The 70227-nt window shown below is 46.9% G+C and overlaps 2 protein-coding genes across 16 annotated transcripts; one reads left to right on the forward strand and one right to left on the reverse strand.

Moving 5' to 3' along the window:
- Positions 1-1172: 1172 nt before the first annotated feature.
- On the reverse strand, positions 1173-21301 carry SLC17A2 (solute carrier family 17 member 2). Of its 12 annotated transcripts, none has more exons than XM_089334377.1 (14): positions 21195-21276; positions 19994-20060; positions 15712-15822; positions 13658-13869; positions 10630-10863; positions 10460-10547; positions 7934-8017; positions 7563-7649; positions 4965-5083; positions 4696-4857; positions 4070-4202; positions 3838-3985; positions 3010-3100; positions 1184-1851 (listed from the first exon to the last, which is right to left on the reverse strand). In XM_089334377.1, the coding sequence occupies exons 3-14, from the start codon at positions 15737-15739 to the stop codon at positions 1717-1719; spliced, it is 1521 nt and encodes a 506-aa protein (XP_089190503.1). In that variant the 5' UTR covers positions 15740-15822; positions 19994-20060; positions 21195-21276; the 3' UTR covers positions 1184-1716. The 12 variants fall into 12 exon arrangements, with proteins under 12 accessions (XP_008260700.1, XP_089190503.1, XP_008260698.3 ...); XM_008262476.5 differs by lacking the exon at positions 21195-21276 and adding an exon at positions 20254-20408; XM_008262478.5 differs by lacking the exons at positions 7934-8017; positions 21195-21276 and adding an exon at positions 20254-20408 and having other exon boundaries at positions 1173-1851.
- Positions 21302-40639: 19338 nt separating this feature from the next.
- TRIM38 (tripartite motif containing 38) lies at positions 40640-51731 on the forward strand. Of its 4 annotated transcripts, none has more exons than XR_016234769.1 (7): positions 40640-40776; positions 42456-42898; positions 45437-45532; positions 48291-48521; positions 49054-49346; positions 49442-49554; positions 49826-51731. XR_016234769.1 is itself a non-coding variant. In XM_002714220.6 (7 exons), the coding sequence occupies exons 2-7, from the start codon at positions 42488-42490 to the stop codon at positions 50347-50349; spliced, it is 1398 nt and encodes a 465-aa protein (XP_002714266.1). In that variant the 5' UTR covers positions 40640-40776; positions 42456-42487; the 3' UTR covers positions 50350-51731. The 4 variants fall into 4 exon arrangements, 3 of the variants coding, with proteins under 3 accessions (XP_002714266.1, XP_069930946.1, XP_089190508.1); XM_002714220.6 differs by having other exon boundaries at positions 49324-49346; XM_089334382.1 differs by having other exon boundaries at positions 40737-41028; positions 49324-49346.
- The last annotated feature ends 18496 nt before the right edge of the window (positions 51732-70227 follow it).

Below are 70227 nucleotides of genomic sequence, written 5' to 3' on the forward strand. Positions count from 1 at the left end.
GCTGTGAGTCGTTAAGTTGTACATTTAGCTTTGAGAGACACTGCCTAGCAGCTTTGCAGAGTTCTAATTTACACTCACAATTACAGTGCCTGAAAGTTCCATTGCTCCACACCTTTGCCAGTGTTTGCTGTTTTCCACCTTCTTCATTTAACTCTGTTCTGATAAGTGTCTGGTGGTATCTCACGTGGTTTTTATTTTCAAATGACTAATGAATTCTTTTTTATATGTCCATAAAACACTTAGACTTTCTCCTTATGAAATGTCTGTTCAAGGCATTCTCCCATTTTTCTATTGGGTTGTCTGCCTTTTCTGCTTTTTTTTTCTTCTGTGCATAATCTACCCGTCCATTAGTCCATTATTCTACCCCTCTCTCTTTTAGCTTTCTACAAAATCTCTACATATTGCAAATGCCCAGAAAGCAGAACCAGTGAGTTCTCATCTTAGTATCTCCCTCAGGGCCTAATATAGTATTTATCAGTACACCTACTGTTGATTTGCCTCAGGAGAGTGTCTTCACCTGTGGAACTGACCCAAGCTTCCAGTCCTCATGGCTCTACTGGGATTCTAAATATGTAGAAACTTCTTTAGGAAAATCGTAGCAAACAAGATCCATCTCAGTGTGTGAAATCTCCCTAGAAAATGTGTTTCAGTGGCAGGAGCCAAAACCGGTTCCTGCCGTAGTGGTGCTGAATCCTGAGAAAATGTGTAATATGGAAAAAAGGTACAGTCATCTTTTTCTGCTTTCAAACGGGTCTTTTAGGATTGATGGTATTTTTCCGTTATTTGGGGGGAGATGTTGAACTTCTCTCCTGTGGATGCTTTCTATGCCTGTGTTCATCTGGTTATATCTTCAGTAATTTCCCTCTATGTAAATGGTCACATTACCTCTGTCCTCTGTCATCCCCACCACTGAGGCCTCTGCCCCCTCCCTTCCATTGTTGCTGTAGCCGCAATGTTCTCACTGTCCCCTCTGGCAGTGGCTGCACTCCCCACCCCACCCGGCATCCGTTTTCCTCACTGAACAAGCTTTCCAAGGCTCCCATCTCTGTCCCTGATTTCTAGTTCACTTCATGCATTTAATCTGTCCTTGGCAATTTTCTGGTCGTTAATCTTCTGGCATTTAGCTAGGATAAGTAAATATCTATTTCTCCTGATGGAAATAATTCCAATCTAGATAATTTGAAAATTTAATTTTAGCATGTGAATTTTAATAGATTTAATCACATAAATAAACATCCAGCTTTTACAATGTATAAAAAAAATAGATGTTAATTCTGTGGATTACAGCTTTAAAATTCGGTTCTGTTCTGAGCTCTGTAACATATGGCTATAAATCTCAGCGGATCTTCTGTGTCCATAACCGCCCCCATGAAGGTACTTATTAGGGATTATTTTCACACAGATGTTTATTCAACTAGTAGTTTCCAAACAGGGAAGCGCAAAGGCAATTGGGATTGACTTTTTCAATTTGTCTGGCAGTTGCCAACTTTGCCCGCAGTGTAGAAATTCTTGAAGACCCTAACAATTAGCAGCACATGAACTTCACCTCAAAACAAGAGCCCAGGCACCAGTGTATTTCAGAGGCTCCCTGGAAAATTTAACACTCAAGCAAGAGCTGAGGACTGCTGGCTCTGGTCAGGAACATGAAAACATGGCAGAAGTAAAAACTGTGAAATGGGAATGGTCAGTTCTACGTTGAAGTCGGCAACTGCATCCTCAGAGGCGGGTGAGGGTCCGCTCCTTAGCCCAGTCCTGGATTTCAGCTTGTCCAAATGTGAGGTAAAAGACCAGGCCTAACATGTTGACAGCAGCAGACAGGAAAAACACATTCCTCCAGCCAGTCTCAGAATCCTGCAGACAAGCAACAGATTACTCAAGGCCCGAGTTCCTTCCTCATTTCCAGAAATCCTCCACTTTGCAACCCTGACCACAGAGAATACAGGGAACAGTAACTAGGCAGTGGGCAGTTAACATCGCACGTCATCAGAAAAGGTATGGGAAACTGATGGAAGCAATACAATTCTAAAACATACATTGGGTTCTGAATTGGAGTGGATATTGCTTTAAATGAAAATAAATGAAATGGCACCAGTGTATTTCAGGAAATTTGCACTTCCACCTTCATGAAAATGTAGTTCTCTTTTCATTCACTTAAAATTATGTCCAAAATGGCAGCTGGAAGATCTCATGCTTATGTTCTCTCTTTTTTGTGTTGTTTTTGGCTATTGATGTCTATCACAAGAAGATGAAAACCACAACATAACAAAAGTTGTGTTAGTTCTGCCTGGGTAACTCTTCTCACTAAGCCCTGATAAATCATAGTTCACTTCCAGCATTAGAATCACAGTGCATTCCTAGTGATTTGGTCAAAAAATAAACGAGGAAACTGGATCACATAGAGATGACATAGAAAACAAAACAAAGCTTTTTTTTTTTTTTGTATAAGTGGATTTGTGTCCATCTTCCCATCCCAGCATGTTCTACTGCTTCTTCCCAGCCCACACTCCATAACCGAAGCCAACCTCAGAGCCCCCACTCTCTGCACAGTCTCCCAGCCATTGCCTTCTCATCCATGTTTTAGTCTCTCTTCAGACTGGCCTTGGGATGCTCTCTATCTCCTTTTGTGAGTTTTTTAAAATTGGAAATATTATACACAAATTTTCTATGATCTTCCTTTTCTGCCTCTTACTTGCCAGACATACCCCATTCACTCTGGCCATAACCAAGACTTTTTCATGCTTTTGTATCTCTAGGACGTTACACTTGCCCTAACAGCATATTGTCATCAATTGCACATCTGTTCATTTTGAGCAATGTGACTATTATCTCTCTTCCCCTTGGAAACCTGACCTAGCAGTGTCTCACTTAGATTCTCCCACAAATAGAAGAACTGTGTGGACATCATGCTGACTGCCCCAGCAGACCTCACAATCCTTGAGAGGGCAGTGTGTTTTTCCAGTGCCTACAGCAATATCCGCCACTTCGCAGATGTTCAAGAACGTGCCCGACCTGACTGATGAGGAATCCCGTGGCCGTGGAAGAGACGATGCCTGCGATGAGGCCGAATCCCCTGGAGATTCCCATGAGGAAACTTGCATATCTGTGGGGAGATGAGTTTATACAGAGAGCTGCCTATGGCTTCTGCAGCAACTCAGCTTCAGTGCAAGGTGGATCTAATGGCAAATGCATTGTGGGTAATGCGGTTTTCTGTTCACCTAGAGACCTGCAGGGCACTGTGTTTGCCAGCTCTGAAATCACTTGTCCCCTGAGTCAATAACAATGTCATCTCCCTGGGAGCTGAGTTCCTCTACCCCAGCGCTCAGCATGGGAGGTGTTTGCGCAACTCTGAAGCCAAACCGCTTTGATGCAAATCCTGGCCCTGCCTGTGTGTGACCAAGGGTTTCCTGCTTAACCTCTGTGCCTCAGCCTTCCCCAGGCATGAGGGGACAGCACCAGGACCTGTCTGGTGTATAGTTGGGTGGATGCCACGTATGGATATAGGACTAGTCTTTGGTTCACGGCAAAGGCCTACAAATGCAATAGCTAATATGGTCGACTCTTGGAAACTTGTCCAAAAACACTTATCTCTGGGCCTTTTTCCAGTGTACACAGTACAATCTCTGATCGGGAAGCTTGAGAAGCTTTTTATCTAAATGATTACCAGGCAAGATCAGGAACTGTTGTTCCAAAAATGCCACATTAGGTCATGGCCACATACTGACATTTCTAGTTATTTGTCATTCTGCCATCTTCCAGTGCATGTCCACATGAAAGATTTACATGACGACAACTGAGATCAAACACAACTGGAGGGGGAGCAACAAGTAACAGTCTTACCTGGGAGCAACATCTAAGGTGTTGATGATAAAACCCGAGTCACACAGGTTGCTTGTTCCAGGAATCAGTATGAGCAAAATAATAGTTGTCACATAACTGGAGGCCACGAAGGGTAGGGCCACAGCACATAGCGATGGAAGCAGGAGCCCTAGGCAACGAGGACATACTGTCAGGAGCCCTTTCAAGACCACGGAATTGGATTTGTTAACCGAACCCAGCCATCTATCCTTACCTAGGGATGAAAAGAGTTTGCGCACAGTGATTAATCTGAGAAGACTTCTGGACAGAAGGAAGTCTGCCAACTGACCGCCTAAAATTGTACAGCTTGAAGCAGCAATAAAAGGCAGGGAGGACAAAACCCCACTCTGAAGGAAGGAAATTTAGACAGAATAGTTAGGGAGGTCCACAGGGCATCAGAGTCTATCAGTTACACAGGTCAGCCATTAGCCCATCCCCAACATGCTGAGTGGTTCTGGGTAAACTAGAATCCTCTTCCATACTAGAAGAGCGTGGCCTACTGGACCTGCACCTGCATCTCACTGGTTTCCAGGGAAAGGAATATGAATTCCAAGAGAAAATGTAGAACCAGCTGGCGTGATAGTGTTGCATAATGTTTAGGAACACAGAGGCCACAGAAGTTCTACCACTTAGTGGTTGTGCAAACTCAGCAAATTGTCTCACATATGTGTCCCATTTCTATGCCTGTTAAATGGGAATCATTGCACTGCCTCTCACAGCATCCATGTGAAGGCCAAGTGGATGGTTGTATGCAAAGCTGGAACATAATAGGCAGCATTGAACAGGCGACACTTGTTGCCAGTGTCTGTGTTTTCCTAGAAGTACAAGAAGTATACTCACATCTCTGATGTTCACGTGGAGAACAGTGCTGATGTACGTTGGGAGGTATGTTATGATTATGGTGCACAACCAGAAATGGCTGAAAAACCCAGTGAAAATGGCCCAGAGTGGTAGGCATCTGACCATAGCCTTTATGGGGACAGATCGTCTAGGAGAACTGGACTGAAAGGAAATATTTAATCAGCATGCGTATTAGAACAGGTGCAGTGGAGCCTCACCTGGAAGACCCACAGTGTCCTGGAGATCTGGGCAGAAGGAGTGCACTGTACCTGGTGAGCCAGTGAAGACACGATATATTCCTTTTCCCTGGCACTTATGCAGGGGTGATGCGAGGGGTCATCATAAATCACCGTGAACCACAGGAGACAGCAGACACAGCCAATGCTACCTGGGAAGCAGGGGCAAAGTTAGTTTTTGGGGATTTGTGTTGTGTGCAAATGGAATTCCCTCTGAAAAACCTCTCTGCCCCCTCCACACCAATCAAGTCATGGTTGTTCCACCATAAGGGCATAAAATTTCCCATTTCCTTCTTTCAATCATTCTACAAGTCTTCTTTTTCCATTAGTGCTTTCCAGATACCAACTCTCAGATATGGATTTGCCTTTGTCAACTGTGGAGCCCTCTGGAGGCATGAGCTTGGACACTACATAGCTGGTCAATTACCCTGAGGTTCCGGTAACTTTAGTATTATGAGTTTTTGGCACTAACTTCTTCTGCTTTTTTTTTTTTTTTTACAAAAAAAGAGATTTATTTATTTTATTTATTTGAAAGGCAGAGTTACACAGAGAAGGAGAGATAGAGACCATCCATCTGCTGGTTCACTCCTCAAATGGCCACAAAGGCCAGGGGTGGGCCAGACTGAAGCCAGGAGCCAGGAGCCTCTTCCAGGTCTCCCACGCAGGTGCAGGGGCCCGAACAGTTGGGCCATGCTCCACTGCTTTCCCAGGCCAATAGCTGAGAGTGGGATCAGAAGCGAAGTGGCTGAGACTTGAATTGGTGTACATATTGAATGCTGGTGTTGCAGACAGAAACTTAATCTGCTATGCCACAACACTGGCCCTTAGCAACAACTTCTTAATGCACTCATTAGTGTCTTGCTTTGGAAGACTGAAATAGTTAGGACTGAAGAAGAGCTGTCCCACAAACATGAAACAACCTTCTCTCAAATGAATGTGGCAGAGAAAACACCCTAATACATTTGCAAAAGTCAATGCCATTTGCAGTTAGGCTATATGACCATATGGGTTCCCAGAATACATATATTTTGCTAATACCTGGTTAACATGTGCAAACCAGAATGACCTGGGATTAGCATCACTAACAAGCCAGCAACACATTGAACAACACCATTTAGCACTAACAACAGAACTCAATGGAAACTTCTCTCATTACTTACACCTGCCATTTGAAGAAGATTCTATGTGAAGATTCTGGGGACTAACAGTCTTCAAATCCCATCTAAATCCCATTTCTTCCTTTATCCTTTCTTTTATTTAAAGCTAAAAATCAGGCACTATCATAGCATCAAAGTGATAAAAACATTATATAATGGTTTCCTTGTTTCAAATATCTCACAGTCTAGTGGAGAGATGAAATAGGGAAATAAATAATTACACACCCACATACTTAGAGAGAGGATATCAGTAAGGGTCATGAATAGGAGATCGGCTGGATCTGATGGGGTAAGTCCAAGAAGATTTCATGGGGAAGGGGACCTGTGGGTTGATTTGTAAGAATCATCTGGTGGAGAATATGTTAAGGGCATCTTTGACAGAAACAATAATTATCACAAGATACGAAGACACACTGAAGCTGTATTCAGCCAATGTCACATCTTAACTGCACTGAGTGACCAGCCTGGGCATATCAGCGGTGATGGCAGAGACTCTGCTGGGGCTGCTGGGGGCAGGAGAGTAAGGATTCACCACTGGTTTCCCAGAAGTTGGTGCTCCCTGAGCAGACAAGCCATCTGGCTGGTGCATGGGCTTCCTGGGCCACCAGCAGGATGTTGGCTCAGGATGTTGGACTAGATTAAGAATGAACCTAGGAACCAGTACTGTGGCAAGGTGGGTGAGGTCACTGCCTGCAGTGCCGGCATCCCATATGGGTGCCAGTTGGAGACCCGGCCGCTCCACTTCTGATCCAGCTCTCTGCTGTGGCCTGTGATGGCAGTAGAAGATGGCCCAAGCCCTTGGGCCCTTGCACCTGTGTGGGAGACCCTGGGAAGCTCCTGGCTCCTAGCCACTGCAACCAATTGGGAAGTGAACCAGCGGATGGAAGATGTCTCTCCCCACCCCACCCCACCCCCCTTTCTCTCTGCATCTCCTTCTTTGTGTAGCTCTGACTTTCAAATAAATAAATAAATCTTTAAAAAAAAAAAAGAAAGAACCTGGCCAGCGCTGCGGCTCACTAGGCTAATCCTCCACCTGCGGCGCCGGCACCCCAGGTTCTAGTCCCGGTCGGGGCGCCAGATTCTGTCCTGGTTGCTCCTCTTCCAGGCCAGCTCTCTGCTATGGCCTGGGAGTGCAGTGGAGGATGGCCCAAGTGCTTGGGCCCTGCACCCCATGGGAGACCAGGAGGAAGCACCTGGCTCCTGGCTTCGGATCAGCACAGTGCACCGGCCGCAGCGGCCATTGGGGGGTGAACCAACGGGAAAGAAAGACCTTTCTCTCTGTCTCTCTCTCACTGTCCACTCTGCCTGTCAAAAAAAAAAAAAATGAACCTAATCCTCAATATTCCCTTATTCCCTGTCATCTTCCACTTGACAGAGGACACGTTCTCTCAGGCGGGCTGAATGTGGGTGATGTAAGTGTCAGCACAGATGCCCGGGAAGTGAAGATGTTCTAGTTTAAGAGGAAGTGACTCACCAAAGATGTAGAAAATAAAAGGCCAGCCCAAGGCCTGTGAGATCAGTCCCCCCACACAGAGGATGAAGAAGGACCCAAACGCTGCCCCTGAAGAGAGAAGGAGTAAAACACTTGTGAAAATCGTGAAAAAACAAGACTGAACATTGTCCCCACAGCGTGAGGGCAGACTATTAGTTCCCAGATGATGACAAAATGTCTTCCTGCTCCCAAACCTCCTCCAGTGAAGTCATGAGAAGTAATTACAATGGATAAATAAAGTGACACAGCCCTGGTTTCAACTGCTCTTCTACACCAAAGTGACCAAATCCCGTAGTTCATCATGGAAACTCTGCAGGTACAGCTCCCCCACACGGCCTTAGGAACACAGCTACCTTCTGGCATGATGCAACATGGAGTTGGAGTGGAAAAGGAAAGGCTAACAGAAAATTCTTGAGACAGATCTTGCCATTGGTTCCCTGGAGAGGAAAAAATGTGAACCAACTTCACAATCACAAGTGTAACACATGCAGATTTTGGAGTCTACATTTAAAAATATATATATTTATATGTATATTATGTAATTATATGTGTATATGTATTTCCTCACATGGCAACACAACGCACAAGCAAATATGCCCAAACACTCATACACTCAACCACACACATAGACACACACATACACACACCCCTCAAACAAAAGTTTTGGAGTTTGTATTGTAGATTAAGCTGCCTCTTGCAAAGCTGACCCATATTGAAGTGCCAGTTTGAGTCCCTGCTGCTCCTCTTCCCATCCAGCTTCCTACTAATGCCTCCAGGAAGGCAGCAGCAGATGACCCAAGTACTTCTGCCCTTGCCACACATGTGGGAGATCAAGATGGAGTTCCTGGCTCCTGGTTTTGGCTTGGCCCAGATCTAGCTTTTGGAATCATTTTGGAAGTGAACCAGTGCATGGAAGATATTCTTTCTCTCTCTCTCTCTCTCTCCTCTCTAACCACTTCCCCCTTCTCTTTCCCTCTCTTGCTATTGCACTGCCTTTCAAATAAATATTTAAATTAAAAGTTTCATGACAAGGCATTCTGGCATTTTCTATTGTAGTGTATTCATTTTTACTCTTTCTTTTTTAAACCCTGGCTTGACCCACTCCACTGTCTGTATGACCCACTAAATGTTCACAATCTGTAACTTAAAAAAAGTGATGTAGAATATAAATACAATAACAAAACTGCAATGTGCAATGGCATTGTAAATATGGATAAGTTAATAATGCCTGTAGGGTTTAGAAATTTCTGAGATGAGCTAAGCAGAAAGAATTTTGGCAAGATAAGCAGAGGCAGAGAGCTGTCCAGGAGCATGAGCTAGTGGGAGCCCAGACAAGGGGCAACAAGTGCAGATGTGTGTGGGCAGCACCCAGTGCCTGGAGTCTTGCTTGCAGATGGAAGTCGAGCAGGGAGCTAGTCAGGACCAGATGGTGAGCATCTTTCTGCCCTGAAGGTTACTATTCCTCCGTAATCACAAAGGACATCCTAAAGATTCTCACACCGGTGAGCAGAAATGCCCCATCTTTACTTTAGGAAGACAGTGGGGCATTGATACAAAGAGAAGGTTGGGGGAAACCAAGCTGGAGGAGAGAAACCAGCTAAAAGTATTTGGAAGTAGAGCGGGTGGAGACAATGGTGATGGCAGACGGCAGGAGGGCTGCTGTCAGATCGAAGTCCGGGGGATGAAGCCGGGTGCTGGAGCTGGGAGTCTGAAGATCAACAGAGCCTCATTCCTGTTCTTCAAGTGCATCTGTCAGTCCATATCAAGGTTCTCCAGAAGTTCACAGAATATGGACTTGAACGACAAGTTTATTTTATCACAAAAAATTTAAACTTGATGCATGTATGGACTCTTCAAAACGTTGATAGAACATTTGTATTATGAAAAAAAGCATGCATGGATCACCAAAATAAACTTATCTTTAAAAAAAAAAGTATTTAAGCATGTATTTGTTTGAGAAACAGAGAGAGAGAGAGTTCCTACCCACTGGGTTACTACCCAGATACTCACAACATCTGGGGTAAGGCCAGGTCAAAGCCAGGAAATGGGAACTCAATGCAGGTCTCCCTGCTGGGTAGCAGAAGCCCAACCACTAAAGCCATCACTTGCTTCCCTTCAGGAAATACATTAGCAGGAAGCTGGAACTTGAACTCAGACACTCCAATATGGGATGCAAGTGTCTTAACCACTAGGCCAAACGCCCAGTACTAAACTTACCTTTTAGTTCCACTTTTCACAAAACGTTTGAAGTATCCTCAAATTCTCAACTGGCTAGAGGAAATAGCAGTGATAAAGCTATAAATGCCTTTGAAGCCCCACACACCACGGAGAGACAGGCTAATGTGATAATTAAGCATTGTTCTGGGTCCAGACTACATGGGCTTAAATCTCAGCCCTACCACATGCTGACTGTTTACATTTGGGCAATTTTCTTAATCTCTACATTCCTTGACTCCTGTGTATAAAGTGAGAGTTCAGTGCTTATGTGATGCTTAATTAGTTCATAATTATGAAGACTGTCAGCTTTACTTTCTAGCCTCATTTCTCTCCTTACTACTCCAAGTCCTGGTAGCCTCAGTTTATAACTTCAACATCTTAGCTAAAATGGTGTCTATAGAGTTCACTCACTCTTTCTCCAGGCGTGCAATTCTGGGAGCTTCAAACTTTTTCCTACAAGGTGTTTCCTGCTGTGGGTCCTCAGGATTCTTAGAGCACCGATGAATCCTTCTCATTTGTTATGGAACTGTTGGATTTCTCATTAATACGTTTTCCTCTCTCTCTCTCTTTCTCCTGTTCCCAGCAGCTTGCCTGATTCATGGAAGGACGGGCGTGTAGGATGGGCCAGGTCACATAGCCGGGGCCCCTGTGTGCGCACTTACCTGACCCGGCAATGCTGGTGAGTTTGCTTCTTTCCAGTGGAGGTGCCCATTTTGCCCAAATTGTAAACTGACCTGTCCATGCCATTCCCTGAAAAGAAAATCATGACTTTTGAGTCTTCACAGGACCCAGGACTCTGTTTACCACTGAAAGTGAGTAAGTATCTGGATACCTGGGCCATGCCCTGGAACGTCCGAATGATGATGACCAAAATCACTCCGAAGTCAGCAGCCAGTGGTGTAAAGAGGGTGAGGAGGGATGAGATCAGCAAGCCAGCACCAAGCATCTGCTTTGCTCCAAATATTCCTGCTAAGTATCCACTTGGGATCAGGGTCAGTATTATCCCATAGTTGATGGAGCTAAAGATGATACCCTGAGTCTCTGGGCTCCATTGGTATACGGAGGCCTGGGTGGAGGGGAGGAAGGCAGGATGCAAAAGAAAAACTCTTTACTAAGACGTCCTTTTATTAAAAAAAAATCCCAATCTGTTCTATTAAAAAAGAAGAAAAAAAGATAAAAGAAAAATCCCATGTAATTATATGCCTGGTGTGCTTCTCTTAAGAGAGTAAACCAAAGGAAATGAAAGTAGATAAAGAATTGATAATTTTACTGGGATTAAACATGACAATAGGTCTGATCTGATTTCATCATCATTTAAAAAAAATCATCTATTATTTTTCACTTTATGTTTCTGTGTGGGAGCAAACTGTTGAAATACTTACTTAAGGTATGCTAGGCTGATCTTCTGTATATTAAGATAATCGAAAATGAATCTTGATGTGAATGGAGGGGGAGAGGGAGTGGGAAGGGGGGGGTTGTGGGTGGGAGGGACGGTATGGGGGGGGAAGCCATTGTAACACATGAGTCGTACTTTGGAAATTTATATTCATTAAATAAAAGATAAAAAAAAAAAGAAAGTAGATAAAGAAGATGATTTCATAGGTGGATGACAGGAAGACGTGGAAAGAGCCTTGAGGGCTGCTTCATCTGTGTAAGACTTCCTGTAGAACTGTTTGTAAACGTGGGGAGACACAGCGACTCATGGTTTAAAGAAAAAGGAAAACACAGCCGTACTCAATCCTTACCAAAATCAGTCCCTAATTAAGAAGCAAAATTAATTTTGGGGATTATGGTCTGCCCTTACAAAAGAGTAATATCTCATTTTTCTTCTGATGCAACTTAATAAGTAATTTTTAGTGGTTTTCTAGCTATATGGCATCATGCTATAAGTAGACAGCAAAAGAATATAAAATAAGAGATATTTTATCATTTATAGTAGCTATAAAAATACAACATATATGACTGATGATTTGAGGATGAATATATAAGTGAAACAGGGACTTCAAGAAAATATAAGTATAATTTGGGAAGGTCCCAGGAAGGAAGCAGCACTCAACTATCCTTTGAAAAATGACTATGATTTACATGAAGAGAAAAGGGTCTGATTTTGTGACACAGCAGGTTAAACCACTGGCTGGGACAAGGGGAATCCCATATGAGCTCCCATCCAAGTACTGGCTGCTCCACTTCTGATTTTGCTCCCTGCTAATAGACCTGGGAAAACTTTGAAAGATGGCCCAAGTTCTTGGGTTCCTGCTACCCATGTGGGAGACCTGGATGGAGTTCCAGACTCCTGGCCTCCAGTTGGCCCAGTCCCAGCTACTGTGGCCATTGAGGAGTGAACCAGCAGATGGAATGGAAGAATCTCTCTCTCTCTCTGTCTCTCTCTCTCTCTGTCTCTCCTTCTTGTTATGTAAATTTGTCTTTCAAATAAGAACAAATCTTTCTAAAAAGTAAAATAAGAAAAAAGAAACTTCATTCTCACTGAAAAAATCAGAGTGCGCTTACAGCATTTAGAATGATATGAAATAACCAGAAACTAGCAGGGACCCTGGCCTGCTTAGAAAAAAGCTTTGCTTGCATCACTGATGATGGCAGGTAGGAGGGTACTGAGGTAGGCCCCGAGTCTGCGACTGGGAGGTGGGGTGCAGACACAGCATATTTAGTAACTAGCATGTGTCCAGAGTTCCTGAGCACAGGCATGTCAAAGTGTAGAAGTGATGACAGAAGGATGATTGGTGGTCAGGAGGGCATTATAGAGAAGCTGGGCCTAATGTAATAAAATAAGATGATGTTAGAAGTGTAGAGTAATGGGGCTGGCACTGTGGCGAGACAGGTTAAATCATGGTCTGCAGAGCTGGCATCACAACTGGGAGCTGGTTTAAGTCCCCACTACTCCACTTCCAATCCACTCTCCTGTTAATGTGCCTGGGGAAGCAGCAGAGGACGGCCCAAGTGCTTGGGTCCCTGCGCCCATGTGGGAGACCAGGATGAAGCTCTTGGCTCCTGGCTCTTGGTTCCTGGCTCCTGGCTTCTGCCTGGCCCAGCCCGAGTTCTTGCAGCCATTTGGGGAGTGAAGCAGTAGATGGAAGACCTCTCTCTCTCTGTCTCTCCTTTTGAACTCTCTCTGTAACTCTACTTTCAAGTAAATAAATAAGTCTGTAAAAAATATAGTTGTGACAGATAGTTTAAGGGATAATTTTTAAATTAGGGTATGATCATAATTTTCATACAAATATAAAGTGAATGTGTGACAAAGATTTTATTCAACTCTTTGTTTAGTGAGGGATTCAGTAAGATGCTACAGCACCAAAGGAGAATTTGAAGAATCGCACATACAGAGCTGAAACAGATTTTAAACCAATAGCAAAGTGGCTTATTCTACGAGGGGGTGTACAGGTGGTGAGTGGATGAGCGGTTCAGTTGATTTTCCATAAGAAAGAAGTAATTTGCAAAGCAATCTATAAGAATAATTTGTACTTCTACACATTATATAGAATTTACAGAGTTGTAAGTAAGTCAAAAACAAGGAACGGTGCAGAAAATTGGATAGAACTGGGTAATCCAGAAGGATGGGCCTAGACATAATTTGTTTTCTAGTGGACAGTAACTAACTTCTCAGTGTTCCATTTTAGAATTTTCATATTTTACCCACCTTATAATCCTAAAATCTCAATGAAAGACGACTATTATTGTAGAGGTAGATGGTGTTTCAGAGCAAGATAATTCCAGTTCTTTTTACCTTTTCATTGAAAGCTCATAAGTCTATACTCTACAGAGTAAAGATCCAAGACTTTCTTTCAAATTGTTTTTTTTTTTTTTCCCTTTCAACAAAGAATCTTATGCTCCATCACACTCACCCTTGTATTCAATTCCTTGATGGGCTTGCTGGGGTTGCTGAGGGTGTCAGCAAGAGGGTCTTCGAAGGAAGCATTGGACGGACTGGCCCGCTGGGTGCTGTTCACCATGGCGATGATCGCGATGCTCAGACTCACTCGCTGGGTTATCATGGTGAAGTTGGAGAAGTGCATGATGAGAGCCAGCCCGTAGCGTAAGGAACAGAAGTCTGGACCTGGACAACACAGACGTGTGTGACGAGCAGCCTCGAGGAGACCCTCTTCCTCCACTTCTCCCCCCACTTCACCTAACACCAGGCCGTCTCACTGTCTGTCTCTCGCCCGAGACAAGAGGACTCCAACCCTTCCTTTGCAAAGGTCCTTGGTTAGCTTCAAGACAATCTTCAACCTCACAGTTGAGAAAAGCAGACATGGACTTCTCTCAGAGGTGTGGGAAGCAGATAGCAAATAGAGGAAAAACCCAAATGCAAGGGCCTCATGTCATGTTGCTCAAAAAGAAAGGGCTCAGGAAGACGGTGACAGAAGCCGTCACAAAGTCCACCTCTGGGCTGCAAGGCGGTGCTGCAGCCCTTCTGTTATTCTCATTCACCTACCACAAAGTGGGAACATCTACACACAGAGTGCACCTCTGGACCAAGTGAGCTGCACACCCAGTGTTCTGTTTTAAACCATCTGACTGGAAGTGACCACTTCCATGAACACCCTAAAGTAATGTCCATTGGGATATTTTGCTGGGTGCCACTAGCCCCTGCCTTCACATATGTTCCACTTAAAAACAAAACAAAACAAAACAAAACAAACAAAACAAAACAAAACAAAACAAAAATGGGCTGCTATTGTGGCATAGTAAGTTAAGCCACTGCCAGGGATGCCTACATCCTGTTTGAGACCCAGCTGCTCCATTTCTGATCTAGCTTCCTGCTAATGGACCTGGGAAAGCAATGGAGGAAGGCCCAAGACAAATAAAGCTTCTGGCTGTTGGTTTTGGCCTAACCTAGCCCTGACTGGGTGGCCATTTGGGGAGTGAACTGGAAGATGGAAAAATTCTCTCTCTTCTCTCTATAACACTGTCTTGCAAATAAATAAATAAGTCTTTTAAAAAACTGATATGTAGAACAACCTTTACTAAATATGTAGATGAAATAGTGCTGGAGGAATATTCAATATGTTGCAAAGGTAACTCTTTAAAAAAAACTGAAATATTGAAAGGATTCCCATGTGAATTACAGATTAAGATTTTTATGCCTATTTGGAGAACAGAAATTAAAGGAAAATAAAGGGAGAAAATGCAAACAAATGGATAAAAAATTAATAGGAGATATTTGTTAAGATTTATTCTATTTTTTGAAAGGCAGAGTGTCAGAGATAAAGGGAGAGACAGAGAGATCTTCCATTCACTGGTTCACTCCCTGTATGGTGGAAATGGACTGGACCAAGCCAGGATGAAGCCAGGAGTCTAAAACTCCATTTAGATCTCCCACACAGGTGGCAGGGGCCCAAGTGCTTGGGCTATCTTCTGCTGCATTCCCAGGCACATTAGCAGGGAGCTGGACCAGAAGTGAAGCAGTGGAGCTCCTGTTGGCATGGCAGGTGGCAGCTTAACCTGCTCGGCCACAATGTCAACCCCAGTGGAAGAAATTTTTAATGGCCAAATAAGTTGAGGGGTAGGACTAGTGGTCTGCAGAATTGTTTCCCTATTACTGTAGGTCTCCAAGTCCAGGAAAAGCAGCCAGTCCCTTGGCAAGGACATTAGAACAGGGATTTGTGTGTAGGTTGGGGATTTGCTTAAAATTACTTCCAAGACTCATTCCTGTCCATAGACTCCAGGATTTAGTGATTCTTTCGCTTCAGTTCTGATAGACAACTTGATGGGGGCATCCTAAGGAAAATGCAAGCACTCACAGTTTGGGACTGGAATACGAGTTGACATCAGGCTCCGGAGGACAGCGAGTGGCACGGTGGAACAGGGAGCAGAAGAGAGCAGGGATGTGTGAGGAACACCAGAAATGAGCACCTGCTGTTTGGTAAGGAACCTGCAAACAAGCGTGGTGGTTTACCTTTCCTGCTGGGAGACTTCTCGTCCATTTAGCTGCTCCGGGAAATGGGACCACACTTTGCGGTGGAGTTCCCCTCTTCCCTGAATCTGTCTTACCACGGCAGGCTTTTATCTACGGGAAAAGCAAAATGCACAACAGGCCACACAGTTAGCTCCTGCTAATCGTGCCTCCTCTTGGCACTGGTAAAGCTTTGACCCACCGCAGCCAAATGATTCACATTTTACCACGCATGCCTGCTACAATTTCTGAAACTAGATCACTTTTTTCTTAAGATTTCATTTACTTATTTGAGGGGTACAGTTACAGACAGAAAGAAGCAGAAACAGAGAGAAAGGTCTTCCATCTGTTGGTTCACTCCCCAAATGGCCGCAATGGCTGGAGCTGAGCCGATCTGAAGCCAGGAGCCAGGAGCTTCATCTGGGTCTCCCATGCAGGTGCAGGGGCCCAAGCACTTGAGCCATCTTCCACTGCTTTCCCAGGCCACAAGCTGGAAGCTGGTTTGGAAGAGGAGCCATATAGGATGCTGGTGCCTCAGGCGGAGGCTTAGCCCACCATGCCACAGTGTTGGCCCTGACAACTAGGGTTGTATAAGGAAATCTGGCCATGAGTCACACAGCTCTGTGACTTACAGCTAGTCACTTAAATTCCCTAACTACCTGTTTCCTTACCTGTTCAATATTGACATGGCTCCTTTCTGAGTGATGCTTTAAGAATTAAAACTGTGGCCAGTGCTGTGGTGCAGAGGGTTAGTCCATGGCCTGCAGTGCTGGCATCCCATATGGGCACCCGTTCAAGTCCTGGCTGCTCCACTTCCAATCCAGCTCCCTGCTAATGTGCCTGGGAAAGCAGTGGAAGATGGCTCAAGTGCTTGGGCCCCTGCACTGCATGGAAGACACAGAAGAAGCTCCTGGCTCTTGGCTTCAGATTGACCTAGCTCCAGCTGTTGTGGCCATTTGGTGGAGTGAATCAGTGGATGGAAGACCTTTCATTCTGCCTCTCCCTCTCTCTGTCTGTAACTCTACCTCTCAAGTACATAACTAATCTTTAAAAAATATATTCATAATCCATGACCTTAGGATAAGGATCATAAGGAAAATACAAAGAGATTTGTCCCAGAATATACTTTGTAGTTTTAGTTATGACAATGCTGAAGACAAATGAACCTAACAATAAGGGTTTGGCAAAATGAGTTTGATGGACTGTATTAAAATAGTGTTTTCAAAGATACCGAATCACTTTAGAGAAATGCTTGCACTCAAGTGCAAAGCAAGATGTATTGCACACATCCACAAACACAGGAGAAGCAGATTCACACAGCGCCAGCAGAGGCAATGTCTGGGTTATGGACAGGGCAGTCATTTTATTCTTTATCATTGCCATACCTGGAAGACACAGAGCATATTTAGAAGAGAAATCATTAGGCTTCATCAGGGTGGCTAGGATGGTTTTCTGTTTGCCCAGAATTGCCCTGTTTGCTCTAGAATTCTGAGAATAAGGTCTTCTCATCTAAGTTTTGCAATTTTCTCTTTTGAATGCAATGGGCCTAAATGGAGGCCCAATTGCTGTAGGAAGGCGTCAGAACCAGGGCAGATGTCAGCTGTCACTCTGCCGTGGAAGCCCTGCTTCAGGGCCGGTTAACATCTGGACAGCACTGGACTCGGTGCTCTGCACTTAGACCCTAGCTGGAAGCACCTGGGTCCAGCCTCAGAGTTTGGACCATTTTCTATTTGATTGTCCTTGTTATGTAAGATCCATCATTTGCCGGACACCTTTTTAACTGTACATGCAGCTGCAAGGATTCATACTCCACCTCTCCAGTGAATCTTCAAAACACTGATCTCTAGAGCAGAGAGGGGCTCGGAGGCCCTCTGGCCCAGCTGTTCATTTTACTGATGAGAGAATGGGGTGCAGGGGTCATGGACAGCTGCCCCAGGCCTCCCAGCACTCGGGGCCAGCACCAGGTCGCCAAGCTTCCATTGCACTGCTTTTTCCACCTGCAAACACTGCTTCCCTTCATTGTCATAGCATTTTAAGACAAGCTTAGCCTCATCTGGGGTTATTCTGCATCTGAATTTATACCATTTTAAATCAAGCTGTAATCATTATTCCAGAAGGAAACGATTAATGAGAACAGCTTCAAGCTTTGGACATTAAACAGAAACAGCTGCTTTCTCTTGCTCTCTATCTTAGTGGAATTCTATCACAAACCTGTGTCTCCAGTTATCCTCTCCACTCTCCAGTGCTGTCTGAGGTACAGAGAGGAAAAGCCCAACTTAGCTTTGATGATTTCAAATACTACCTTGACCTTTGTTTCAAAAGCTAATTTCACTTGTTAGTTTCCCTGTATCCTTTGTATGAGAGAAATACAGAACTCAGTCTAACACTCCAAATTATTCTAAACTGGGGTATTTCTGTGACATGGTAGTGGAAACTGTCTTTCTAAAATAGTCACAAAAGCATATGAAAGTCTGAGGTCTGAGCAATGATGTCATTAATAGGCACTTAGAGATGGCCAGTTAATTCTTAGCCTAGAGGCTGGTGCTGCGGAGTAGCAGATTCAGCCTCTGCTTATGGCGCCGGCATCCCCTGTAGCTGCCAGTTTGAGTCCCCGCTACTCCACTTCCAATCCAGCTCTCAGCTAATGAGCCTGGGAAGGCAGGAGAAGATGGCCCAAGTGCTTAGGACCCTGCACCTTCATTGAAGACGCAGAAGAAGCTCCTGGCTCCTGGCTTCAGACTGGCCCAGCCCCAGCCATTGCGGCCATTTGGGGAATGAACCAGTGGATGGAAGACCTCTCTCTGTCTCTCCTTCTGTCTGTAACTCTGCCTTTCAAATAAATAAATCATAAAAAAAATCCTTAGCTTAATTGTAAAAAATTAAGACCATATAACTATCTAGTGACACGTCTAGAAAAACAATGAATCTTAGCATCGAAGTTGTAAGAAGACAGAGAAAAACTGAGTTGAGATTAAGCTAAAGGAAAATGTTATATTTGAAAAATAATTTTATAATAAAGTATAGTTTGTATCTGGGACAAAATTAATAACATAGACATTATGATTTATGCATAAACTAAAGAGTAGATTTCTTTCCCTATTCTTCTTAGCCTAGAACTCATTATTTTGTTATAATGATCTTCTTATGCCCTGAGATATCCCCTAAAGTCCAGCCCCTAAAATCTTGCATCATCTCTGTTAGCCCAGTCTCCTAGTTTACTCAGAGTAAATGTTACACATAGTTCAAGGAGCATGAACCTGCTGTTCAGAGGGTATTCAGGAACTGATTTCTGCTCTGCCGTTCCCAGCCTACGTAAACCAGAGCAAGTTTCACAAACTCCGGGAGCGTTAATTGTTTTACACAGGGCTGCTTGGAGTAAAAACAAAATGCGAGAGCTGTCATGTAAAATAGTACTGATATTAACAACAGCAGTAGTAATAAATAGTCACAATGTTGGGGCCCCAGCCCTCTCAGCTCCATGTGCAAAAGCAGATTTCAGCAAGTAGAATATATTGCTATAACATTGCCTTTGATCGCTGTTAAATTAGTTTTAAGCTTTTCTATTTAAAAGTGGGTTCTTCTAGCCTGGAATCCACAAGAAGGGCAGGGAGAAGACGCTTCTTGATACAAATGTGAGAAAACAAGGGAAGAAGAAATTCTTCCTCTAAAATTGTTAGTAAAACTGGGGTCTGTATCATCACCTCCTTACCTTTTTTAGGGATTAGTGGTATTAAGTTAAATAGGTTATCCCAGCACACATTTGTTTCATGCTGTCAATTCACTTACAAATTTAATCATGAAAAAAAAAGTGCATTGAGCACAGACAGTAGGCAATTCTAGGAAATAGGATTTCAGCAGCGCCCAGGTGCTGTGGGAGCCCTGCCCATGGGGGTACCCAGCTGGCCAGGAGCTGTGCGGGAGGGCCTACCCCTCCCAGCCAGGCTGTGTCTTCCGAGCCAAGGTGAGCCCAGCTGTGTTTGGAATAGACTGGGAGATGCACCTTTGCTGAACCTTTCTCCTCCAGTTACCCCTCATAGCACTAATAGGTGTTACTCATAATCTCTGGGCACCTGTTTCTAGCTAGACACCAAGGACAAAAACCAGGTGTTCCTTCCAAGCATACAAATTCTCTGGCCTTCAGTCATGGCCTCCCTTTCATGAGAAGCAATTGTAAGCACAGCAAGCTGCAAACACTCTCTAGTCACACCGCCAGAGCCCTATCGCGTTGGTTTGGAGCCTCGGCAAAGCCAGTCCGAATCATCGAGGCATCACAGTGAATACTCACGGTGTCCTTGAAAAATGACCATCGTCCGCAGTGTCCATTAGTGTCCCTCCGGGCCTCACTGCAGCATCTGGATGGAATCAGTTCCATTTTGAGAAAAATCTCTCCTTGGTGTTGTAAGCAGAGACCAAGCCCAGGTGGAGCTCCCTGGACTGCTGTTAACGTTTTCCCTCCAACTCCCCTTAACAGGCATTCCCTCCATCCAGTGGGTGGCTGATAGGTCAATAATTAGCATCCTGCCCGAGAAGAAGAAAAGCACTTACCTTCACCATTAAACCAGTATTTCGATCCCTAGATTATAGCGCTAACTTGAAGGAGGAGAGAGTTTCTGTCCCCTCTTCCCTTTCAAATCATTCCGCAGTGTTTCACAGGGATAAATAATGGGGCACGCGGCAGGCAGACTGCACCAGGTTTGGCCTCTACATTCTCGGAGCAGACAGCCTACCTTGCTTGGCTGTTTAATATTTAACTTCATTTTCAAGTTCTCACTGATGGAGTGAGCGCTTCAAAAGATGTCACTGTGTTTCCCTGCTTCAGCTGTGTATACAATCATTCAGTCAGTGAAAGGAAGGTGGGAGAAAGAGCAGGGCTTCTGAGTTAGAGAGACAGGGCTGAGCCCACCTTCATGTCCACGTGTTTTCCGTGACCTTGGGCCTCCCTGAATGGTTTCTGCATTAGTAAAGCAAGGTTTTTAACACTCAACTCACGGGGTTATTGGACGAATGAAATAAATGCATACGCTCGCTGGTACAGCTCCTCAGTCACTGAGATACCCCATTATTTTAGGGGGTCAGTGAAGTCAGATAGAACTTCCTTAAGCATTTGGTGCCCACGGCCAACTAAATGTGACCTTGGCGACTTTGATAACTTCCTGTGAAGTCACCCTCTGCCCTTTCTTCCTGCTTCTTATCTCTGTTCTTCCAAACCCGGCCTCTGCCTGACTCCTGACGCTCGGATTTGGGTCCTATTTATGATTCTTAATTGTTGGACCGTAGCTGCTACTGGGTTTTCCTAGTGCGGCGGTCAACCCTTGCCATACGAGGCTGCAGCCTGCCCTCGCTGCTACCGCCTTTCGGCTTCGTTAGCTGAGTTCCGAAAGCGCCTGCGGCAGCCAGTACTACAGCCACGGCCCCATCAGTTTTCTACAGTCGCTGTAAGAGTCTCACACACTTGGCGGCGGACAACAACCTGTGTCCCTACTTACTGTGGAGGTCAAAAACCGAAATCGGGTCTCCCGGGCCCCAATTCCAGGTGTTGGCAGGTGGTGCTCCCTCTAGCGGCTTGACGGGAAGATTCCTCTTTTTATCTCCCAGTTGGCAGTGGCCACCTGTGTTCCTCCCTCGTTCCTTCATCTTCAAAGCCAGCGGCATAAGGTCTTCAGCTGCTTCTTTCACTCTATTCTCCTACTTTCCTCTTGGAAGGACCTCTGTCATTACCCGGAGACCACCTCCCAAACAAGGATAATCTTCACGTCTCAAAAACCTGAACTAACCACACACTAATCTCTGTTGTGCAAAGCAGGCTCCAGGGATAAGAATGTGGAACTCAAAAAAAAAAAAAAAAAAAAAAAAAAAGTGGAACTCTTCCGCAGTATTTGGCCCATCATGTCTACTTTGGGCTTTGGGGGCATAGAGAGGTAATAGGGAGAATTGAAATAGTTCTTTTTTTTTTTGACAGGCAGAGTGGACAGTGAGAGAGAGAGAGAGACAGAGAGAAAGGTCTTCCTTTGCCGTTGGTTCACCCTCCAATGGCCGCTGATCTGAAGGCAGGAGCCAGGTGCTTCTCCTGGTCTCCCATGGGGTGCAGGGCCCAAGCACTTGGGCCATCCTCCACTGCACTCCCTGGCCACAGCAGAGAGCTGGCCTGGAAGAGAGGCAACGGGGACGGAATCCGGCGCCCCGACCGGGACTAGAACCCCCTGTGCCAGCGCCATAGGTGGATGATTAGCCTAGTGAGCTGCGGTGCTGGCCTCCTTTTCTTTACTTAAGCATTCTAGTTACTGATTGACTGTAACATTCTCACGTGCCTGATCAGCCAAGAGAAATAGTTAAGAAGACCATAAACGAGAACTTTGCTGTTGAATCTGCCTAGAAGGTGTGACATTTTCTGATATGAATCAAGGCACTGCATATGCCTGCAACAGCCCTGGTAGAATTGGAGCCCTGGATAGGAGTGAATATAGTGGGGAAAGAGCGAAAGCAGCTTAACGACAGAGAGAGAGTCAGCGTGCATCCTTCAAGCTGCATGTTCCGTTCAAGTGGTGATTCTACAGTCAGGTTGTGCAAGCTCTCTGAAGGAATCTTGCGTATACCCACAGTTCTCCAAACAGCACCTGGCCTACAACACGTGCTATGGGCTGAATGTGTTCCCCTCAAAGTCACGTGTTGACGTATTAAGCCTCAAGGTGATGACATGGGGAGATGGGGACTTTAGGGGGTGACTGGGGGTTGGGGGAGTGTCGCTCCCCCTCTTCGTGGAGGAACGACACAGGACCCTGCGCTGTTCTTTTGTCTGCTCGGCCCTCCCCGGGTTTGCTGCTGGTTCTTCCCGGGTTGGCTACTATCCCTTCCACCTCCGTGGAAGGGCAGTTCCCCCTGGCCACATTCCCCACTTCCGCAGGGGAGCGGCACACCGCCGGCCGGGTCTCTCGGGGGCTGCACGGGTTCCCTTAGATGTTCCCCATAGATGTTCCTGGTGCATGCCGTCTCTCTCCTCCTTTATAGTCCTCCTCCGCCAATCCCAACTCGGCTGAGTACGCTGCTCTCCAATCAGGAGCAAGTCCTACAGTTAATTGGTTGAACTGGAGGCAGCTGTGCGGAAGCTGTTTACTTCTCTCCCAGCGCCATATTGTGGGAGAGCAGATGCATAGAATAAGTCCTAATTCGAGTAACTTAGTCTAGTCCGGATTGCTCCCCACAGATCCCCCTTTCTTTTTATTTTTTGGCGTTGATACGCGCCTGTCTTCGGTGTCCCACGGCACACACTCTGCTCTACTTGCTAGCGTTGCCACAGGCTCTTACAAGTCCTATCAATCAGGAAAACCGAATCCGGGTCCTCTCTTCGCCATTGTGAGGAGGTTTTTAGGCGCTGATGCGTGCCTGTGTTCGGTGCCCTGCAGCGCATGCTCTACTCTGCTAGAACTGCCTGCAGGTGTTTACAAAACCTATCAGGCAAACCGAATCCAAGCCTTCTCATTGCCGTATTGTGGGGGAGACTTATTAGTGTTGGTTCGTGCCTATCTTCGGTGACCTGCAGCTCATACTCTGGTCGAGCTTTGCTGGCGCTTACCGCCTTAAATCAGGCAGACCGAATCCAAGCTTAATATTGTTGTATTGTGGGGAAGCCTTACTGATGTTAATTCGTGCCTGTCTTCGGTGACCTGTGGCGCATAAGCTGCTAGCTGCCCGCAGGTGCTCATCGCCTCACTTGATTAGGCAGACCGAATCCAAGCCTTCTAATTGGCATGTTGAGGGGAGGCCTTATTTTTCTCTATTTCTCTATCTCCGGGCATTCCTACCTCTCCCATTTCACTTCTATCTTCCAGCATTCCCATTTCTCTTTTACTTCACTTCCAAACTTCTGTTTCTCTTATCCCTGCGGCTTTCCGGCACCTCGCCCCGCCGGCAGGTTCCCGGCTCTGCGCCGCTTCAGCCCGCGCGCCTCTCTCATCTGCGCAGCTTCCCGGCTTTGCGCGGCTCGGCTTTGCGCGCTCCGCGGTCTCCACGCTTAACCCTTTCGCGTCTGAACCACGGCCTACGCCAGCGTTCCCTATCTATTCACGCCCCGTGCTCTCTCTGCACGCGGCGGCTTCCGCGAGTAACACAGCGTAGCTTGCGTCTCCGCCACTAGGATTCAATCTAAGTTCCCCGGGCTAGCCTGGCGAATTCAACCCAGCGTACGTCTCCGCCCCACGATTTGGCTTCCCGTCCTTTGCTCCCCGGGCTAATCAGACGGATCCCAATCTGGCTTGCGTCTCAGCTTCTGGTTTTAACTTTTCGCCCCCTATTCCCGGGCTAACTTGAGAACCCCAAAGTGGCTTTCGTCTCCGCCTCGGCCTGCCCCCCGCGGCTTCAATTTCCCTAACATTTTTCTCTACCCGGTATGTTTCCCCAAACTTTCCTCCAACGATATTCCTCCCTCATTTCTCCTGGCCTCTCCCCACAGTCTGCATCCGAGTCTGTTTGTTCTAGCTTTCACTTTCGCTTTCGACCTTAGAGATTTCTCCCAGCTTCCCCCCGTAGTCCGTATCCGAGTCTATGCCTAGGCTTTCAATAGCTTCTTCCGGCACCTAGGCTCTTTGCTAGTCTCTCTCTCCGGTATTTTCCTGCTTCTTCCCTCCTAGGTTTCCTATCCGAGTCACGGCACCATTATGTCGCTCCCCCTCTTCGTGGAGGAACGACACTAAACCCTGCCTAGGCTTCATATCCGAGTCACGGCACCATTATGTCGCTCCCCCTCTTCGTGGAGGAACGACACAGGACCCTGCGCTGTTCTTTTGTCTGCTCGGCCCTCCCCGGGTTTGCTGCTGGTTCTTCCCGGGTTGGCTACTATCCCTTCCACCTCCGTGGAAGGGCAGTTCCCCCTGGCCACATTCCCCACTTCCGCAGGGGAGCGGCACACCGCCGGCCGGGTCTCTCGGGGGCTGCACGGGTTCCCTTAGATGTTCCCCATAGATGTTCCTGGTGCATGCCGTCTCTCTCCTCCTTTATAGTCCTCCTCCGCCAATCCCAACTCGGCTGAGTACGCTGCTCTCCAATCAGGAGCAAGTCCTACAGTTAATTGGTTGAACTGGAGGCAGCTGTGCGGAAGCTGTTTACTTCTCTCCCAGCGCCATATTGTGGGAGAGCAGATGCATAGAATAAGTCCTAATTCGAGTAACTTAGTCTAGTCCGGATTGCTCCCCACAGGGGAGGAATTCTCATGAATGAGATTCGTGTCCTTATAAAAGAGGCCCACAGGAAGTTCTCAGTTCCTCTGCCAGGTGAGGACACATGAGAAGATGGCGTCTGTGAACCAGTGACTCTCACCAGACCCTGTATTTGAGAGTGCCTTGAACTTCCCAGCCTCCAGACAATCACAAATACATTGCTGTTGCTAATGAGCCACCCAGTTTATGGTATTTCGTCACAGCAGCCCAAACAACCACGACAGCTTATGCTCAATAAACATTAGCTTACTGAGTGAGTGAATTCTTGAGTTACACTTACAAGTAAGAATCAAGATTGCCATAGCTGGGCCAAACTCCTTACCCTCTATTATAAGAGTGTTGTTAAATCAACTTGGTGAGCTACACCCTTAAGGCACTGAAGGAAGTTATACCTGTAACAGTCATCAACCTCAAGAGTAATGTAACAGAAAAGTTCATGGTCCTGAAAAATATAGGACTTTCTGACCTGAAATTAACAGATAATCCCAATCAGAGACGTCAGAGATGTTCACTTCTGCATTGTTTTTTTTTTTTTTTTTTTTTTTTTTTTTTGCGAATTTGCTATGTTCCAGAAACGGCACTGGCTACTGAAAGTATCAATTTGTTTAATACTTGGTCCATTACTCCAAAGTCCAGAGTTCACCAGTGGAGACTGTTCACAGAGAAGGACAACTAGGATGTAGGGTGATAGGCACAGCAGGACAAACCTGCACAGGTCACCCAGGAAGAACAAAGAAGGGCCCCTGCCAACACAGGGGACACCCAGGGCACAGGGCGCTGTGGTCAATGTTCATGGATGAGATGTATGGGTCAGTGAGACGGGGAAGGACCGTCCAGAGAGAGCAAAGTCGCAGAGGCTTGATGTGGGAAATCAGAATTAGCCAACATGACAGGATTACAGTACAAAGACATAAGGGCAATTTGATGTGCTGACTGGAAACATGACAAATTTATCAAAAGTTCGTATTTTCTAAATAGTAGAAATAACTATAAACAGAAATGTAACCAAGTTTTTAATGTTCTCCAGCAATTGTTTTTTTTTTTATTTTGGTGATTATTTTAATAAGAAGAGTGACTCGGAGGCGGGTGCTGTGGTGTAGAGGACAGAGCCGCTGGCTGTGGTGCCCATATCCAATTTTGGCACTGGTTTGGTCCTGGCTGCTCCACTTCCTATCCAGCTCCCTGCCGATGCACTTGGGAAAGCAGCAGAGGATGGCCCATCACATTGAGGCTCTCTCTCTCTCTCTCTCTCTCTCTTTCTCTCTGCCTCTGCTTTTGCCTCTCTGCAACTCTTGTCTTAAAATAAACAAAATGGTAAAAAAAAAAAAGTGTGACTCAGAAAATGTAGAATTTTATTAAAGGACATAAAGCATTATCTGGCTAACTGGAATCATATAATGTATTCTTGGATGGGAAAACTTGCTACAAAAACATGTGGCGCAGTGGATAAAGCTATTCCCTGGGGTGCCAGCTTCCCATATGTGTGTGGGTTCAAGTACCAGCTGTTCCACTTCTGATCCAGCTCCGTGCTATGGCCTGGGAAAGCAGAGGAAGGTAGTCGAAGTGCTTGGGTCCCTGCACCCACATGGAAGACCTGGAAGAAGCTCCTGGGCCCTGGCTTCATCCTGGTCCAGCACTGGCAGTTGCAGCCATTTGGGGAGTGAACCAGCAGATGGAAGCCCTAGCTCTCTCTGTCTCTCCCTCTCTCTCTCTGTAACTCTGATTTTCAAATAAATAAATAAATCTTTTTAAAAAATTGATCCTCCCCAAATTAATTACTGAATTCCGTGAAAATCCAATTGGAAGAAGGAAAGATGGAAGTTCAAATTTCGAGCAGCCTATATGTGTCACTGGAAGACTTAATGTATCATGATGCGTCCTTATCAAAGAAAAGGAATAAAGTGCATTTATACTGTTTGACTTGGATGCTTTTGTATAATGTAATATAATCTGGAATGAGTAAAGCAGACACAAACTACACAGAAAGCAACCCCATTTTTTATAAACAGTTACCCAAGAAAAGTCAATATATATCTCTTTGTTTATATAAGATTGTATGAGCCAGACCAGCAGTTAACTTGGGATATTTGGTCTGGGTAACCAAGGAAGTAGTAAAAAAAACCTATAACAGTAAACAAAAAGGTGATCACCAAAAGCAACATTTATACTATGAGGGTTAATTATGTGTGCCTGAACATATTTGTGTGTATGTGTGTGTGTGTGTGTGTGTGTGTGTATATATATATATATATAGAGAGAGAGAGAGAGAAGGAATAAACCCAAGGTAATTAACTCTGGGTACTGGGGTTTTAGAAGAATCTTTCTTCCTTTACTTTTTCTTCATTGTTTAAATTTAATACAAAAGAAATTTATTTATTACATAATTAGAAAAAGCAAAAACCTATCTTAATTTTAGAAAAACCCAAAACATCCAGACAAAAAAATTTCCAATTTAAGCAAAGGTGGGAAACCCAGGGAAAGAGTCAATAGGACCAAGTCCCAAGGGCTTTTTTTTTTAAAGATTTATTTTTATTTATTTGAAAGACAGAGGTACAGAGAGAGGTAGAGACAGAGAGGTCTTCCATTTGCTGGCTCACTCCCCAGATGGCCGCAACAGCCGGAGCTGTGCTGATCTGAAGCCAGGAACCAGGAGCCAGGAGCCAGGAGCCAGAAGCTTCTTCCGGATCTCCCACATGGGTGCAGAGGCCCAAGCACTTGGGCCATCTTCTACTGCTTTCCCAGGCCATAGCAGAGAGCTGGATCGGAAGAGGAGCAGCCAGATCTTGAATTGGCGCCCATATGGGTTGCTGGTGCTTCAGGCCAGGGCTTTAACCCACTGCGCCACAGCACTGCCCCCCCCCCCAAGGGCTTTTTATGTAACATTCAGAAGCATGAATTTCATCTTGTGACTCCTGCACATCCTCAGCACAAGTGTATGTGGACACACACACACACACACAGAAATGACCAGCAGTGTACTGAAGTCACAGACAAAAAGTTAGACATTTTTCTAAAGCTTTTCTATATATAAAATTTCTATTTAGAGAGAATTTTCTATATATAAAAATTTCACTCAGCAATTTGGGAAGCGTTTTAAAAATGCTTTTTTTTTAAATTTTTTTTTTATTTGACAGAGTCAGACAGTAAGAGTGAGAGACAGAGAGAAAGGTCTTCCTTCCGTTGGTTCAATCCCCCCTCCCCCCGCAATGGCCAATACAGCCGGAACTAAGCTGATCCGAAGCCAGGAGCCAGGTGCTTCCTCCTGGTCTCCCATGTGGGTGCAGGGGCCCAAGAACTTGGGCCATCCTCACTGCCCTTCCTGGCCACAGCAGAGAGCTGGACTTGAAGAGGAGCAACCGGGATTAGATCCCAGCGCCCATATGGGATCCCAGCAGCGCAGGCGGAGGATTAACCAAATAAGCCATGGCCTAGCCCTAAGATGTGTTTTAAACAAATTCACTCAAAAGCAAAATTCACATTCTTCAAAGGAAATGAATTTTAAAAGGAAAAATATAGAGACTTGAAAAAAAATCCCTGTACATGCTATTCATTCTCCTGTTGTACAACAGGGTCCATCCAATGGTTAAAAGATAAACCAGTAGAGAAAATTAAGAGAGACCGGTAATCATTAAAATGTTTTAAGCAGGAATAGGACATGATGCCACTTATATTGTTAGGCTATTCTGTGTAAATCTGTCTGAAAACTAGATGTAAGAAATCAAACATCGGCGGCTCAGAGGTCAACCAGATGTTTGTTCCCAAGTGAAAGGCACTACAGGTAAACAGGAATGAGGACAAGGCAGTGGCCAAATCAGACCCCTCCCTGCCGGAGTCATTCATCTGATGTCTCTAAGTGGACATCATGTAACTTATCTACTATCTGGCCACAAAATGCAACCGAGGTAGAAAGAAGTTGATAAGTCAAGAGTCCACATCCTGAAGAAATCACCAAAAGTTCCATGGGGTTCACAAACGAGTGATTGTGAGGGCACCCGTCAGGTAAGTTAGCACCGATCCTTCCTCCAAAGCTCAGGTCGTGGACCTGGCCTCACCTGCTCAGCATCGGAAAGGCTGTGAATTGCTTTTTCTCTAAAAAAGTTTTTTTCACGTTATTTCATATATTTTAAAGGCACAGTTCCAGAGAGAGAGGGAGAGACAGAGAGAGGTCTTCTATCTGCTGGTTCACTCCCACAGAAGGCTGCCAACAGGAGGCTGGAACTGCATCTGGGTCTCCCACATGCATTCAGGGGCACAAGCCCTTGGGCCGTCTTCTGCTATTTTCCCAGGCACATTACCAGCAAGCTGGATCCAAGGTAGAGAGCAATGGGGTCTCAAACAGGCGCTCATAGGAAATGCTGGCATCTAAGCCGTGGCTTTACCTGCTGCACCACAATACCTGCCCCCGACCTCTTGAATCTACTCCCCTGGCCTCCCATTCTGACCACAGCAAGGACGGACCAACCCAAGGTGAAATTCACCAAGAAAAGAGCAGCTGTTTGGCTTATATTTTAAGATACAGACATGCACTTCTAGGATGGTGAGATAACAAAACGAAGAAGTTATTATGACAAAAAAATGAGGAAAAAATGGGGGGGGCAGTATGTGGTGCAATGGCTGAAGCAGCCATTTGTGTTGCCAGCATCCCACTTTGGATGGTAGTTGGAACCATCTGGCTATTCTGCTTTTTTTTTTTTTTTTTTTTTTTAAGATTTTATTTCAGAGGTAGAGTGAGAGAGAGAGAGAGAGAGAGAGAGAGGTCCTCCATCCGCTGTTTCATTCCCCATAACTCCCCATAACGCAGGCGGCAGCTTTACCCGCTATGCCACAGTGCTGGCCCCTACTCTACTTCTTATCCAGCTTCCTGCTAATGTGCCTGGGAAGATGGTCCCCAAGTGCCTGGATCCCTGCCACCCATGTGGGAGACCCGGATGCAATTTCTGGCTCCAGGCTTCAGCTTGCTGCAGACCTAGCTGTTGTGACCACTCGGAGAGTGAACCACCAGATGAAAGATCTTGATACAAGGGGCACCTCTGCTTGGAGTTTAGCAGATGTTCCACTCTAAACATCTGACTGCAGTTTGATGGCTGGACATCATCCAGCAGCTGTAAGATCTTCACTGTGCTGTTGCTGAATAGCTTCTGACGCGGTCCAGCCCACTGCGGACCTGTTTGAGCACACCCCTAGATTCGCTATGTAATAAGAACAGATGGGGGCTGATGCTGTAACCTAGCAGGTAAAGCTGCCGCCTGCAGTGCAGGCATCCCATATGGACACCAGTTCGAGTCTCGGCTGCTCCACTTCCAATCCAGGTCTCTGCTAATGGCCTGGGAAAGCAGTGGAAGACGGCCCAAGTGCTTGGGTCCCTGCACCTGTGTGGGAGACCGGGAAGAAGCTCCTGGCTCTTGGCTTCGGATCAGTGCAGCTCTGGTTGTTCTGGCCATCTGAGGAGTGAACCAGTGGATGGAAGACCTCTCTCTCTCTGCCTCTGCCTCTTTGTAACTCTGCCTTTCAAATAAATAAATAAAATCTTTTTTTTTTTTAAAAGATGACTAATAGAAGTGACATATCTGTGGGAAGAGGTCAGTTTTATTTATTTATCTATTTATTTATTTTTAATAAACTAACTTGATACTACAGAAAGTTTCTGGCCTCAGTCCCTAAGTAACTTGCCCTTGGACACTTAGCTATTCATCTTTCCTTTGCACAGCTGTAAATTATAGGAAATTAATCCAGTTCAAAGATAATGGGAACTTGATGATTGGTTTGGTTTAAGGCCTGTTGAGTGCCAAATGCTCTGGGACCTACAGTGGAAGGCATTCAGCAGCAGAACACTGGAGATGAGTGAAAATTGGAGCAGAGGACTGTCCAGGAAATTGTTATGTCTGAGTCACTGATCAGAATAAACGGTGGTTGAAACCATCAAAGTCCAAGTTAAAAATACTGTAGGCTACAAGCAGGTGAGACTTCAGCTCCAAATGACATAAAAGGGTTAGTTATCATGTAACACAACAGGTAGGGCAGAGTGGAAAGAGGGGTAGAACTCTAGACCTCAATGATATCTTTGGGTTGCAGAACTTCCTGCAACTGCAAACCCCTCACTGGGCTGTTGCTGTTTGCTTCCTGCCTCCCACCAGGGCCGGCCCATCAGGCACACCCCTACCTACACGGTGTGAGATGAGCTCCATCTTACGCCCAATCACATTCAGGCTCTACTGACTCCCTGATTGGTTCATGTAGAATGCTTCTTTAGCATATGTCAATCAGGCAAGGTTCCTCCCTTAGAAACATATTTGTAAAAAAAAGGAAAAGACAAAGAAAAAAGAAACGTATGTGTAAGGCGCTTATTATATGTTTACAACCAAAGTGTATGGAAAATATGAGGACTAACTCAGTGTGACGCCCTGTGAGGAGCACACAGAGCTGCTCCACCAGATAAGTGTAGGCACCTCAGACACTGACCTGCTCTGGTAGATTAGACGAACCGCACCACCCAGGACGGCGCCGCCAGGAGCAAATAGAAGCTGCAAGCAAATCGGCCTCTGAGCGGACTCTCCCGAGAGCAGTAGAGCGAAAGCTCTTCCCCGGACCCCCGGGTTGACCAAGCCGCTGCTCAGGCCTTCTCGCCAGAGTCTCCCAGCCAGCCCTGCACCTGCCAACGCCGCGGCTCTGCCGGTCCTTCCAGACCTGCTGTTGGGCTCAGAGGCTGGAGCGGACGTCGCTTCATCCACCCTCTGCGGCCAAGAGGACACCGGAGGTACTCTGGGAACCTTGGGTGGTCGGTTTACCTCGTGTGTTGAGTGAAGTGAGATGTGTGGTTTCCCCCTGCATTAATAAAACCCTCGATGGAATCAACACCACCTCGGTGCCGTTACCACGCTCGCGACGATATCAGAAATCCTGAGCAAGGCAGCCACATCTAACAGACGTGACACAGACCCAGGTGACGGGAGCCATAGACTCCTCCTTCCACCACACCTGCCACGCAAGACCAGAACTCCTGCAACAATCTCTCTCCCTCTCTCGCCCTCTCTCCCTTCCCTCCCCCTCTCTGTCACTCTGCCTTTCAAATAAACAGGGAAATCTTAACAAAAAAAAAAAAAAAAAAAAATAGAGGGACTATGGAGCAACATCTCAACAACAAGGTGAAATACAGTAGATGGAGCCCAGACTTCCTCTTTGTCCTGCTCAGGACTTGCAGTGTAGTAGTAACTTAAGGAAGTAATATCTTTGATTGCACAGAATCCTCAACTGTTATCTAAGTATTCTACTGTGTTCTTCTCGATTGACCCATTAGAGAACAGAGCTCTGTCCACTGCCTCCTTGCTACATTTGCTCATGTGTGTTTTTCTTTCTCTCTGTTCTGCATTCTGAATAAATTGCTCTAAATTCTCTTCCACTGCCCTAAAACAGCATTTCTTAAATTTCATGTGTATAGGATCACCTGAAGGGGCTGCTTCATTCTTCTCTCTGCCTTAACACTTGTTTTCTTACCTTGGTATAGCACTTAAAGTGTGATGTTTTGGTTTTTATTTGTTTAAACATGTTTTAGCTTTATGGAAACTTTCATAAGAACTCCATTTTTTTTTCTTAATTGTTATACCCCTAAGGGCCAAACAAGTGTCTGCCAAACTGTTTAATAAGTATTCATCAATGAATTAATGAATATATTTTATAGTGACTGTTTGGATAAAGTTAACATAATTAGCTTGAATCATTAAAATCAATCATAAGAACCAGAGTACATTTTCATTTCTTTAATATTGCTCAAGATAGTTAAGTTTGGGGCCACTATTGTGGCATTGCAGGTTAAATCAATGCTTGCGATGCAGGCGTTCCATATCAGAGCACCAGTTCAAGTCCTGGCTACTCTGCTTCTGATCCAGCTCCCTGCTAATGTGCCTGGGAATACAGCAGACGATAGTCCATGCTTGGACCCCTACCTTCGGTATGGGAGACTCAGAGTTTCTGGCTCCTGCCTTTGAGCTGGCCTAAACCTGGCTGACCATTTGGGGAATGAACTGTGACAAGAAGACACTTTCTCTTTCTCTCTCTCACGCACAAATAAATGAATAACTCTTTTTTAAAAAAGTATTTATGCTTTCTTAGGGCAAAGCTGTATGGACGCAGCCATCAAAAAATACAAGAGTGCCATCTATTGGTAGCCATGTGAGCAGACAGAGAAGTCACTAAGAAGCTGTGTAAAAAATACTTTGAAGGAAGTGCCCTTTCTGTAGGTTATGTAAAATAAAAGAAAGGTGAAAACAAAATTGAGAGAGTTGAAATTTTAAAAATTACTGGAAATATGAAACTACTTTCTCCTAGTAATCCATGAAAAATGTAATGATATTTTTAAATGCAGAAGCAAATAGCATCAAAATACTGTAGTGGGTAATAATGATAGATAGGATAGAATTGAAGACTAAATATTATGTGAATGAATCTAACAACAGTTTCAAACACATGAAGTAAAAAGCAAAGGGAAAAATAGACAATTCTGCAGTCGCAGTTGAAGAGTTTATACTTTTTTGTCAGTCATGATGCAATAACTGGAAGCCATGTAAGTAAAGACATAGAAAATCTGGACAACTGTTGAGTGAACTGATAATTTTGAGCTAATTGATATTTATAAAACACTATATCCAATGCCTGCTGCATACTTTTCAAGTACATGTGGCATATTTGTTATGACAAACCATGTGCTTGTTCATTAAGAAAGCCTTAATAAATTTAGGAATATTTAAATCTTATAGAGTATTTCCTATTTTCTGACCAGAATGGAAGCAAATTACAAATCAATAAAAATAAGATGTTTAGGAAATACAGCATGAATGTTTGGAAATGAAAAAGGCACTTTTAAATTATCACTCATTGTAAAAAAAAATAACCTAAGGGAGATTATAAAATAGATAAAATACTTTGTACCCTATAAGAATGAAAATAAAACATAGTTAGTCTTTATAGTCAGAAAATAAAAACCTGGAGTTGGGTAAAGATTTCTCTTAGAGGATAAGGGCAGGACAAAGGATCCGAGATGTGAGTGAGCAGCTTGCGTTGGTGGTGCAGACTTCTTCCATCCCCAGGGTTTTTCCCCAACCGTATATCCACACAAGTGCTTCTCTTGACATTTCTCGAAGATGGGAAAAGAATAAAATTGTTTATCCTCCACAATTGCCTGGAGAGCCTCAGAGACTAGTAGAAATCCACTGCTGTTGAAGACGAATCAAACACAGCAAAGACAGAATGTGGTACCTGGGAAAACCGTTAAGAGGAAAGTTCATTGACCAGGCTTTGGCTGAGTTGGAATTCAGTGACAAAAAAGGATCAGAAATAATTAAAGAGGTTCTCCTAGAAGCACAAGGTATGACAGTGAGAGATCTCCATGTGGAATTCAGGTCCAATTTATATATATAACCGAGTGCAGCTCAGGATGAGGCCGGTGTCTGAAACGCATCCGCTCCCAGGGCAGAGGCCACTCCGGGGTCATGGAGCAGGTGTACTGCCGTGATTTTGTGAAACTGACGGAAGGACCCCCACCTGCACGCTAGCGCACAGCGTGAGCCCAGCCTGGGACTCCGTTCAGGAGGGGCACCGCCGGACCGTCACTCACGCTCTGTGACGGGATTCATTTCTGTTTAAAAATAAGCAGAAATCGCCGCGGCTCACTAGGCTAATCCTCCACCTAGCGGCGCCGGCACACCGGGTTCTAGTCCCTGTTGGGGCGCCAGATTCTGTCCCGGTTGCCCCTCTTCCAGACCAGCTCTCTGCTGTGGCCCGGGAGTGCAGTGGAGGATGGCCCAGGTGCTTGGGCCCTGCACCCCATGGGAGACCAGGAAAAGCACCTGGCTCCTGCCATCATCGGATCAGCGCGGTGCGCCGGCCGCGGCAGCCATTTTGGGGGTGAACCAACGGAGGGAAGACCTTTCTGTCTCTCTCTCTCACTGTCTAACTCTGCCTGTCAAAAAAAAATTTTTTTTTAAATATGCAGAAATCAAAGACAAAAAAAGGAAGAAAATTAAAATCTGAAATTAAACCTGGATTCTGCAGAATCCAGAAATAAGAGAAACTTTGCTTTTGTAACGAAACTAAGCTACTAAAGAGTAAAAAAAAGGATTTTACAGTATTTCAGAGAAGAGGTAAGCTAATTGAAAAACAATAAAATGCAAAGATATCTACTATGTAATTGAATCGCTGGTTTTTAAAGTGAAATAGAAGTCAGCCATAAAAAGGACATTATAAAACTCTCAATTATGATTAGACGCTTGCTTTTGGTTTAATTTGTTCTTCTTTTTCTAGGTTTTTAAGGTAGAAGTTATGTTACTGATTTAACATTATTCCTTCTTTGATCCAAGCACTTAACAGCTGCATATTTTCTAAGTGTTGCTCTCACTGCAGCCTATAAATTTTTGCATGTTGTGCTTTCATTTTCATTCATCTCAAAGTTTTTTTCTTTTTTAAGATCTATTTATGTATTTGAAAGGCAGAGTCATAGAGAGAGAGGGAGGGACAGAGAGAGAGAGAGAGTTCTTCCATCCTCTGGTTCACTCCCCAAATTTTGGTAATGGCCAGTGCTGAGCCAGGCAGAAGCCGGGTACCAGGAGCTTCTTGCGGGCCTCACACTTGGGTGAGCACTTAGGCCATTGTCTACTACTTTCCCAGGCCTTTTGTGGGGAGCTGGATCGAAAGTGGAGCAGCCAAGGTACGAATGGGCGCCCATATGGGATGCGGGTATTGCAGGAGTGGCTTAACCCACTAGGCCACAGAGCCGGCCATTCAAAGTATTTTCCACTTTTCTTTTGTGATTTTTTGTTTGACCCATTGATAATATAGGAATATGTTGTTTAATTTGAACACACTTGTGAATGATCCAGTTTTCCTTCTGTTACTGATTTCTATCTTCAGTCCAGTGCAGTCAGAGAACATGTATTGCATTATTTTAATGCTTTTACATTTTTGAAATTCTTTTCATGCACTAACACTCTTACATGACCTATTCTGGGGAATGTTTCAGACATGCTTGAAAAGAATGTGTGTTCTGCTCTTGCTGGGTAGAGTGTTCTATAAAGACCGCTACTGTTTAGTTGTCTTAGAGTGTTCAGTCTTGTATTTCATTGTTCACCTCTTCTCTACCTGTTCTATCCACTGTTGAAAGTGGGACATGGAAGTCTCCAACCATTATGGTTGACTTTTCTGTTTGTTCCTTATTTCTCAGTATTGCTTTCATTGTACCCATAAAGTTTTTGCATATGGTGCTTACATTTTCATTCATCTCGAAGTATTTTCTGTTTTTCTCTTGTGATTTTTTTGGATCAATTGATTATTTGGGAGTATGTTCGTTTTGTGTGGTTAATTTTAGGGTTCCACTGTTAGGTGCATGTATGTTTATGTTATTTTTTCTGGATAAATTGACACTTTAATAATTATGAAATGTCCCCCTTTTTTGTCTTCGGAACAATGATTATCTTTAAGTTTATTGTGTCTGATATTAGTGTAGCTACTCCAGCTCTCTTTTGTGTATTATTTCTATGACATACCTTTCTAATTCTGCTATGGTTTGGGTGTTGGTTTTGGTGTTTCCCAAAGGTCTACTGTCATTAAAAGCTTGATCCCCAGGTTGGTGCTTCTGGGAGGTGCTGGAATCTTTGGGAGATAGCCCTAGGAACAAGTCTTGGGGCTGTGCTCTTGGAAGGGAGTTCTCATGCCAACTCCTTAGTAGTTCTCACAGGAGGGTTGTTTTAAAAGCCTAAGTTGAAGCCCGCCCACTCTTCCCGCTCCTGTATCTAGATGTGACCCTTTGTTCCTATGTGTGCTCCCCCGATGATGCGCTGTCATCCACTGCCCTCACAATAGTCTGAACTAGGGGAGCTGGCTGATCTTGGGGACTTGAAGCGCCAACATTTGAAATAATATGTATTTTCTTGTGTGTCCTTTTAGTTCTTTTCTCATGTTTTTACTATATTTTTTAGTTATTTTCTTAGTGATTGCTTTGAGAATTATAACTGACATCTTAACTAGTCTGTTTTGGGTTGATACAAACAAATGCAAAAGTGCTGGAGCCGGTGTTGTGATGCTGACATATCATATGGGTGCCGGTTTGAGTCCTGGCTGCTCCACTTCTGATACAGCTCCCTGCTGACATGCCTGGGAAAGCAGTGGGAGATGGCCCAAGTGCTTGGGTACCTGTGCCCATGTGCAAGACCTGGAATAAGCTCCTGGCTCCTGGCTTCAGACTGGCCCAGCTACAACTATTGTCGCCATTTGGGGAGCAGATGGAAGATACCTCTTTCACTGGGTGTGTGTGTGTGTTTCTCTGTAATTCTGACTTTTTCTTTTTAAGATTTATTTATGTGTTTGAAAGTCAGAGTTACACAGAGAGAGAAGGAGAGGTAGAGAGAGAGAGAGGTCTTCCATACACTGGAAGACTGGCCGCAATGGCCAGAGCTGCGCGGATCTGAAGCCAGGAGCCAGGAGCTACTTCCGGGTCTCCCACGTGGGTGCAGGGGCCCAAGGAGAGAGGGCTGGATTGGAAGTGGAGCAGCTGGGTCTCGAACTGGCGCCCATATGAGATGCTGGCACTACAGAAGCGGCTTTACCTGCTATGCCACAGCGCTGCCCCCAAATTCTGACTTATAAATAAATAAAATAAATATTAAAAAAATTCAAGAGTACATAAAATTTTTTTCTGCCGTGTAATTCCATTCCCTCTCTTCTCCTTGCTGTTATTATTGTAATACACATTACATCTTTATATAAGTGCCCTCAAAACAAACTTATAATTGTTTTATTTAGTTGCCTTTCAAATCAGACAAAGCAGACAAAAAGAATTATAAACAAAAATAGATGTACACCATCTCGTATATTTACTCATGGGTATGCAATACCCTTCACTGGTACCCTTCATTTTTTATGTGGATTCAAGTTACTGTCTTATGTCCTTTTTTTTTTAATATTTATTTATTTATTTGAAAATCAGAGTTACACAGAGAGAAGGAGAGGCAGAGAGAGAGAGAGAGAGGTCTTCCATCCGCTGGTTCACTCCCCAGATAACCTCAACGGCTGGAGCTGTGCCGATCCGAAGCCAGGAGCCAGGGCCTTCTTTTGGGTCTCCCATGTGGGTGCAGGGTCCCAAGGACTTGGGCCATCTTCCACTGCTTTCCCAGGCCATAGCAGAGAGCTGGATCGTAAGTGGAGCAGCTGGGACTAGAACCAGCGCCCATATGGGATGCTGGTACTGCAGGCGGTGGCTTTACCTGCTGTGCCACAGTGCTGTCCCCTGTCTTGTGTCCTTTTAAAACCGATCTGCTTATCAATATTTCCCATATCAATAATGGTGTGGGCTCTTGCCATGAATTCAGAGAAGACTTTTGAATAGTGGCTCAAATGGACCAGGCAGCATAGTAAGTTTTTTTTAAGCTTTTTATTTAGTGAAGGAAATGCCTAGGAGCGTGAGGACTCTATCTAAGGGAGAAAGGGAAGTCCAGAAATTAAGTTGGGGCTGAACCAAGCAGAGAGCAGGCCACGTGCAGCGAGTGTTTGGTTATGGGCAGCTACAAGCAGCTTAGCACGGGGAGCGAAGCGAAGGCAGAGAGCAGGCCAGGAGCCAGCCACGTGCAGTAAGCATGTAGGCAGGAAAGCAGAGATTGGGCACACCGAAGACCGCGCGCACTGAAGTCACGGGCAGCAAGGCACCAAAGGGAATAAGGGTGAAGAAGGGAAAAGGGGCTGGGCCACAGCCACCGTGTTCCAGGCTGTTATCCACTTCCAAAGCAGAGTGGTTATGTAGCATGATGGACAGGTGGGCATACAGGTGGGGTCAGGCAGGGGCATGAGACCATACAGGGGGCGTGGTGAAGGTGTGGTCTTCCATCTGACAAATCTAATCCATTTTATCCTATCTGCCTGCCGACATCACTTTCATTTCATCCTAAGGAATTCCCTTTAGTATGTCAGATATGCTAGTGATGGACTCGTTTTTATTTAAGGATGTCTGAATTTTTCCTACATTTTCGAAAGATCATTTTTTTCCCTATAGAATTCTTGAGTGACAGTCATTTTCTTCCTGCAATTTGAATGTGTCATCCACTGCCCCCAGGCCTTTGAAGTTTCTGATAAGAATCATCTGTCAATCCTATTGATCTTTTGTACTCTCTTTCTGCTTTCAAGATTCTGTCTATCTTTTGGTAAGTTGATTATGCTATGTCTGGCAGTGGGCCTCTGAGTTTATGCGCCTAGAATTCACTGAGTTCCTTGGATATATAAATTAATAGTTTATCAAATTTGGGATATTTTCAGGCATATATGCTTGATGATAGCCCATGTCTTTGAGGCTCTATTTGAAAGTCAGAGTTGGGGGTGGGCAGAGAGAGAGATATCTTCCATCTGCTGGTACATTCCAGCAGATGGCCACAAAGGCCAGGGCTGCAGCCAATTTTTACTACTTGAATATAAAGCCAGGAAGCTGGTGTTTCAGGGCTACAGTGCTGGCTTCCTGCTTACCCGTGCCCTAAGGCACACATTGCTTTGTTCCTTATCTCAACTTCTTTTGCAGAGCAGGGCACCCTGGTCAAGCTAGATCTAATCTCATCACCTGTGGACTCCAAGGTCCACCGCGTGCACTGTCATGCTCTAGTGCCAGTGGTACTGGAATGGACACCAGAGGGAGGCCTGCAGCTCTTTGGTATTGCACCATACCGGCACCCCTTCCCGGCACCCCCTCTATAAGCCTTGGAGGTCTGCTACGCTGTTCATCTGTCCACAGATTGAAGCGTTCTCTTACCTTCACCCCAAAGCTTTGTCCTCATTGTTTTGATTGGCACCAGGGACAGGGAGCGAGCTTTCCGTAACAGCACCAGGCAGGAGGCGTGCCACAGAATGCCCCTCCTGTTGGAAGCTAGGAGAGGCCGCATCTCAGTGCCGATGCCTGGCAAGCAGCCAGGCCACTTCCCATTTCAGAGTGCCTGGGGCAGAGTCTCAGTTTCTGCTGTGGAGTCCAGCTTCTTGCTGATGCGTACCCTAAAGGCAGCAGCCAGGGCTCAAGTACTTGGGTCCCTGCCATCCCCATGGGAGATCTGAATGGCATTCCAGGTGCCTGGCTTTGGCCTAACACAGCCCTGACTGTTGTAGGCGTTTGGGGAGTGAACCAGCGGATGGAAGACTTCTTTCTACGTGCCTGTCTCTGTCTCTATCACACACACACACACAAATCTGAGGCCTGCAGGGGCACAGGGACAGTGACTAGTGACCAGGACTATGTGGCTCAGACAGGACAGAGGTGCCCTGCTGCGTTCCCACCTCCCCTTCCACATACCGGAGGAGTTCTAAAACAATACTTGACCTACAAATAGCAAAAATAATAACACCGGCCAGGAAGGGCTCAGGGATGCCAAGAGGAGGAGGGTGCCCAGGGCGGAAGGGTCTCCACCCTTGGCTCAGCTTCCTGCTCACAGCACGCCGCGCGGGGCTCACAGGGCAGCTCCGGGCTCACTGATTTGTCCCTTCCTGTCGCTGCTGTAAAGGATGGCACTTTGTCCCTCGGTGTCCCCTCCCTGAGGCCCGGGCCCGCGCCCCGCCGTCCCCGCCCGCGCTCTCACAGGCCCCGCCCCGCCCCACGCGGGGTTCCCCTCAGCGCGCGCGCCTCCCCCGCCGTCGGGGCGTCGGCTTCTGCTCCGGGCTCCGGGCTCCGTCCCGCGCTGGCGGGGCACGTGCGGGTGCGGCCTCCGGCGCGGGGCAAGGCCGCGGAGGGCAGGGACGGGCGGCGGGGGCGGGGGCGGCGCTGCGGCCGCGCCCTTCCCGCGCTCGGCCCTCGTCGGCTTTCGGCGTCGTCCGACCGCACAGCAGCCTTCCGAGGGCGCCAGGGTTTCAGGTGCGTGAGGCGCGGGGGGGCCCCTCCCCTCTCCTCTCCTCCCCGGGAGCGTTAGAAAGAGGGGGCGTCCTCCAGGGAGCCCGGGGCGCCCCGCCGAGAGGGCCCTGGCGGCTAAAGCATGCGAGGAAGGAACCTGAGGCCTCCGAAGGAAGTCGGGGTGCCCGCGGGCCTGGCTTAAAGGAGACCGGCGTCGCCCCGCGGCTGCAGCCGAATTCTTGGCTTCAGTTCCAGGCACTGCCCTCTGTCTGCAAGGCAAGGTCCATGCCCATACCCCCTCCCGAGGGTGGTCCCCTTAACCTCCGTCCCAGACAGGCTCCCAGGGTGGGGGCGGGGAGCCTCGGGGCTCCGAGGCCAGGGGACTGGCGCGTCATTGGCGACTGTCACCCTGCCACCGCTGCTTCTGGGGCCAGGGCCTCGCTTGGTGGACCCCAGGGTCCCACAGAGGCCTCCCTGCACCCTGGGGGTCCTCAGACTCTCCTGCTCCGGCCCCCTGAGGTTCTGGGAGTCAGAGTCAGGTCCCAGCATGCAGGAGAGACCCTCCGGGGTGCTGCGGTCCGGGCAGCTACTGGGCCAAACCCTCTGCTGCCCTCTTGCCTTACTGGCTTCAGAAGTGCGCAGAGAGGGGTTATGGCAAAAGGAAACCAGTTCTTCGGGTTCCTGGTGTTGCCCTGGTTACGTTCCTCTTCTGGATGCCACCTCCTTAGCCTGGCCTCTCGAGCTTTCCTGGGGCCTGGGCTGAGGGGCGGTCAAGTTGGGCTGTTCCGATGGAGTCCTTTATGGACGGTCCGGGTTACCTGAGTGTTGCTACCTGGTAGGCGGAGATAATTCGGGTTCTGATTATTCTTGGTGCTCATTAGTTTGGACAGGGTCTCACTGGCCACCGTCTCACTGGCCCTCTGAGCTCTCTTGCTGCAGTTTGTTTCCTGCCTTGCTTCTGTCTCTCAGCACTTGGCCCGAGTGAAGTTTCTCAGTGCTGTTCTATGTAGGGCTTCTTGTTGGCAGCTGAGAAGCTGAACTTTAAAATTTGTTTGATTTTCATTCAGTTAAGTTTCAGTGACCACATGACAGTGGCTGCCGTATTAAATGTGGCTATTAAGCAACTTTTAAATTCCAGCCCTTTTCTGTGACATTATACTTCCTGTTTCTCTTTCTAACCTTAAGGCCAACTGTATGTTTGCAATTTAAAAAAAAAAAAAAAAAAAAAAAAAAGAAGTCATTTCCCTCCTCTTTAGCTTTTCATCAACAAAAGCCAAGCTACAAGAAGATACGAAACTAGAGATCCCAGAAAAGAGAGAAATTTGTTTCTGCCTGATTTCATGGCAAAGCAGTCTCCAGTCAACCCCCCAGAAACCTGCTTAACCATCTTCCTTAGCTCCTCTTTTATTTTCCTTTAATAGGCCCTGCAGTTAACTTGGAAGAGGGGAGAGAGGAGGAATATATTTGGGACCACTGATCCAGCTGGCCACTCTAATAATAAGCTGTACTGGCTTCATGCGTTGGTTCTCACCTCTGGTGTATCCAACAGGCCCAGCCTAATTGTGTTCCACAACATTTCCTCTTTCTATAGAGAAGACTTAAGATCCGGGGAGACTGAGCAAGCTAGCTCCTTACGCAGATGCTCCACTGGGGTGGATTTTCATTACTGGGGAGAACTCAAGCTGTGTTTTCTCCACCTCTAGATCTAATATTGAATCTTCTCAAGTGAAAAGCCATGACCTCGGCACCCAGCACCAAGAGGATGAGGGAGGAAGCCACCTGCTCTATCTGCCTGAACTTGATGAGCGACCCGACGAGTGTCGCCTGTGGACACAGCTACTGCGGCCAGTGCATTGTGGATTTCCTGAACAACCTAAGGCAGTCACAGGTGTTGCAGAACACGTTCCCCTGCCCCCAGTGTCGGGCCCCGTGTTCCCAGGAGAGCCTCCGGCCCAACAAGCAGCTGGGAAACCTCATTGAAGCCATCAAGGAGATGGAGCAGGGGATGTCATGCAAAGAACACGGGGAGCAGCTGCAGCTCTTCTGTGAAGACGAGGGCCAGCTCATCTGCTGGCGCTGTGAGCGGACATCCCAGCACCAGGGGCACACCACAGCTTTGGTGGAAGATGTGTGCCCGAAGTACAGGGTGAGTCAGTGGGCCGGGCTCTCAAGCTGTTGTTCCTCAACCCCGCGAGACTGTTCAGCCTGCGTCTAGGATGAGGACCCTCAAATCCAGCTTCCATCATGCCATTCTTGTGAAAATTAGTTTATAGTGGGCATTTGCCGAGTTGAGTGCAGACCCCCCATTCTGCCTTTCAGTATGTTCAGACCCCTGTGCCCCCGGACACGTGTTACAGGGACTCCCCCTTGCTCTAGAACGTGTGTCCTCAGGCTAAACCTCTGCATAATTTCTTGCCTCACATTGTGTACATAATTTGAGAAGCCACAGTGTGCAAAATTTTCTTGGTAGGGCCTGAAAATACAAGAGCCCACCACCTCTTGCTGTCAGTTAGTGAAGAAACCAGCAGAAGTGTCTGTGTGACTGCCCAGGTTCTAGCCCAGTTTTTTTAAAGATTTATTTATTTATTTGAAAGGCAGAATCCCAGAGAAGCAGAGGCAGAGAGAGAGAGAGGGAGAGGTAGAGGAGAGTTTTGCATCCGTTGATTCATTCCCCAAATGGTTGTAATGGCCGGAGCTGTGCTGATCTGAAGCCAGGAACTTCTGCCAGGTCTCCCACGTGGGTGCAGGGGTCCGAGGACTTGGGCCATCTTCTATTGCTTTCCCAGGCCATAGCAGAGAGCTGGATTGGAAGTGGAGTAGTGGATAAGTCGATGCCCGCAGTGCGGGCATCCCATATGGGCACTGGTTCGAGTCCCTGCTGTTTCATTTCCGATCAGCTCTCTGGCCGTTGCAGCCATTTGGGGAGTGAACCAGTGGATGGACGACCTCTCTCTCTCTCTGCCTCTGCCTCTCTGTAACTCTGCCTTTCAAATAAAATAAATAGAACTTTTAAAAAAAACAATACCATAACATGTCTTCCTCTGAGAAACTACAATTCTTTCATTTAAAGAAAAAAAAAATGAATGAATTTAATGTTTAGACATGAGTCCCCTCACCAAGACTTCTCATTATGTATATGCTAATATTCCAAAATCTGAAAAATTCTGTAATTCGAAACACTCTGGCCCCAAGTATTTTGCATTAGGGTTAACCAGCCTGTAGTAAGAAGGGAGCTGTACAAGGTACATGTTAACGGGCTTGGAAACCACAGGGTTTAAGTTAAAATCTTAGATCTCTGGTTCACTAGATGGCCAAATTTGGACAAGTTATTTACTATCTTTATGCCTTGTTTTTCCTCATCTGTAAATGGGAATAATAGCAGTTCCTGTGTCCCTAACGCACATAGCTAGGGACTTGTTATAAGCTTTAAAGACATTAAATTATGTGAAGCTTAGAACAACTCTTGGCATATATATAACATATACATATATATAAATAATATATAATAACTATATAAGTAATAAATTATATAAATATAATAAATAACAAATATATAATAAATATAATATATATAGTAAAGGCAATACATGTCTTTTGCTGAAATAATTACATGGAGCACTTTGTATACAGTCAAGAATTAAGGGCTATACTTACTGAGTTTACTCAAGACAGAGTTTTTTTTTTTTTTTTTTTTTAATTGACCACACTTAGCAATTTAGGTCAGCTTCAAATTACTTTTAGTGAAACTATAAGAAGATATTTTGAAAAATAACCTCAAAGCTTGACATGAATGCTGAGGTTTTTTTAAAAAAAATATTTATTTATTTATTTGAAAGAGTTACAGAGAGGCAGAGGCAGAGGGAGAGGGAGAGAGCGAGGTCTCCCATCTTCTGGTTCACTACCCAGATGGCTGCAATCTTCGGAACTGGACCGATCGGAAGCCAGAAGCCAGGAGCTTCTTCCCAGTCACCCACACGGGTGCAGGGAGCCATCTTCCACTGCTTTCCTAGGCCATAGCAGAGAGCCAGGTAGGAAGTGGAGCAGCGGGACCCACATGGCATGCCCAGCACCGCAGCTGGCGGCTTTACCCACCATGCCACAGCACTGGCCCCATGATTGCTGAGTTTTTAAAAACTGGCTTCATGATACCATTTTTTCAGAAGATGCCTGAGCTGCCCTCCTCATGAACTGTCTCTGAGAACTTCATCTGGGATCTTACTTGTTCCACTCTTCCCTACAAAGTTCGTGTACGCCACGTACTCGTATTGTTAATCTGCGGCTTAGCATGTTATTTTATAAAATATTTTAGGTGATTGCTGTCTTGTTCTGTTTGCAGCTTTTTCCTGACAAGATGAGTGGTGGATTATAGCTCAGGCTCTGGGTCAAGAGATGAGGGTGAAATCACAGTTCTCAAGGCAGCCAGTGATAGCCCCTTGGGCAAGTCTCCTAACCCTTTCCTGAGCCGCATTTTTGCAGCATAGAAATGATGGTAAAATCTTACCAACTGTTCAGGTTGCTAAGGAGATCAGTATGTTACTGCTATGCATCAACACATGCCCTGGCCAAGCATAAGAGCTTGATACATACATACTGTACTCTAACACATCTTGGAGGCAGGGGTTCCCATTAGTGCCTCAGACAGAGCTGAGCTGAACAGATTTGACTCACTCGGTGTTCCCTTCAGGAAAAGCTCCAGAAAGCTGTGACGCAACTGAGGCAACTCGAAGAGGAGTGCATGGATCAGAAGAAGGTCATAACAATGCAAATAACTGAATGGAAGGTACAAATCTGAGGTCTTTGATATTACGCTGTTTTCTATTCTGAAGTTTAGGCAGAAGAGAAGATTGGGGCAAAGGGTAATGCTGGTCCATTCTCATTAAACCAGACGAGATAGATGAAACCCAAAGAACCCATTCTGTGTATACCCCACTGTCCACATCCCTGAGCTTTACCAACAGTCCTTTCAGGCATCCACAGTGGTTGAGGGGATTCCTGATGCTCAGTCAGCGAAGCAGCTCCCCGCTGCCGGCCTTACCTGGGTTTCCGATTTTAAATACTTCAAATGACCTTCCTGCTCTGCAGTCCCCAACCCCACTGCTGGGGCATGTTTCCCCTCGTTCAGGGTCTGGCTGCCAGCCTTAGGGGTGCAGAAGCACTCAGCAAACAGGCTCACTCCAGGTTGAGGTTCCTATCAGTCAAGCTCATGAAGCTGCGAAAGGAGGCCTATTGGACTTACAAGGAGCATAATAATGCTTCCAGAACTTACGCATTTGCAACTGCAAACTATGGGGTCTCTCAGGTTATTTCCAGGGCTGACCAGCCCCTACATTTTTGAACACACATTCCTTTATATAAATTTATGGAAGCTACCAGTTTGCAGTCAAATCTCACAGGCCAGTGAGCCATTTGGCCGCTTTCAAGGTCCTACCCAGCCTCTACGGTGATCTGTGAGTGGTTGTGGAACCTGAGCCCCCAGAGGACACCCTTTCTTCCTTATTTACCCTTTATTTCCTTTATTTCTGGGATCTTGGGCAGTGGTGAAGACCACAATGATAACTAACATATATGGAAACCCCATTTGGTACAAGGATAAACACTGTACCTGTTTCCTGTATAAAAATTCCCCTTCATCCTAAATCAAAGATCCTCCTATTACAATATCAAGTCATCAAAACACTACTGGGATTTAGAAAGTGCTGATGGAAATTGCAATTCTATAGATCCTCAAATGAAAGCTAAGTCTTGTAAAATATGTCATTTGGTTTCTGTCAGTCTCACACACAACCCTGGCCTGCTACGTGAATACTTCTCTGTTAATCATAATAATATCCCAACTCTGGAGTTGCTTATAAGCTTTGGCTTCAGGAAATGTCCTCAGGCCCAGAGATACCTTCTTCTATCTCAAATGAAACCTTGTTTTTATCCTTGTAACTGATAACATGTTTGAACTTAGTCCTGGTTCCATGATTAAATTATCCAGCACCTCCAGCCCCGCCTGTCTCCTGTGTCTTGGCTGAAGAAGGAAATTAATCAGGCAACTACAGAGAATGCAGACAACCTCTCCCACATGTGTGCCTGCCTGCCAGCAATGACTCTGCAGCAGGAAGCTGGGAGCATTCTTCCAGCATGAGTGACTCATGGGAGAATAATGCCACATTTGCTGATCAGACATTTTCAATTTCTTTTTTTGTTGTTTTTAAGTTTTTTTGTTTGGTTGGTTTTTAAAAATATGTTTTTATTTATTTGAAAGGCAGAGTTATAGAGAAAGATAGAGGCAGAGAGGGGGAGCTTCCATTGGCTGGTTTGCTCCCCAAATGACTGCGATGGCTAGGGCTGGGCCAGGCCAAAGCCAGGAGCTTGGAACTCCATCTGGGTCTCCCATGTGAGAAGCAGAGGCCTAAGCATTTGAGCCATCTTCTACTGCCTGCCCCGTGAATTGGCAGGGGATTGGATCAGAAGTGGAGCTGCAAGGACTTGAACCTGTGCTCTGGGATGCCAGCATCTTAGGCGGTAGCCTAACCCATTGCACCGCAACACCTGCCCCTCTTTTTCTTTTTGTGGTAAAATAAACATACCATAAAACTTACCATTTTGATATTCCTGAGTGTTACACTTAGGTGGTGTTAAGTATTTTACGTGGTGAAGCAGCACCACCGCCATCCATTTCCACTTTTTCCATTTTCTAGACGGCACCGTTGTATCCAGTGATTACTAACTCCCAGTCTCCCTTTCTCCCAGGATGTGGTAACCACGATTTGATAAGTATATCTTCTCTCTGTGAATTGAACTATTCTAGGTACCTCCCGAGTGGTCTTCAAAAAGTTCATGGAAAATATGAATTATAGAAAAAACTATGCATGGATTTTAAAAATATTTTGCAACAAAACAAACTTTTCTTTTAATTCTATTTTCCATGAACTTTTTGAAGTTCCCTTTTGTAAATGAAATCTTAGAATATTTATCCCTTTTTTTTTTTTCTAGCTCGTTTCACATAGCAAGAATATTTTCAAGGCTCATCCATGTTGTATCATGTTTCACATTTTCATTCGTTAAGGCTGAATAATATTCCATTGTATCTATAAACTACATTTTGTTTGTCCTATCATTCAAGGTTGGATATGTGGTCTTTTCCACTTTTGACTATACCCTCCATCCTTCCCTCCCTCCCTCTCTCCCTCCCTCCTTCCTTTCCTCCCTTCCTTCCTTCCCTTGAAGGGCAGAGTGATAGAGAAGGAGAGACAGAGAGAAAGAGAAGTCTATCCACTTACTGGTTCATTTCCCAAATGCCTACAACAGCTGGGGCTGGGCCAGATTGATGCCAGGAGCCAGGAACTCCATCTAGGTCTCCCACGTAGGTGGCAGGGGCCTAAGTACTTGGGCCATCATCTACTGGGTGCATTAATGGGCAGCTGGATTGGACACAAGGACATTGGGACTGGGTCTAGCACCTTGATATACGTGGGATGCGGGTGTCACAAGCAACGGCTTAACCTGCTGAGACACAGTGTTGGCTCCTGACCATACTTTCTTAACTCCAGGAGAAGATAGAGACTCAGAGACAAAAAATCCGCTGTGATTTTGAGACTCTCCAGAGCTTTCTACAAAAAGAGGAGAATTCTTACCTCTGGAGGCTGGAGAAAGAGGAGAAGCAGGTTTTGAAGAGGCTGCAGGATGGTCAGGCCAGTCTGGAGAAGCAGAGCCAGGAACTCAGGAGCCAAATCCAGGGGCTGGAGGAAAAGTGTCAAAGCCAGGCCCAGCAAGTGCTGCAGGTGAGGCTGGGGGAGGTGCAGGTGGGGGGCTGGCGTGGGTGCCTGCCTTCGCTCAGCAGTGGCACACTAATGCGGGGGTGTGTATCCGTCTCAGCAGGACGGACTCATTCATTCACAGGACCTCTTTAAGTTAATTAGAAAAGCCTCCTTCCTCTGAGTGCACGGAGTGGCCAGGTGGACCTTGGGATAATTTTACCACCGTTTGCCCCTGGTCCTGTGTGCACAGAACCCTGATTCTCAGATTCTCTCCCAAAGACTCCTCCAGGGGCCAGTGAGTGATAACCTTTCCTTACTCTCTGGTGGAGCTCTTGCTCCAGAGCTGTGCTGGGGCCTTCTGACACCTCCAAGGATCCTCCCGGTTAAGGTAAACAGCTGGAGCTGTTAGTTCTGTCCCCACTAACGGGATGGTTGTTCCACTGTAAGGTTGAGAGCGTAGCATGGCTGCTCCACCACCACGAGACACCTACAGCCGCCACCTTGGTGCACATCTTGCCAGGGGGAGCCAGGGCAAAGCGTGTGGCCCTTTCCCCAGGTGGCCCGCATGCTGATGCTGTTGTCGACACAGCTGCTTCCCACGGGTTTCATCCGGGACAGCAGGAGATGCTGAGGGTGATAAGCATCCTGTCACACTGCATGTCCTGGAGGCCAGGGCAGGAACCATTCCCTGGAGCATCTGTCCACATCTAAGGCTGGGGTCACCGTGCTTCTTTGGAGTGAGCATGAATGGAGGACAGCACCGCGTGCCAAACCCTGACACCTGGAGATGGTGACACACTCACCGTTTGCTTTTGTGTCTTTACAGGATGTGAAGGGCACGCTGGACAGGTAAGTCCTCTAGGGTTGCGGGAGGGGTGCGGGGAGGACGTGTGCGGCTACAGGGAACGCACCCCTCCAGGTATCTCTGGCCCTGCTTCCTCTAGGAGCTGGGCTGTGAAGCTGGAAGCGCCAGAGGTCTTCTCCTTGGAGGTTCTTACGACGTGCAACGTTTCTGAGCTTTACTTTGATGTGAAGAAGATGTTAAGGAGCTATCGAGGTGCGTGCACTCAAACATCCTTACGTGCTGGGGGTGGAAGGGACCCAAACAGTAAACGCGCTCAGCCCCTGTCCCGAGCAGGCGCACTGCCGTAGGCCAGGTGCAGCTGTGATGCTGTCCCTCGTCAGTGTGCTCGATGCTTCACGTGGGTGCTGCATGCTGGTTACCTGGTAAAAAACGAGTAGCTGAGCATCCCCTTTAAGTTAGAAGAGCCACAGAGAAACCCAAAGCGACGTTTGGGGTTTCTTTTGTTGTGGTTGTCTTTCTGCAGTCGACGTGACTCTGGATCCAGTTACAGCCCATCCTGAACTGACCCTGTCTGAAGACCGGAGGCAGGTGACCCGGGGGTGGCCCCAGGAGAATCTCGCCGCGTCTCCCAGGAGATTCAGTGCCTTACCCTGTGTCCTGGGCTGTGAGAGCTTCGATTCAGGAAAGCATTTCTTTGAAGTGGATGTTGGAGAAGGGACGGGGTGGGATTTGGGAGTTTGTGTGGAAAGTGTGCAGAGGGGGTTCGGCGTAAAGCAGAAGCCGCAGTCTGGCTTCTGGGCCATCAGGCTGTGCAGGAAGAGAGGCTATGTTGCGCTCACCTTCCCCCAGACTCCTCTCTATCTCAGTCAGCAGCCCCTGGTGGTGGGAGTTTTTCTGGACTTTGAGGCCGGAGTTGTATCTTTTTACAATATGAGTACAGGTGCTCACCTCTTCACCTTCCCAAAGGCCTCCTTCTCTGATACTCTGCGACCCTATTTCCAGGTGTATCACTGTTCTCCTTTGTTCCTGCCTCCCCCAGGTGAGTAGGACAGGCGCAGGGTCTCCTTGTTGGCTTCACCAGCACAGAGAGGAGACTTCAAGTCCCGTGAGGGCAGAAATTTGGTCTCTCCTATTCCCTGCTGTTCCCCCAGTACCTAGAACTGTGATGGCTTTTAGTGGACACTGCTACATCTGCCCTGAACTGCCGGCTCTGGAGACTTTCAGGCTGTCACGAAGATCAGGTCAACAGTGAGGGTCGCACTGTCCTCCCTGCCAGTCCCTCTGCAGTGAGCCCAGGGCTGTGACTGCTCCGGGGTCCTTGAGCAGGGTGTCCCCAGAGTTAGGGAGTCTTCCAGCTTGGTTGACACCATTGTAACTCCTGAGAGCAGGGGCATGAAAGGAGGCCGGGAGTGTCTGCCCACCACATAAAAGAGCAGGAAAAAAAAACAAAATAGCAGCGGCTCCTCCCACAGTGTGCCTGGTCAGTGATCCTCAGAGCTGTCCTTCCTGCAGGCTGCCGGACCCCCTGAGTCTCCCTGGGGAAAGAGGCAGGCAGTGATGGGGGCAAGTTCCAAATGGCTTGAAATTATATGCTTCAGATGGAAGGCGGATTACCAGCAAAAATGGACTTTGGTGGGAAACTCAGTACCGGAAGAGAGCAGGAGGTTGGTCTTTGCCAGACTGCTGGAGCCAGCCCTCTGATGTCTTAGATCTCAGGGAATAGTTGTTGCTGGAGTGATTGTGGGCTGTCTTTGTTGTGATTCAGATGTGATGTAGAGAGACCTTGACTGTCTACAACTCTATTCTGAAAAGTAAATGCCCACCACACCTAAATTATTATACCTCAGTGGGCTAAGGACAAGACCTCATTAATATCAGCCAATACGTAAACAGTGTTATTGATGACCAAAACTAGTCACAAATTTGCTAGATAGTTATCATTCAGAGTTGATATAAAAATTGATGTTCGCTGATGTTTGTGAGGTCCTCTGTCTCTGCATTAAAGGAGAGGCAGTGGGAGTTGTTCTGGATGTCAGGCATGCGTGGGCCAACCCCTCTGTCCACACGGAAGACATAGGGAGAGTCAGACCACTGCCCAAGCACCTGCTGCCTCCACCCCCTCACACACAAACATACAGAGGACAAGAGAAAACACTGTAGCCTCCTATCCTGCAGACAACACCAGAGAAATCCATGTAACCAACTTTGTTAAAACGTGCCTTTATTGACCATTGGTTTTCCTATGTTTGCCACCTGGAAACCAGCCCTTCTCCTTAGCTTTGTTGCTTCTGTAGAAAGAAACGTCTTGTTCTGTTAAGATGCAAGAAAAGCCAAGAGTTCTAACCACCAGCTCTGTCACTCTCCCTGGAGTGCTCTCATGAGTGTGTGATGCTCGTGTTAATAAACTTCTGCTTGCATGTGTCTTGTCATTCTGCCTTTTGTTTAGTTTTTGGGGTTCCAGATGAACAACCTAAAATGGGTAGGCAGACGAGATTTACCTTTTGTTCCCACACGGGGAACCCCAGTCTTACGTGGTCAGTCCTCGTAATTTCAGCATGCTGACTCAGTTCTGGGGCTTAGGGCCCACTGGTAAGGGAGGAACCCCACAGTCGTGCAGGACCAATGAAGGCACAGTCTGGATCTCAGAAGCTCTAACTCCTGGAGTAGTGCAGTCCTGTCTGACCCAAGTGTGGTCTCGCTCAGAAAGGGAGGCCGCCCCGCCACTGGCAGAGTCTGGAGCGCTCGCCCGGGAGATTCTGTATTCCTGAGTGCTCAGTCTGCGGAGCAAGAAAGAGCAAACATTTAACTGAAGAATTTTAGAAATTAATAAAAGAAACCTTTGAAACTGTAAGGAAGGATGTATTAAGGATTACCTTAGAAATTGGTTGGGATGCAAACAAATTATAGAAAGAAAAAGAAGTCCCGGTGGTCCTTAGAGGGAAATACTACTAATTAGATAATACATTGGCTTCTTTAATGAAGATTTTTAAAATGAAGAAGAAAATAGAGGGGCTGACGTGGAGTAGCAGGTAAAGCTGCTGCCTGTGATGCTGGCCTCTGAAGAGACCCAGCTGCTCCATTTCCAGTCCTGCTCCCTAATAGTGAACCTGGGAGAGCAGCAGAGGATGGGCCAAGTGCTTCAGCCCCTGTATCCGGGGAGGAGACACAGAAGAAGCTCCTTCCTCCTGGCTTCAGCCTGGCCCAGCACAGCTGTTGCAGCATTTGGGGAGTGAACCAACAGATGGACGATTCTCTGTCTCTCCCTCTCTTTAAGTAACTCTGCCTTTCAAACACAAATAAATAAGGAAATCTTAAAAATAAGAATAAAATAGAAACACAAAAGAGAGGGAGAGACAGAGAAGTCTTCTATCCGATGGTTCACTCCCCAGATGGCCACAATGGCTGGTGCTGCACTGATCCGAAGCCAGGAGCCAGGAGTTTCTTCCGGGTCTCCCACGTGGGTGCAGGGGCCCAAGGACATGGACCATCTTCCACTGCTTTCCCAGGCCATAGCAAAGAACTGGATTGGAAGAGGAGCAGCCGGGACTAGAACTGGTGCCCCTGTGAGTTGCTGGTACTTCAGGCCAGGGTATTAACCCGCTGCACCACAGCGCTGGCCATTCATAAACTTTTTGAAGACTTCTCACATGCATGGGTGTCAAGTTTTTGTTACACCAAAATAAACTTCATCTTTTAAGTCCATTTTCCACAAACTTTTTGAAGAACCCTTGCACGTGTATGATGCTGCAAGACTTTTCTCTGACAGAATCCAGAAACCAGGGAGCAGAAGTAGTGGGTAGGGTAGGACTGAGCCAATTTTAAGGTTTTGTTGAATTGGTACAATACGAGAGCCAGAAGGGGAGAAGGTTAGGAGATGGTGATGACAATGACTGCATAAACTAAGAGAATCATCAGACTAACTGGGGGATCAAGCAACAGGCCAGGAACTGAGGAGAGGACAAGACTCGGAACGAGGAACAAAGGGGTTGGGGCCGGAGGAGGCCAGACTACAGGGTGTGATGAGCAGGGGAGTGCAGGGGTGAAGCTGAGTCTGCAGAGGAAAAGGCGCTGCCGGTGGGAGCTGATTCCGGATAATGCTGAATCCCAGGCACTGCAGTAGGGCAGCTCACCCACGCCGAACAGCTCTTAGCTTCAGTGTGCAAAACGGCCGCGGGAGCTGCCCATCAAAGCCCAGATGCACGGGCTTTACCTGGGACCTCAGTGCTTCTGAACCTGGCAGTGAGACCCAAGACCCTGCATTTCCCACAGCCACTGCAGTGATCTTCCTGCAGATGCTTCCAGGCATCAGAGGGGCAATACGCAGGGCAGATTCCTCCTGCAAACTCAGAGTCCATCCAGTCTGAGGCTAAGAATGGGGAGAACACCACGAACTAGAGGAGAAAGTTCTATGATGACCAGTGAGGGAATGAGTGGCAGGGCTGCGGAGGTTGGCCCAAGGGTGTGGCAGTTTAAGTGTGGAGGTCATGGCAGGGAGCTGGGTGCTGGGGCACAGTCTCACCTCTGAGCCCCAAGGCAGAGTCCCTCATGCGGGAGAGAGCTCACAGAACACCATTCTGGAGAGCACCTGCAGACTCTGTCCAGGCCTGGGTGCAAAGGGAGACCCCAGGGCCCAAGAGGGTTGATCTGGAGGCCCCTGTGTAGAGGAGAGGAGGTGCTTGTGCCCAGGTGAAACTCTGGAGGCCCCATCTGGGGAGAAGCCGGGGGGAGGGGCGGGTCCTAGCAACCCGCATGTCCTGACACAGGAGTGAAAACCGCCTCCCTGCCTCCTGGGGCTGGCACTTTGGCTGAGCTCACTGAGCGCGGAGTTCCATCGGCTTGTTGAAATGCACCCTTCTCAGTCCCCCGTGAAGAAGAGTGCCTCCTCACCCATTATCTCTACAAACTCACACTGACAGTGCTTGACTTAAATCAAGCACTCCAGGAGCCATTTCAGGTGAGGGTCCCTTCCTGCCTCTTCAGAAATCCCAGTGACGGTGGAAAGGAGTCACATAGAGAGATCTAGATCTCTATGGTCTTGGGGAGATGTATCAAGGGTAAAGTTTTGGACTGAACTGGCGAGCGCCAATATCAGAAGAACTGCTGTCTCCACAGGCCTCTGAGCCCGCGGGTTGTCAGGAGGAGGAGATAGCCTGGGCTGTCGCTGTGGCTGTGGCCGTGGCCTCCATCCCATTAGGGCTTCCATGGGACTCTGGAAGTTCCGTAACTCCCCTTCCTGCTCAACCACTGGCTGGCATTACTGCCCCCATGCTCCTGAGTCACACATGCGTGTTCCGTGTGGATGGCAGTGCAGTGCAGCACAGTGTGGCAGCAGATGTCTGCTCCCCAGTGTACCACGCCAGGGTGACTGGTCTAAGCACAGACTGAGGAGGAGGCAAACTGTGTAGGTTTTGGAGCCTGGAAAGACATGCCTTCCTTCACTTGTACCTGCAGAACCCTTGCATGCATTCGAGCACACTGGCCCATCCATTAATTCTTCCAGAAAAATCTTTCACTTGCTTTGAAGTTGTCTCCTAAAACTCCATAAACACCAACCTCAATATTTTCATGAGACCTGCATTAGAACTATAGGATGGAGAACAACACGCAGTTTTATATGTTTCTGTTGTAATGGAACATGTACAGCCAGTGAATCATTTCTAGTCCTTTTCTGCTAAAGCTTTGTGGTATTTTGTGTCATCTTCAATGTTGATTCTTTTTACTGCCTTTTGTTTTTAAGTGTTTGCTTCTTTCATCACAAGACCAACAAGTAGGACGCAAGAGTTGGTTTTACAGTCGATTGCTGACTCCCGGGGCAACTTCCTGCTTCACTCTCAGCAAAGTCAGAAGTATGAAGAAGAGGCTTTGATCTGGTGGCTTCCGGTTCTTCTCCTCTGGCCCCCATGCACCCTCCGCCCTCATGTATTGAATGCACAACTAAAATATGTTCTTTCTCTTTTGTAAAAACACACACGAAAACGTGTTTTTAAATGCACCAAAGTTTTTTAGGTAAATGTCAGGTCACTTGTACTATTTCTTTGTAAAATACAGTGTGTCAGCATAGAAACTCACACTTTGTAAATCCGAATGTGTGGGGAGCAGCCCGGACTGGACTGAGTTACTGGAATTAAGACTTATTCTATGCATCTGCTCTCCCACAATATGGCGCTGGGAGAGAAGTAAACAGCTTCCGCACAGCTGCCTCCAGTTCAACCAATAAACTGTAGGACTTGCTCCTGATTGGAGAGCAGCGTACTCGGCGTGTGGGCAGCCGAGTTGGGATTGGCGGAGGAGGACTATAAAGGAGGAGAGAGACGGCATGCACCAGGAACATCTAAGGGGAACATCTGAAGGAACGCCTGTGCAGCCCCCGAGAGAGCCGGCCGGCGGTGCGCCACTCCCCTGCGGAAGTGGGGAATGTGGCCAGGGGGAACCGCCCTTCCACGGAGGTGGAAGGGACAGTAGCCAACCCGGGAAGAACCAGCAGCAAACCCGGGGAGGGCCGAGCAGACGAAAGAACAGCGCAGGGTCCTGTGTCGTTCCTCCACGAAGAGGGGGAGCGACAGAATGTCTACAACTGGTGGCTCGTATTGGACCCGGATTACGGAGTGTGGTTGCAGTGAACAAGGTACCTCCCCTGCATGTTCCATTTAGAGTGCATTAGCTCACGGCACCGAGGGCCAAGGAGGCCGCTGAGGAACTGACATGTGCCAAGTAGGACAAGGAATTGTGAAGTTGATCTGCTTATTAATAATTTCGAAATTAATAAGCTGTGTGGGCTCTTGCCACAAATTCAGAGGATTCTGAAAACTGGCTCAAATAAACTAGACAGCATGGTAAATTTTCAGGATTTTATTCAGCAAGAGAAATGCATAGGAGAATGAGGCTCTATCTAAGGGAGAAGGAAAGTCTAGATCCATACCGAGCAGAAAGCAGGCAGGGAGCCACGTGCAGCAAGCGTTTGGTTATGGGCAGCTACAAGCAGCTTAGCACCAGGAGCGAAGGGAAGGCAGAGAGCACAGGGAGCGGGTGGCTCGAAGGCCACACGCCCAGAAGGCACGGGCAGCAAGGGCCACAAAGGGCAATAATGGCCAAAACAAGGGAAAGAAGGCAGGGCCCACCGTGTTCCAGGCCTTTTATCCACTTCCCAAAGGGAGTGGTTATGTAGCCTGATTGGCAGGTGGGCGTACAGGTGTGGTGAGGTAGGGGCATGAGATCACACAGGGGCGTGGTGAAGGCGTGGCCCTCCAGCTCACAAATCTAATCCATTTTATCCCAGCTGCCTGCCTACAACAGTGAGTATCTAATTTTACTAAATTTTAGTTAAGATGTAAATAGCTATCCATAGCTGTAGCCACTGTGTTGGAAGCAAACATCTGGAGACACCATGAATGAGAGTAGCAGAATCAGATGTAGGGGCCCACGTGGCAGTGCAAAGGGTGGAGCCACCACTTGTGACACAGGCACCCCACGTCGGAATGCAGGTTGGAGTCCTGATTGCTCCACTTCCGACCCAGCTTCTTGCTAATGCCCTCTTTGTCCACCTCGGTGAAGCAGTTCATGAACTTGAGAATTTTGTCTTCAAATTCTGAGGAAAATGCATCCAGAATCCCAGGGAGTGTGGCAGAGGCGCCTCCTCCCGCCTCATCAAGCTTCTCACGTGTCCAGTCTGGAAAGCCTTGTCCCCGGCAGACAACGTCTGTTACATAACTAGCCGGACAGTAAAAGAAGAGAGACCGTTCCTGGTGCCCCCTCCCTCAGATAAAGAAATAACTACTTAATCATTCATTTAACATACACTTTTTGTGAAATGCTGGGAAATACAGTATATACTCTGAGTACTAGGGAAAACACATCCTGTGTTGCTAAATCACCTTCCTCATGTAATCGAATATGTCTGGTCTTGCATTTTTTTTTTCTGTGTGAGTTTTCCCCACAGCATTTCAGAGTATTTTAATATGTGGTCTTATTTACCTATTTGTTTTATGTTTAAAATTTTGTTATTTGTCCATTTGAAAGGCGGGGGGGAGGGAGAGAGAGAGAGAGAGAGAGAGAGGGCAGAGAGATCTTTCATCCTGCAACAGCTGGAGCTGGACCAGGCCAAGTTTGGGAGCCTGGAACTACTCCAGGTCTACCACAGTGGGTGGCAGGGACCCGAGTACTTGTACTATCAGCTGCTGCCTTCAGGGGTGAGCATTAGCAGGAAGCTGGATAGGAAGCAAACCCAGGACCCTCAATATGGGAAGCTGTGCCCATGTCCACCCCTAATACGTGGTTTTAAATCACTGTGGCGATCTCATAATTATCCCCACAAATATTCAGTTCGTTTCTTGCGATTATAACTAAGGTGCCAATGGACGTCACTGTGTAAGTAGGTCTATACCTCCTGTTTTCTTCAGTGTGGGTTTTTGAAAGAAACTTCCTGAGTCACAGAATGGGTGCAGCCATTTAAGACTGCTGATCCAGTGCTGTCCCGTCTTCCTTCTTCCCTGCGTCCTCCCGTGCCTGTCCTGCTCCCACAGCGCTGGCTGCCTTCAGAGGGGAACTCTGGAAGGGGGCGGGGCCAGGCTGAGGAGGTGAGAGTGGAGAATGCTGCGGCTGGGTGTGGGAGCAGCACTGGGGACTGCGTCAGGGGACCTGAGGCAGTGACCACTGGGAGACGTCCTCGTCCATGACTCCACACTTCTGCTTCCTGATGGAAGAAATGCAGGGATGATGCAAGGATGACAAAGGCAGGGAGGGCCACGAGCTGGATGCACCTGGGATGGTGCTGCACAAAGGTTGCACGTGAAGGTGGGAGGCACCGAGGCTGAGCCTGCAGAGGCTCCAGAAGGTCTGAAAATTAAAAGGCAGAGTTACAGAGAGCCGGGTGTCTTCCATCCTCTGGTTCACTCCCCAAATGACCGAAATGGCCAGACCTGAGCTGATATGAAGCCAGGAGCTTCTTCCAGGTCTCCCACACAGGTGCAGGGACCCAAGCACTTGGGCCATCTTCCACTGCTTTCCCAGGCCATAGCAGAGAGCTGGATGGGAAGAGGAGCAGCTGGGAGCATGAATCGGTGCCCTCTGCTGGCACTTCAGGCAGAGGCTTAGCCAACCATGCCACAGTTCTGGCTCCAGCAATAGTCTTTTCTTTTTAAGATTTATTTATTTATTTGAAAGTCAGAGTTACACAGAGAGAAGGAGATGCAGAGAGAGAGAGAGAAAGGGATGTTTCCATCCGCTGGTTCACCCCCAGATGACCACAATGGCTGGAGCTGTGCTGATCTAAAACCAGGAGCCAGGAGCTTCTTCTGGGTCAACTATGCGGGTGCAGGGGCCCAAGGACTTAGCCTATCTTCCACTGCTTTCCCAGGCCATAACAGAGAATTGGATTAGAAGTGAAGCAGCTGGGTCTCGAACCGGCACCCATTTGGGATGCCGGCACTGCAGGCGGTGGCTTTACCCGCTACACCACAGCATCAGCCCCAACAGTAAATCTTTGTAAAACTCCCTCACAATTCAATCAGTAGGCATTAATAAAGAACACAAGTTTACTTAAAGCCGTTTTTTGGTCAGCAGTTCCACAGATTAGTGATGATTCCTACTGTGCATGAACAACTGAAGGATTTTTAAGCACTGTTTGCATGACACATCTCACAAAGTTGGCTTAAGAAAACAGCCCATTTTGTTCAGTGTGCATCAAACACTGTAGTGAAATAAGGGAAATAGCTCTTATTTTCAAATAAAGAAAGATTCTTGACCTAAAACAGCTGAAACACCATCCATTGCATTGTGGAAAACAAACAAAAAGCTATGTTCCTATCCAGGTGAAATTTTTCTTTGACAGGTATAAAACTTAAAAAAAAAAAAAAAAGTTGTTCACAAGATTGACCTTTAAAAATAATGAGCTCTATTTGAAGAGCAGTTTTAGGTTCACAGCAAAACTGAGTAGAAGGTTTGGAGAGTTTCCGTACACACTTGGTCCCTATGTGTACACAGCCCTCCCCTCCACAGCTGTCCAGCACCGCAGTGGCGCGTGTTCCAGCGGGACCCACATTGCTACCTTATCATCATGTCCGTAGTCGACATGAAGGTTTACTCTTCATGTGGGACAGCCTGTGGATTTTGACAAAAGTACACTGACATGTGTCCATCATCATAGTATCATACCAAATAGCTCCACTCCCTCAAAAATCCTCCATGCCCTACCCATTCGTTCCTGCCTCCCATGGCCCCTAGTGACCACTCATCTTTTAATGTCTCCCTGGTTTAGCTTTTGCCAGAATGCCGTAGAGTTGGAGACACACGGCAAAGCACTTAACTTTTTTTTTTCTTCATGTCTTTTCATGACTCTGTAGCTCATTCTTTTTTAGCACCAAATAATATTCCATTATCTAGATGTATCATTGTTTATTTAGTCATTCACCTACTGAATGGTTGCTTCTGAGTTTTGGCAATTATAAATAAAGCTGCTATAAACATACATATGCAGGGTTTTCTATGGACGTAAGTTGTAGCTTCTTTGAGTAAATGTCAAGGAGCGTGAGTGCTGGACTGTATAATAAAAGAATGTTTAATTTTGTGAGAAACTGGGGCTGGTACTGTGGCTCAGCAGGTTAACGCCTTGGCCTGAAGCGTCAGCATCCCATATGGGATATATTTAACATACATATTAAATATATATAAATATATAAATTTATATTACATATATTTGTTAAATTTATATATATATAAATTAGAAAGCATTTTGTTCAGCCATTGAGAGTTACAGCATAAATATAGTCGATGATTAAATGGAAATACTGATCACTCTCATTTTTATTTAACTACTTAACAAGTTCTATTTGGAATTTAATACTTATTTGATAATTAAGATAATATTTTTGGATTATTTAATTTTCATAATTAAAAGTCAACATGGGAAAAATTCTGAAATGTTAATTAAAAGCATACTACTAAATTATGAGGATTAAAAAACTAAAAAAAAAAAAAGAAAAAAAAAAGAAAAAAAAATTACGAGGAATCGCAAAGCTAGTTATATAACCAGAACAGTACAATAAGAGAAACCGGGAGAAGCTGTGCCACAAATTTCAGGATGAGTGGCAACTGTAGTATGCTTCAGCAGAACAGAACAAAGTGTCTGCTGTGGAGAATGCGTTTTTAAAGTAATGAAGTGAACGATCTTTTTTTTTTTTTTTTTTTTTTTTTTTTAGATTTTATTTATTTACTTGACAGGCAGTTACAGACAGTGAGAAAGAGAGAGAGAGAGAGAGAAAGGTCTTCCTTCCATTGGTTCACTCCCCAAATGGCCGCAATGGCCGGAGCTGCGCGGATCTGAAGCCAGGAGCCAGGTGCTGCCTCCCGGTCTCCCACGTGGGTGCAGGGCCCAAGCACTTGGGCCATCCTCCACTGCCTTCCCAGGCCACAGCAGAGAGCTGGACTGGAAGAGGAGCAACCCGGACAGAACCGGGAGTAGAACCGGCTCCCATATAGGATGCCGGCACTGCAGGCGGAGAATTAACCTGTGCGCTGGCCCGAAGTGGACTATTTTAAAAACTATTTTCAGCAAATACATAGAGAATTTGGTAAGTCATTTTCTTGCAACAATACAAAAAGTGTAGATATTGCCCAAAATAAAAATTAAATACACAACAAAAAATTTTAAAGGATTTTTAATAGATTCTGAGTTAGTAAAATGACTTGGATTCTTGCAGAAAATAAGACAACCATTTTTATAAGGAGAAATGGTAAAGGAGAGTTGTTTTATTTTATGTATTTATTTATTTTTAGAATTATTTGTTTATTTGGAAGGCAGAGTGGCAGAGAGAGAGGGTGAGATGGGGAGAGAGAGTTCTTCCATCTGCTGGTCCACCAGCAAATGACTGCAATGGCTGGAGGCTGGGCCCGGCCAAAGCCAGGAGCCCAGAACTCCATTCTGGTCTTCACACAGGTGACAGGAGCCCAAGCGCTGGGACCATCTTCTTCTGCCTTCCCAGGCCCATTAGAGCAACCTGGATCAGAAGTGGAGCAGCTGGGACTTGGGGCAGCACCGTGACAGGATGCCGGTGTCACAGGCAGCAGTTTAACCTGCTGTGCCACAAAGCCAGCCCTGAAAAGCGGTTAGTTGAGTTATGGAACTTTTTCTAGAAAGCTGTGAGGAAAACTATTAAAAAACAAAAGGGGTGGGGTGGGGTGAAAGATTAAGTCATCAAACAACTGGAAAAGAATGCCAGATTTGAAAACAGCAAAGATCCATGGAATCAAAATTTGAAAAAGTGTAGCTACCGTTCCTTAGTTTCTGAGTAATTTATAAGACGCTCAATAATATTTTGGGTACTTTTTTTAGATCTCAAAAGACCTGCAAATTTACAAAGAAGTCTTTAAGTCAAACCACTGGGTGAAAATATTTGCAAAAGACATCGCTAATGAAAGACTTATCCAAAGAAAGATGACCAGTTCATCATCTGATGCACGTTATGCTTTTCATAAAATTTTTTTAAAGATTTATTTATTTATTTGAAAGTCAAGAGTTACACACAGAGAGAAGGAGAGGCAGAGAGCGGGAGAGACACACAGAGAGAGAGGTCTTCCATCCACTGATTCACTCCCCAATTGGTCACAACGGCCGGAGCTGTGCCGATCCGAAGCCAGGAGCTTCTTCCAGGACTCCCACGCAGGTATAGGGGCCCAAGGACTTGAGCCGTCTTCCACTACTTTCCCAGGCCACAGCAGAGAGCTGGATCAGAAATGGAGCAGCTAGGTCTCGAACCGGCACCCATTTGGGATGCTGGCACTGCAGGCGGCGGCTTTACCCATTACGCCACAGTGCCGGCCCCGCTTTTCATAAAATTTAATCATTAAAATGAGCACCCATCCTTTGATACTATCCGTCCATTGTAGGAATAGAAATATGTTGCTGGTTCATTCCTCGCCAGTGATCATTTGGATGTGTTGAATTTTTGTTTTGTTTTGTTTCCACTCTTGCAAAAAAAAAAAAAAAAGGTTGCAGCTTACATTCTGATATGCATTTACGTATGTTTGTGCAAGTGTTTCCAGTGTTATACAAGAAGGGGAGTGCTCAGTGTGTTAGCTGAAAAATTCAGCATCTTGTTGAACAAAGTGAATAGTTATTAGCTGGTTGCACTTAGAACTTGCACCCAAAAACAACCAGTCTGTGGTCTGAGTTGGCTGTCCCGCAAAGCCGACTGCGGTCACAGGTTGTATGATTTCTCACAGGGTCGGCACATGTGTCGAATCAGGTTTAAAGCAATACAGATTTATGTGTGGTTATCAATCACATTGAAAATTGAAGACTACTGCATAATAAGCAAAGAACACGGGTTCTAGCGAGCATACTTGATTATTGATTAGTTGATGCGTGTGGCCAAGGGGACGCCAGGCTGCCCTTGCTCTCTGTGTGACCTTCTGCTGGCCCACACACCCAGGGACCACTGCAGTCAGCTGGGCGCTAGCAAGGGTCTGAAAAAGAACCGTGAAACTGTCCGTGCTTTGTTGGCTTTGCTCGTGATTCTGATGATTTTTGAATCCTGTCCGTCAAGGAATTTCTGGCTCCTGGCTCAATCCTGGCTGTTGCAGGCATTTTGAGAGTGATCCAGCAGATGGGAGCTCGCGCTCTCTCTCTCTCTCTCTCTCTCTCTTTCATTCTCGCGAATGAATAAATAAAAGCAAAACCAAAAAGCAGTGGGGTGATTGCCTCTCTTTTTCCTTATTGGCGTGATTCGAGAGTCCTCAGAATCATCTGAGGAGCGTTTTACCAGCTGCTTCTGTGCTCACAATGCCGCGTTGGCTCATCCTTCTCTCGACATCCCAAACAGCCCAGTGCAGGGACGAGTGCTGGCCCTGGGCCGCGGTCTCTAGAGCAGGTGGCAGGCAGAGCAGTGACAGCTGGCTAAGTGCCCGTGGCAGAGGCACACCCTTTCCTCTTCCTGGTGACTCACACAGTCACCCTCCTGCTCCGCCCTCCCTGTTGCTGTGTGACCGAGTTCTGATTGGTAGAGGGTGGGCAAAACTAACGTATACCCTTCCAGACCTGGTGTGGACCACCTGCCGCTCACGAGCCTCCATGCCTGCTTCGAGACCATCCCGAAGGCCATCTGAGAAGCTGCCTGCAGATGTGCAAGCCGGGGATGGAAGAAGCTGCGTCCCCAAGGCACCCGTGGAGGAGCCGCTGCCCCAGGGGATCTGGAGAGAAATCTCTTCTAACATCCGCTGCTTTTCTTCTGTCAGCATTCCACGTGGCGTGGAGGAAAGTCAAGAATCCTCATCTCGGTCTGAAGTAAACAGGGAAAGGCCTGTTCCATCTGAGTGCCAGGATCAGGCTGAACAGAACCAGCTAAGGGCTGCATCAGGCGTGATGCGGAGGCCGGCGCTGGAGGCAGGGGCAGGGCCATCGGGATGGGTCCTCAGGGTGTGCCAGCTGCACCAGGGACACAGATAAACAGATAAAACTCTCTGCCAACCACAGCCACACATGGAGGGGCTCAGAAGGATGGGGAAATCAGACATATTCACTGTATTGACAAGGAGATCGGGCTTTATAGAGAGCAGAATGTTTGCCCTGCGCCTAGCACAGTACTGAGTTCATAGCAGATGGAGAATAAATAGTTGTTGAATGAATAAGTGAGTGTTTAATCTAAGAACTTTAACATGGTCAGGCTTGCTACCAGGGGCTGGGAATTTACCCATCTGGTGATCAGCAGAAGGCGGCGGTACTGGCACTCAGGACAGACAGTATGGTTGTGTGCAGTGAGTTAAGAAGTTTGAAGCTTAGTGTGTTCTGTGGTGCGCCCCAGGCCCCACTGCTCCCCGATGCCTCATAACTTCCCCTCTTACAGCTTTGCCCTCCACCCATATTCTGCAGGCATCAGTTGTAAGATTTCCCTTTCTGTACTTTGCTGTTCACAAGTCACCTTTTATTTTTAATTTTTTTAAATTTACTTATTTATTTGAGAGGCAGAGGCAGAGAGAGAGAGAGAGAGAGAGAGAGAGAAAGGTCTTCCATCCATTGGTTCATTCCCCAGATGGCCGAAACAAACAGTGCTGTGCCTATCCGAAGCCAGGAGGCAGGAGCTTCCTCTGGGTCCCCTATGTGGGTGCAGGGGCTCAAGGACTTGGGCCATCTTCTACTGTTTTTCCAGGTGCAGAGAGCTGGATCATAAGTGAAGCCGGGACTGGAACCAGCGTCCATATGGGATGCTGGCATTGTAGGCAGCCGCTTTACCTGCTACACCACAGTGCCGGCCCCCACAAGTCACCTTTTAAACAGAATTTGTCCCCAGCCCTGTTGTTTTGCTTTGCTCTGCCCCCTCCTTGCCAGCACATCCCCACCTTTCCCTCCCTTACATAGTCACCTATTTTCTCTGCATTTTCTCAGGTTTTCATGTCACAAGTGTACATTCTCAGGCAGCTACACCACATGCACAATGAACTAGAAACCTGAGCAACAAGGCAGAGCTGGCCTCAGATATAACTGCCTCACATCTGTGTCACACATATTGAAAGAATGCAAATATTCTGGGGCCGGCGCCATGGCGCAGTGGGTAAATCTGCTGCCTGCAGTGCCAGCATCCCATAGGGGCACTGGTTCAAGTCCTGGCTGCTCCTCTTCCAATCCAGCTCCTGCTATGGCCTGACAAAGTATTAGAAGATGGCCCAAGTCCTTGGACCCCTGCACCCACATGGAAGACCTGGAAGAAGCTCCTGGCTCCTGGCTCCTGATCAGCGCAGCTCCGGCCATTGCAGCCAATTGGGGAGTGAACCAGCAGATGGAAGACCTCTCTCTCTCCCTCTCTCTGCCTCTGCCTCTCTGTACCTCTGACTTTCAAATAAATAAATATTTAAAAGAGAGAGAGAGAATATAAATATTGTGCTGTGTCATTATTAGGCAAACCTAGTAAGCAGTGTTTGTATAAGTCATACTTCATGTAACCTGGATAAACATACCGTGTGTTATATGTGTTCTGTTTTTACTCAGTGCTGTTAGCTCCCTCAACACCTGCAGTTATTCTATCGTAATGTTTTCCTATCTGCTGAGTGAGGGTTTGGAAAGCATGGAGCAGGTACATGTCCAAGGTTCAAGAATTCTGATTATTGCCTGGGGAGAGAAAAGTTCAGACTAGTGAAGGGTTGGGGGAGGATAAAGCAGAGGGTAGGGGGAGGGTCAGTTCCCCAAACACGAGCTGGATTGTCGCTCCCCCTCTTCGCAGAGGAATGACACAGGACCCTGCGCTGTTCTTTTGTCTGCTCGGCCCTTCCCGGGTTTGCTGCTGGTTCTTCCCGGGTTGGCTGCTGTCCCTTCCACCTCCGTGGAAGGGCAGTGCCCCCTGCCACTTTCCCCACTTCCGCGGGGGAGCGGCACACCGCCGGCCGGCTCTCTCGGGGGCTGCACAGGTGTTCCTTCAGATAGATGTTCCTGGTGCATGTTGTCTCTCTCCTCCTTTATAGTCCTCTTCCGCCAATCCCAACTCTGCTACCCACACGCCGAGTACGCTGCTCTCCTCCAATCAGGAGCAGGATCAGCTCCTGCAGGTCATCACTCAAGTTGGCAAGAGACAGCTGCGTAAAAGCCGTTTACACCTCTCCCAGCGCCATATTGTGGGAGAGCAGATGCATAGAATAAGTCTTAATTCCAGTAACTTAGTCTAGTCCGAGTTGCTCCCCACAATTCCCCCTTTCTTTTTATTTTTGGTGTTGATACGCACCTGTCTTCGGTGCCCCGCGGCACACACTCTGCTCTGCTTGCTAGAGTTGCCCACAGGTGCTTACAAGCCCTACCAATCAGGCAAACCGAATCCGGGTCCTCTCTTCGCCATGTTGTGAGGAGGTTTTTAGGCGCTGATGAGTGCCTGTGTTCGGTGCCCTGCAGCGCATGCTCTGCTCTGCTCTGCTCAAACTGCCTGCAGGTGCTTACAAGCCCTACCAATCAGGCAAACCGAATCCGAGCCTTCTCATTGCTGTATTGTAGGGAGACTTATTGGTGTTGATTCATGCCTTTCTTCGGTGACCTGCAGCTCATACTCTGCCTGCAGTTGCTTACCGCCTCACTACTCAGGCAGACCGAATACAAGCTCTCTCATTGCCGTGTTGTGGGGAGGCCTTATTTTTCTCTATTTCTCTATCTCCGGGCATTCCTATCTCTCCTATTTTACTTCTATCTACCAGCATTCCTATTTCTCTCATTTTACTTCTAAACTTCTGTTTCTCTTATCCCCGCGGCTTCCCGGCGCCTGCCCTGAGGCTGCTTCTCGGCGCCTCGCCCTGCGGCGGCTTCCCGGCTCTGCGCGGCTTCCCGGCTTCGCGCGCTCCACGGTCTCCACGCCCTTCCCGCCCGCACCACGGCCTTTGCGCCAGCCCCGCGTTCCCTATCTACTTGCGCCTCGTGCGCTCTCCCCGTTCGTGCCCCGCGCTCTCTCTGTGCACGGCGGCTGCCGCAAGTCACACAGCCTAGCTCACGTTTCTGCCACTGGTACTCAAAGTTCCCCGGGCTAACCTGGCGAATTCAACCTAGCTCACGTCTCCGCTTCGGTTTGGCTTCCCATCTTTTGCTCCCCGGGCTAATCTGACGGATTCCAACCTAGCTTACGCGTCTCTGCCTCTGGTTTTAGCTTTTCGCCTTTTGCTCCCCGGGCTGACTTGACGAATCCCAAGCTAGCTTACATCTCCGCTTCAGCCTGCCCCCGCGGCTTCATTTTCCCTAACATTTTTTTCTCTACCCGGTATGTTTCCTAACTTTTCTTCCAACAATATTCCCCTCTCATTTCTCCTGGCTTCTCCCCACAGTCCGTATCCGAGTCTAAGTTTCTTCTAGCTTTCACTTTCACTTTCGACCTTAGAGATTTCTCCCAGCTTCCCCCCGTAGTCCATATCCGAGTCTATGCCTAGGCTTTCAATAGCTTCTTCCGGCACCTTTTCCGTCCAGCTTTTCCCTAGGCTCTTTGCTAGTCTCTCTCTCCGGTATTTTCCCGCTTCTTCCCGCTTCTTCCCTCCTAGGTTTCCTATCCGAGTCATGGCACCATTATGCCTCCTAGGCTTCCTATCCGAGTCACGGCACCATTATGTCGCTCCCCCTCTTTGCGGAGGAACGACACAGGACCCTGCGCTGTTCTTTTGTCTGCTCGGCCCTTCCCGGGTTTGCTGCTGGTTCTTCCCGGGTTGGCTGCTGTCCCTTCCACCTCCGTGGAAGGGCGGTGCCCCCTGCCACTTTCCCCACTTCCGCGGGGGAGCGGCACACTGCCGGCCGGCTCTCTCGGGGGCTGCACAGGTGTTTCTTCAGATAGATGTTCCTGGTGCATGTTGTCTCTCTCCTCCTTTATAGTCCTCTTCCACCAATCCCAACTCTGCTACCCACACGCCGAGTACGCTGCTCTCCTCCAATCAGGAGCAGGATCAGCTCCTGCAGGTCATCACTCAAGTTGGTGAGAGACAGCTGCGTAAAAGCCATTTACTCCTCTCCCAGCGCCATATTGTGGGAGAGCAGATGCATAGAATAAGTCTTAATTCCAGTAACTTAGTCTAGTCCGAGTTGCTCCCCACACTGGGCCAAGTTCTCCCAGAAAGCATCTTCTGTAAAAGAAGTCTAAGATCCTGCATCCCCAGGAGACCATGGGACCAGTGTCTCTGGGAATCCTGAGAGCAGATGGTCTGCTAAAGCCTTCCATTGCAGTCTGCTCGGGGCAGGATCTCTCCACACTTCATGGTGCTTGTTACCAGAGAAATTGCAGGGTTCTTGTCTTCCCACAAGAAAGAATTCAGGCATGAGACAGAGAGTAGTGGGAGGTAAAATAGCAAGGTTTATTAGGGAAGGGACATCCGTAAGGATGGATGGGCACCTCTCCAGACAGGACCTGAGAGATAGTGCGCAGTCGCTCAGACTGGGGCAGGGGGGAGGGGGAGTTGAGGTTACATGGTTGAGTGGAGAGAGTACACCTGGCCAGACCAGGCGGGTGGCTCAGCAGAGAGGCAGAGGGCTGAGCGCATAGTCCGGCTGAGGCCAGGGGTTTTTAAGGAGATGGGTCTCTGTCTTCACACATCTCCTCCTGAAACAAAGGATTCTATGGCTGTAAATATTAAGAAGCTCCTATCTGAGTTTTCCCTTGAAGGTATCAGACAGGAGGAAGCCTAGCTGGCACCATCCTGGGTTCAGAGGAAGGGTGAGCAGGACCCCCTGGAGAATGGGGATCAGAGCAGGGTGTTTGAAATGCAGATACTGGGCTGCATCTAGGAGATTGTGGAAGATTTGTCAGGCAGAAGGGGTGGGGATCTCCACCTGGCAGGTTATCAGGTAGAAGGGGTCAGGGCAGGATGTGAATACCGGGCTGCCCCTGAGACATTGTCAGCAGATGCATATGCTGGACATAGATGTCTTCTCTTTAGGCCTTTATGTCACACACACATAAGCTCAGAACTGACTTCCTACCTAACAGTGCTGAGGATCAGCACCTGCCCCTACACCCCGGGGCCCGGCCAGTGCCTGCGGGACACAGGGAGGCGTGGGGGAGAAGCTCCCATTGCCACCTGCAGGCCTTGGTCGAATCCTGGTTCTTTCCAGAAGGGGGCTGCTTTTAGAGGAGGTCTTTCTGGGAATTCCTGCTGGGTTTTCATGGGCAGTCCCCTTCCCCGTGCCCACTCTGGCTCTTGCCATCTCCCTACCACCAATTTCTGTCTCACGGCTCTGCAGATGTGACACGCCCCAGCACTGGGCCTGCTGTAGAGAAGTCCAAAGCCAGGGGTAGCAGCTCCAGCAAAGTGGGACCAGGCCTACTGCTGTTTCTGCTTGGCTGCAACATGGGCGACAAGGTGATAACCCTTCTGTAACAGAAACAGTGCCACAGGCCTCAAGTCAGCTTCAGACTAAATGTGTCCTATTTAAAAATGTGAGCAAAAAACTTGTTATCTGTTTTAATGGGGGCTTCTTATGCTTACTCTGCAGAATAGTATAGTATAAGAGAAAAATACAGTTTCTTTGGAACTTCTTAATATTTACCTTAACAGGGCCGGCGTTGTGGTGCAGCGGGTTAATGCCCTGGCCTGAAGCGCCGGCATCCCATATGGGCGCCGGTTCTAGTCCCAGCTGCCCCTCTTCTGATCCAGCTCTCTGCTGTGGCCTGGGAAAGCAGTAGAAGATGGCCCAAGTCTCTGGGCCTCTGCACCCACGTGGGAGACCTGGGGGAAGCTCCTGGCTTTGGATCAGCGCAGCTCCGGCCATTGTGGCCAACTGGGGAGTCACCCAGTGGATGGAAGACCTCGGTCTCTACCTTTCTCTGTAACTCTGTCTTTGAAATAAATAAAATAAATCTTTTAAAAAAAATCTACCCTAACAAATACAATCAACATAGAACTCTGCTAATTTTCTATTAAAATAGAAATTTTCAACATCTTGGTGGGAAAAGATGGAGGGTTTTTTTTACACTTGTATATAACATAAAAATTTCAACCAGCTTGGGGGACCATTTTATTTCTACTCATAACTACTTAGTGGTTAATCTAAATCATATTAGTTTGGGGCTTTTTAAAGTAGGATGTCCTGATAGAAATCAACAAAATAATATCATGAATACTTCATAAATGCCCATAACCTTGGAACATATTGTAGGAAACCAATTCAAAAGGAATCAGTGTCTAATTTCAGAAATACATTAATTGTAAAATGTACTGGGACAGCCCAAATATTCTGGAATTCCAAACAGATGAGAGAATTTTGCAAAAATGGTCGTATCAACAGGCTTGATGAACTATGCTGCATGAAAAAAGGATTATTATGAATGCAGCAGGCTAGTGAAAATGGGTAAACGGGAAAGGCAAAATGCAAAACTGAGTGTGTACTACGGCAAAATATAGAAAACGTACTTGCAGAGTCATAAAAATTAGAATGTAGGAAAATATAGTTAGCATTTGTTCTGAAGTTAAAAATCCATTCCAGTAGGTAAC

The sequence above is a fragment of the Oryctolagus cuniculus genome, chromosome 5 (assembly GCF_051225735.1).
Source record: "Oryctolagus cuniculus isolate XC-2025 breed Fujian yellow rabbit chromosome 5, ASM5122573v1, whole genome shotgun sequence".
NCBI lineage: Eukaryota > Metazoa > Chordata > Mammalia > Lagomorpha > Leporidae > Oryctolagus > Oryctolagus cuniculus.

Coding starts and splice junctions, on each gene's coding strand:
- SLC17A2 (XM_089334378.1), bottom strand. CDS start 15,739: ATGGACGAGAAGTCTCCCAGCAGGAAAG. Junction 10,548..10,629: donor CGTTCCAGGGCATGGCCCAG/GTATCCAGATAC, acceptor TTTTCTTTTCAG/GGAATGGCATGGACAGGTCA. Junction 7,650..7,933: donor ATGTTGCATCATGCCAGAAG/GTAGCTGTGTTC, acceptor TTCTCTCTTCAG/GGGCAGCGTTTGGGTCCTTC.
- TRIM38 (XM_002714220.6), top strand. CDS start 42,488: ATGACCTCGGCACCCAGCACCAAGAGGATGAGGGAGGAAGCCACCTGC. Junction 48,522..49,323: donor AGGCCCAGCAAGTGCTGCAG/GTGAGGCTGGGG, acceptor GTGTCTTTACAG/GATGTGAAGGGCACGCTGGA. Junction 49,555..49,825: donor GATGTTAAGGAGCTATCGAG/GTGCGTGCACTC, acceptor GTCTTTCTGCAG/TCGACGTGACTCTGGATCCA.